This window comes from Amaranthus tricolor, chromosome 2 (genome assembly GCF_026212465.1).
Source record: "Amaranthus tricolor cultivar Red isolate AtriRed21 chromosome 2, ASM2621246v1, whole genome shotgun sequence".
NCBI lineage: Eukaryota > Viridiplantae > Streptophyta > Magnoliopsida > Caryophyllales > Amaranthaceae > Amaranthus > Amaranthus tricolor.
The window spans coordinates 30,929,493-31,001,581 of record NC_080048.1 but is presented as its reverse complement, the minus strand read 5'-3'; the positions used below and the strand labels follow the sequence as shown (position 1 = coordinate 31,001,581).

Genomic DNA, 72,089 nt, shown 5'->3' with positions numbered 1-72,089 from the left:
AAGCAGGATTGTTCTGACTATCACTGGTTGCAGGGGCAGCTGTACTATCTTCAGCAGAATCACTCAATTTAACATCATGCACCCTGTCTACCATGCAAGCCGGAAGAGAATCGTCCCTAAGAACCTCCAAAGAAACAATAACATTTACGTATTAGGTGAACTAAATAACACCAAGTGACCCCACAATAATAAACAGGCATCCTCTACCACAGTTCACACAATGTCAAACCCTTAAAAAGTTCATCTTTCAAGTACCACCGATTGCATGTTAAGCGTACAGAGAATATCCAAGCCAGGATTTCATACAGCTAACTAAGCAACATGATCATTAACGACAACCAAGATTACTAGAAGGGTGTCAGCAAGACAGCTAAAGTTCTAAACAAATCCTTCACATTACGACTATGTTCAGAAAGCATCTTATAGCTGGGGCATCTTTCTAACCAAGTTAGTATTGAAAAACGCTAGAATAGTAAAAGTAATTTGCATACATCATCTTGATCATCTTCTTCATCGTCTGAGATATCATCATCTTCAATCACCAATGCATCATCAATATCAACAGGAGATATTTCCAAATCTTCATCCGGCAAGAACCAATGAAGAGTAACACAATGCAAAGGATTGGAGAAACAAAGTAAAAGTTAAGAAGCACGCAATGCCTAACAAGTCCTATGTATATCCAAAACAAGCTCCAATATGAGAACAAATATGTGCCAAATGAATAGAGCATTAATCCCATTCAAAGTTGTTGACTAGTCAATAAAAAAAGGGAAGCATCAGAGTATACGCTATTCTTAACAAAAAAAAAATTAACCCCAACGAGAATAACTAATCACAAAAAAAAAAGGGATCAAGGAGATAATTGCAGCTTGCATTACTAACAGCTCATCTAAGTAGATGTAATGAATTATTCCCAGTGACGATGCACAAATAGATATAGAACACACCTCTGAACTAGACTCTCCAATTAGTGATTTCCGTTGAGCATCTTTTTCTGATGTAGCTCTTCGAAGAGCAGCATTTCTAGTTTGAAGAACTTTGGTTTCTCTGGTGCGGGCTTTAGTATAGCTTTACCCTTCCCCTTTGGCGAGCTTTTAGTTTTTTCCTGAGATACATCTTGTCTAGAAGTGTCCCCTACATTAACACCTGATCTGGATCTAGTTGATTTCGACAAGTGCTAGCAGCTGGGGTGCAAGCAGATGGCGACAATGCAACAGCTCCTGCAGGTGATGGTTCTGACTCAGACCCAGCAGGAGTTGACGGCTTTTTCCCAGTATCACTTTGTTTAACTCTTGGCCAAAGGAACTCCTCAACAACTGCCAAACTTGCTAATGGATCAATGAGTACAACGGTATTAGAATAATCACGAAGAGATTTTTCTCCTGAAGCTCTACATAGACGCAACTTAACCGGTCGAGATAATGCACTTAAACCAGATGATAGTCGTCCAATCCCTCCTGAAGACCTAGCTGAATGATTTAATACAACAGAAAAACTTTCCAGTGAGGACAATGCATTTTGAAGCTTTTGGACTAAAAGAGTCATTGGAGCTACATCCCCTTCATCAATACTAGTAGGAAGACCAATTGAGATAAATAATTTATATCGATGTAGTGCCCCTGCTGCCTTAGCTTGTGAAAATTAACCTCAGATATTTTCTCTTTGTTAGAGTGACCACAGGAAAAATAGTTTAGTAAAGCAGCAACAACTCCACTACCAATGAATTCAAATGTAGAAATACCATCTCCTTTGCTTAGTTCTTGTAGCATCTCAGAAACTATTCCAACCAAGCTCTCTTCCTTGCCAGTCGAAAAATCAGCAATGTAAACACCATCAGTTTTAGACTTTCCTTTCACCTTAGACTTCTGCTCTTCTACACCAGCATTCAACTTTGCACAAAGGTTCAGCAGATGTACCAACATCAGCATCCCCAGGATCAGAAGGGAAGTATTTATCCTTGAAAGACTTCGCACAACTACTGACAGTTGTGCGAAGATTAGAACTGTGAGTCGGAATTTCAACAGAAGTTGGAGGTGAACCAACACCAACTGAAACTGAATTATTCAACTCCTCGACAGGGATAGCATCTTGCTTCTGGTTTCCACTTCGTCGCCTAAATCGTCTAGCACGTGCTGATGATCCCAATGTTGACCCAGCATCCTTTCAGAGTTATTAGACTGAACAATAACAGAGGTTGTTGGAGCGGCTATAAGTGAATCCACTGAATGAACTACTCCTTCCCTAACAAACATCTTTGAGAATGTCTCAGGAAGTTTTTCCATTTGTAACTCCGCAATTTGTAGAGCAGGCACTAGTATTTGTGGGTCCTTCCAAACCAAGAGACCAGCAAGAAAGCTGAGAAAAAATATCCCAGAGTGAGTGCAACCAGCAGACAAAATCATATATAAAAAATAAAGGGAACAAAGAAAAGTACCTTGATAAATTTGTTCTGTTATTAAGAGACAAAATCATATCAGAATTGCTGAAAAACATTAGTTTACTAATAACAGAAAGGCATTTGTGACGCACAGGAATGTTAACACTTGAACCATGAATCTGCTTGGTACACGATAATCAGAAATGATGTCCAAGTAATGGCCAAAACATTATAGACACGATTTGAGCAACTAAACCTGTATTAGCACAGGAAGAAGGTCTGATCCAAACTGCTGCAGAAGCTCAGGTTGGTCATTCAAAAGGTTCTCTCTAATTGAAACATCTTGAATATCACCACTTGTTTCATCTAGCTTTACAGAGCTGCTCATAGACGACTTCTTAAAGAGTGGCCCTCTCCCAAATAAATTAGAACTTGTTGGTAGGGAAATGGTCCCTTGAGGGAGTTGAGGAAGTAGCTCATTTGCAAGATTTACAATCTCAAATACCTAGATAGAAGAGAAATTCAATTATGACGATAAAATCCCTAATAATAAATAAAAATCACATTAAAAAGACAAGAATGTGCTACAGTATATAATTCAGCTTTTTGACCATTTTCTATCTGAGATCCATGTAAACAGGTACATATCAGGAACGCAGAATAGCACTGAATTTGTATGGATTAGGAAAACAAGACAAAAAGTGTAGTTCTAAGGATAACAACTATCCAAGATGTTCCCCAACATGCTGAAGGCCCAATGCCCAACGAAAGGTGAGGATTGTAAGATCGATTGTAATCTTGTTTGCAACATGGGACAGGCTGTGCCATTTTCCTCTTACAAGAATAATATTGTCTTTGTCAAATACAAAAAGATTTAACGGACCCTTGTCACAAATACTACATAAATCAATAAAATCATGTCAAAGCCTTGATCCAAACAATATACAAGAATCAAAACAAATCCTCTAATGCTAATCAACAACAATATCAACTCCAAATTTTCATTTTATTCGTTACTTCAGTAATCCAAGTCATCTTCAACACACCTCTTCCTCTTCAAAACTACTTAAATTTTCAATTTTCCACTCTTATACCTCAATCCTTTTCGGCCTTCTTTGCACATGGCCAAACCAACAGACAATTTTCACTCAATTTGTCTTATTATTTGTCTTTAGTTTCTTCTATTGTTAATGTATGTCCATTCTTCCATCGAACCGTACACATCTCGACTACCCCAATCTTCCTGCAATGATATACTATGACACAGATAGTAATAATGGTCTATTGGTAAAAATTTTCCTTTAATGGCATACCTTGATCGCATAGTACTTTGATCGAAGCTCTCCATTGAGTCACAAACATTAATCCTATGCTTAACGTCTTGAATCAATATTTCATTTCTTGTGAAAAATTAAGACATGGTACTTAAAAACACTCACTTGGAAAGAACACTTTTGTTGATCACTTTACAACACATCTTGAAATTTACTATGATGCTCAAGATAAAATTATATTCTATCATAGTGTAAAAATAAGGTCGCATCGCAAAGATTTTCAAAATAAACAAACCGGTATTACCCGCATTATAAAGGTGTAAAAAACTCGGGCAGTATCAAGGGATATCTTATGATTCAAACAATATTTAGACATTACGATAACCGCATCGTTTCGTTACCGCTATCACGATTGTTATCACATTTACACTATGATTTAATATACTATGTCTTGCTTTGACTTACTTAAACCCATTTGATTCTTATAATTGCCTCTACACCTCTATCTTTGAAGAATTAATAATTTCTGTGAAGAATTAATAATTTTTGGAATTTGGTTTTTTCTGTCTTGTTCTTTATTACAGGGTAACTTGTTCTATATATACATGAGTATTGTTCTATTAAGAAACTGAATAATAACTGATAAAGTAACTGCCTAACATGAGATAACCACCTAAAGATGTAAATGAATGTAACTGTAAAAAACTGCTTTCCAATACTCCCCCTCAAGTTAGGTCGTGGGATCACCGATGCCTAACTTGCATAAAGTGCTATTGAAGACCTGTGATGAAACACATTTTGTGAGAATGTCGGCTAGTTGGTCTTTAGATCTAATAAAAGGGATACGGATGACCTTGCTTTCTAGCTTCTCCTTTATAAAGTGTCGATCGATCTCTACATGTTTCGTTCGATCATGCTGGACTGGGTTTTCGGAGATGCTTATTGCAGCTTTGTTGTCACAATATAGAAGACTCGCCTGTTTCTGGTGAAAGCCCAACTCTTCTAGAAGTTTCCTGATCCATAGAATCTCTATAACTCCTTTTGCTATCCCTCTGAATTCTGCTTCAGCACTGGATAGAGTGACCACCTTCTGTTTCTTACTCTTCCAAGTGACTAGATTACCCCCTACAAGAGTGAAGTATCCCGACGTAGACTTCCTGTCGTCCTGATCACCAGCCCAATCTGCATCTGTGTAACCAATGAGATCAAGATTATCATTCTTTGAGTAGAAAACTCCTTTGTTACTGGTTCCCTTTAAGTATCTCAGGATCCTCAAGACTGCTACCATGTGTTCCACTTGAGGTCGGTGCATGAACTTGCTTACAATCCCTACTGCGTAGGCAATATCTGGTCTCGTGTGGGATAAGTAGATCAGTTTTCCCACCATCCTTCTATAACGATCTTGATCTTCAACTTCTGCCCCTTCAACGATTTGTAGGCCATGATTAGCTACCATAGGAGTATCTGGTGGCTTGCAATCTAACATGCCTACTTCTGCTAAGAGATCTATATGTACTTTCTCTGATTGATGAATATTCTCTTTCTTGATCTTAGAACTTCAATTCCAAGGAAGTATTTCAGCTGACCCAAATCCTTCATCTCAAACTCTCGGAATAATTTGTTCCTAAGTCGATCAATCTCCTTGGAGTCGTTTCCGGTAATCACCATATCATCTACATAGATCACAAGACATGTAATCTTGTTTCCACTCCTCCTGAGAAATAGGGTATGATCTGAGTTGCTTTGTTTGTAGCCAAATCTCTTCATTGCTACAGTGAATCTACCAAACTACGCCCTAGGGGATTGTTTCAAGCCGTATAGTGCCCTTTTAAGTCGATACCCCTCTCCTTGGCTATAGTTATCTGAGTACCCGGGTGGTAGCTTCATGTATACCTCTTCTTCAATCTCTCCATGTAAGAAGGCATTTTTTACATCAAATTGAAACAGAGGCCATTCTTTATTTGCTGCTACTGAGAAGAGGACTCGAATTGTGTCGATTTTAGCCACTGGTGAGAATGTTTCCGAGTAGTCTACCCCATAAGTCTGTGTGTACTCTTTAGCAACAAGCCTCACTTTATACCTCTCAATGGTTCCATCAGCATGATACTTGACTGAGAAAACCCATTTACAGCCAACTGCCTTCTTGTTGTCTGGTAATCTACACTTCTCCCACGTTCCGTTTTTCTGGAAAGCCATGATCTCTTCGTCCATAGCTTGTTTCCACTTCTGTTCTTGGATGGCTTCTTCAGTGATTTTCGGGATAGTACTGGAATAAAGGGATGCATTGAAGGCAACAGCTGTTTGTGATAGTTGTTCATCATCCGGTCTACCTACAGGATATCGGGATCTCTGGAATTCATATTCAGGATCATACCTCTTAGGAGGCATTCCTCTTGTACGTCGAGGGGGTAAATCATATTTCCTGGGAACAACAACACTACTTGGCACAATATAGTCAGTGGATATATCAGTTAAACGAGTAATAGGACTCGGTGTTACCTCTCGTTCGGCCGGATGCTCAGGGACAGGCGTAGTAGTATGAGGAGATGATTCAGTAACAATGTCGGTGGCAATATCGGTGGTAGTGCCTACTTGCTCTTTGGGAGTTCGACTGTCAGCCAAGGGATGAGTCAACCAGCTGAGATCAGCCAAGGGATGAGTCAACCAGCTGAGATCCTCACTTATAATCTCCCCTTGAGATCGAGGTTGGGTGTAGTAGGGAGATTGTTCAAGGAAGTCACAGTCCATGGTGGTATAAAGCTTGTGATGGATAGGATCATAACATCGATAGCCCTTTTGTGTAGTACCATACCTAAGAAACACACATTTGACTGCCCGTGGTTCAAACTTAGTTCGGGCTCGTGATGGAAGATGGAAATATACAACACACCCAAAGATGCGAGGAGGGAGAGAGTGAGAAGAGGGAACAAGAGTAAAAGTATTGAGTGTGGCAAGAGGGGTCTGGAATTGGAGGATTTTTATGGGAAGTCGGTTGGTGAGATAGGTGGCAGTAGCAATGGCCTCAGGCCAAAAATGTACAGGGACATGAGTGTCAAACATGAGGGCCCGTGCTAACTCAAGAAGGGTACGGTTTTTGCGTTCAGCAACCCCATTTTGTTGTGGAGTGTCTGGGCAGGAAGTTTGATGAATAAGACCATGCTCAAGAAAAAACTGTTTCATTGCACTAGAGATATATTCACCACCATTGTCTGAGCGAAGTATTTTTGGTTTTGCATGGAACTGAATGAGAATCATGTTAAAGAATTTTACAAAGACATCGAAAACCTCAGATTTGTGTTTCAAAAAATAAACCCAGCACATGCGAGAACAATCATCAATAAATAACACAAAATATGAAAAACCATGAGAGTCAGTATGTGGAGCTGGGCTCCATACATCAGAATGCACTACATCAAAGGGTGTTGAAGCACGAGTATTACTAGGAAAATAAGACTGTTTATGACTCTTAGCTAAAATACAAGTTTCACAATCTAGGGATGCAGTACAACTATTAAGAGAAGGAAAAAGTTTCTTTAGATAACCTAAGGATGGATGACCTAAACGACGATGCCAAGTCCTCAATTGGTGAGCAGGAGATCCATGAGCAAGCATTGCACCACCTTTTTGAATCACCTCATCGACATAGTATAGTCCATCTCGTTCAGTACCACGCCCAATGATTGTCCCCGTCTGAACATCCTGTACAATACAATTTTCAGAGGTTAAAAGCACAGTACAGTTTAAGTCCTTTGTTAATTGACTGACCGATAATAATTTATGAGACAAACTGGGAATTAACAAGCAATTTTTAAGATGAAGAGAAGGAGAGATATTGACTGCTCCAGCTTGGGTAACCGGTATACACTCCCCATTAGCCGTCTGGATATGGGTTCGAGTAGTGGGATGGGTGGATAAAAAATCACTGGGGTCAAAGGTTATCGTATCGGTCGCCCCACAGTCAAAAATCCATTTAGAAATTGTATTATGACTAAGAAGGCCTTTGGAATTGTGAGTTTGTGGGCCAGAAGAGCTATTGGGCCGAGGGAGGGAAATTGGGCTGGAATGTGAGGGTGGGTTTAGGGTTTTTGGATTATAAAAAGGAATGTGGGGTTGAGTAGGGGTGACCTTCCCTTCCCTTTCCCTTTGTCTGACGGCTATTGTCTCTTTCTCTTCCCATTTCTGTTTCTCACCATTGACGACTCCCTGTTCTGTGGTTACTGTTGCCTCTCCTTCCCCTTTGCTCCATTCTTCCAGTTCACCTGATTTTAGACATGATGTCGGTTGATCGGCAGTACTGAGGTTAGCCTTGCCGCCGGTCCGGCTTGCCGGTGCCTTGGTGGCGGCTCTCATTTTCTGTAGATCGTCCCACCACTCTGGGTACCCCACAAGTTTGAAGCATCCCTCCTTTGTATGCCTGGAACCACCACAGTGAGTGCATCGGAGTTTCCTCCGGTCATCCTCTTCTCGGCTTCTTTGGAAAGGTTTGTTTCTCGTGGCTAAACCCGATCCAATCTCTGAGGGACGAGTTCCCGGTGATGAGACGCCGTTCATGATTTTCCGGCGTGTGATCTCCCTTCTGATTGATGCGTAGGCAGTCTCCACCATCGGTAAAGGTTCACTGTTGAGAATATCTCTTCGTTCTTTGTCTAGATTGTCGTTAATTCCCGTGAGGAATTGATAAAGTCTCTGTCTTTGGATGTATTTGTTGAATGTTGTTGTATCCTGTGGGCATGACATTGGATTTGACATTCTCCGATCGATTTCTTTCCATAGGATGTTAAGTTTACCATAGTAAACTTCGATTGTATCGTTGTCCTGCCTTAATGTTGCGGCCTTTGAACTCAAATCGAAAATTTGCAGTTCGTCCCTTCCACATCCTAAAAGAGTTTCGATCCCTTGCCATAGGCTGTGTGCTGTTGTGTAGTCTAGGAATTGATTTACGATATCTCCATCAATGTTCTCGATTATCCACGCTATGACCATGACATCTCTTTGTTCCCATTGGGTATAATTGGGGTCTAACGGTGGTGGGGGTCCGGCAGTGATGTGACTGAGCCGCCCCCGGCCGCCAATAGCTACGTGCATTAATTTGCACCATTTTGTATAGTTGTGGTATGTGAGTTTTTCTGAAATTTTGAGTGATTTTGGGTTTTCAGTTTGATTGTTTGATTTGTTGAGTTTCTGGAACATCTGAAACATCTGTTCCATTTGTTTTATTAACATGAGGGTTTGCTGTGTTTGTTCTTCTGATAAATTGGCCATTTGCAAGGTAAGAACCGGTAAATGATGATGCCTTCCCGGATCTAAACCTTAAGGCTTCTGATACCATGAAGAATTAATAAGCTGTGAAGAATTAATAATTTCTGGAATTTGGTTTTTTCTGTCTTGTTCTTTATTACAGGTTAACTTGTTCTTATTGTTGGCCTCTTAAGGTTTTGATGATGACTTCACTTGTAAATAAACAAACATATTTTTAGAGATTGTTTTGTAGGTATATATCCGATTTAATGTGAATCGTTGATGAAGCCTATGACTTGATTCGTGGAAAATGTATGTGTCTCAAATATCCAAGAAGTTGGGAAATTGCTCTGGAAAACAGTCTGCTGTTCCTAGAGTTAAAGTTCTGACGAATGTTGTAGATGGAGACAGTACGCTGTTCCTCACGATGCAGGTCTGAAGAAGATATTAACTGGAAATTACGAATATTATGATTTCTGTTTTTAGTTAATGTAAAAGGTTAAAATTTAATTAGTTGCTTAATTAAGTTTATTTATTAATTGGCAAAATGATTTTAATTCGCCTAAAAACATGGAGAAGATCAATTCCTTGTTTATCTCCTATAAACTCGGACATCCAAGAGACTTGTTCTCTACTTTGAATTAGTCTCCTACATTTTAGGATCTTCCTTTTACCCATGTAATATTAACCGTGCAAGAATTCAGCAGCTATTTTCCACCTCTACTTTCAACTAACTTCCCACTTTCTTTGGGAGCAAGTAAGTTATGGGAGTCGTGGGATGAATGCACCTCATGGAGAACGTGGGCTGAGTGCACTGATGGCTGTTCCCCTTATAAAAGAGGGAAATTACGGTTCAGATGGGTATGCATGATTGAGAGTGTCCATCAAAGGGAGATTAATTGAGAAAAATATTCAAAGTTTTTAATGCCAATTAATTCATGATATTTTTCTTGAGCAACTACTTAATTTTAATTTTAGTAGAGAATGGCCTTGTAAAGGGTAATTGAGTGTTTTGTTGTAATTAGACTTATGGAAAGTCTAAGGGAATAGAGAATAGAAACGTGAGAAGAAAAAGAGAAGGAGAGAAGAGAAGAGAAGAGAAGTGGGCCTAAGTAGAGAAGCTTTGAGTAAAGCATTTAGAGAATTGAGAAGCTTCAAGTGAAGCAAACATTGTTTTGTGTAATTGTAACTAATTGCCTAAACATAGTGAGAATTTTGAAATCCCGGGGGGTCGTGGTTTTTCCTTCTTATTAGGCCAAGAAGGTTTCCACGTAAAAATCCTTGTCTCCTTTTATTATTCTTTTCGTTTTTAAGTTTAAGTTTTTGTTCTATACTTATTATAATTCCGCAAAAATTAGAGGCAAAAATCTTAAATCTACAACACAACAATTCACCCCCCCTCTTGTTGCATTCGATCATCTATTAGCATTCCTACAATTGGTATCAGAGCCCTGTTCCTCATTTAATCAGGAAACCCTGAGAGCAGTATCATGTTCCCTGGAAAGATGTTGAAGATGAACGAGCGCATGGAAGAGGGGTACTCCACACAAAGGCCACCCATGTTCGATGGGAAATTCTATACTTACTGGAAAAATAGAATGGAAATCTTCATAAAGGCCGAAAACTATCAAGTTTGGAGAGTCATTGAAATTGGAGACTTTGAGGTGACGACCATCAACTCCAACAATGAAGCTGTTCCAAAACCAATCACTGAATATGAAAAAGAAGATTTTCAAAAGATGGAAATGAACGCTCTTGCTATCAAGTTACTTCACTGTGGGCTTGGTCCAAATGAGCACAATCGTATTATGGGTTGCAAAACCGCTAAGCAGATTTGGGACCTGCTAGAAGTTACCCATGAAGGTACTAGTGAAGTAAAGAGATCAAAGATTGACTTGCTAATGTCCAAATATGAAAGATTCGTCATGGAACCGAGGGAAAACATTCAAGAAATGTTCACTAGGTTCACAAACATTACGAATGAGTTAGTCTCTCTTGGTAGAATCATTCCCGTTGATGAACAAGTTAGAAAAGTACTTAGGAGTCTTCCTCAAGACGAACGCTGGAGAGCAAAGGTTACAGCCATCCAGGAGTCCAAAGATTTCACCAAGTTCAATTTGGAAGAGCTGGTTGGTTCTCTAATGACCCATGAATTGCATTTGGGAACAGCTGACAGTTCCCGAAACAAAGGACTGGCTCTGGCAGCAGAAAATAGCGATGAATCAGAAACTGGTGAAGAGGAAGCAGCTTTGTTGGCTCGAAAATTCAAAAAATTCTTCAGGAACAGAAGGTATGGTAATCAAAGGAATAATAAAGAAAAGGGAACAACGAACTTGAAGACAAACTTTGAATGCCACAAGTGTGGGAGCACTGAACACTTCATCAAGGATTGCCCTCAATAGAAAAATGAGAAGGGCAAGGGAAAAGCAAGAGAAGTTGGAAGACAATATAAGAAGGGAAACTTCAAAACTGATTTTAGAAAAGCAATGATAGCAGCTTGGGGAGATACGGAGAGCGAGGCTGAGACAGAAGCTCCAGTGGAAGAAGAAACAGCAAACCTATGCCTCATGGCATCTCATGAAGAATCCAAAGAGAAAGAGGTAATGTCTTCTATCTCACTCCCTAAACAATTGTCTAAACTCAGTAAGAATGAATTGATTAAGTTGCTCTTGGAGACACATGAAAAATTAGAAAAACAGGATACCAAGTGTCTCCAAATCGAGAAAGACCTCAACTCAAACAAGGATCATATATCCTATCTAAATTCATTTAGAGTAGATGTACAAAACAGATTTTTTAATTTGCTAGATCAGAATGTTGTTTTGAAAGAGACAATTGAGAAATTGAAACAGGAATTTATTTTTCTTAATATTGAAATGAATCATAACAGATTGATAGGATTAAGTAAAGATGCAAACAATATATCTACTCACATGGTTAGCACTGAACTTCAAAGGTTGAAATCAAAATTAGAATCCTACGAAATTGAAAATGAAAATTTGAAAAATAAAATAAACTTAAGAGGAAAAGGGAAAATCAATGAAATTCCCAAATGGATTCTAAATGCTAAAACCAAAAGTAAAGAAGGTCTAGGCTATATGAGGAATGATAAAAAGAAAAAGTTCTATGTAGATCTCCCTAGTAGCAAAATATGTTCCTTCTGTGGTAAAATTGGACACCTGAAACATCAATGTATAAAGAAGGAACAGCATACCAAAGCAAATAAAAATTATGTCGAACGAATATGGATTAAGAAATGTGATTCAAGTATTGTCGACAAGGAACCCAAGGATGAATGGGTTCCTGCACCTAACCACTAATTTGCTTTGCAGGTTCAAGTGAGGGGGAACAACTCATGGTATCTCGACAGTGGGTGTTCCAAGCATATGACGGGTGATAAAACTACATTTCTCTCACTTGAAGCCTATGATGGGGGAACAGTAACCTTCGGTGACAACATGAAGGGTGAGATAATCGCCAAAGGAAAGGTTGGAAGGTCTAGTTCCCATGCCATTGATAATGTATTTTTAGTCGAGAATCTAAAACACAATTTGTTGAGTATTTCTCAATTTTGCGACAAAGGTAACTCTGTTAAGTTTACTTCTGAAAAATGCATAATTTCTAGGAACAGTACAGGAGACCCTGTGCTGGAGGGAATCAGAAAAGGGAACACCTATGTGGTGGACCTGGACACTGTTCCCAGAAACAGTCTAACGTGTTTAAGTGTTATTGAAGAAGACCCACTTCTTTGGCACAAGCGTCTAGGTCATGCTAGTTATTCATTGATTAACACCTTAAGATCAAAAGACCTAGTAAGAGGATTACCTGCAATAAAATTTCTTAAAAATGAAGTTTGTGATCCTTGTGCTAAAGGAAAACAAGTGCGGTCATCCTTTAAATCAAAGAACGGTGTGACTACCACTAGACCATTAGAATTAATTCATATGGATTTATGTGGACCAATGAGAACACAAAGCCGTAGTGGCAAAAAGTATGTGTTTGTTGTTGTTGATGATTATAGTAGATTCACGTGGACCTTATTTTTGGCAAGCAAAGATGAAGCTTTTGATGAGTTTGTTTCCTTTGCTAATAAAACACAAAAATCTACCAATAATCAAATTGTTCACATTAGGTCTGATCATGGGAAAGAATTTGAAAATTCAAACTTCATGAATTATTGCAATGAACATGGTATAAATCACAATTTTTCCGCACCTAGAACACCACAACAAAATGGAGTGGTAGAAAGGAAAAATAGGACCTTAGAAGAAATGGCTAGGACCATGTTGATTGCTAGTGGTCTACCTAGGAATTTTTGGGCAGAAGCCGTTAATACTGCATGCTATACATTGAATCGTGTACTAATTAGACCAATCACTTCAAAGACACCCTATGAATTGCTCAAAGGTGTTAAACCAAATATTTCCTATTTTCGTATATTTGGATGCAAATGTTTTGTTCATGTGAATGGAAAACGAAACATAGGTAAATTTGATGAAAGAAGTGATGAGGCAGTATTTCTAGGTTATTCATCACAAAGCAAAGCTTACAGAGTTTATAATAAGAGAACAATGTGTGTAGAGGAGTCTGTTCACATAATCTTTGATGAAACTAACTTTTCAACAAGTGAACAGGAAACAAGCAATATTAAAATAGGTCTTGCAAATTTGGAAGATGAAGATGAAGGAATCAAAGTGCAAGATCAAGGAACAGCAAGTGAACAGTCGATACAAGAAGAGGCAGAAGAAACTGACCAAATTCAGGAACTGCCAGCACAACAGGACCAACAGACTGTTCCCAATCCAGCTGTTCCCACAGATGAGCAAAATGATCCAGTAGCTGAACAGAATGACAATCAAGTTGCTGAACAAGAACATGCTACTGTTCCTTCAAGAGAATTTGTGCCTAAACCTTGGAAGTATCAAAGATACCATCCTCTTGATTCAATTATAAGTGATATAAATAAGGGAACACAAACTAGATCTCAATTGAGAAACTTTTGTGCACACTTTGCGTTCCTATCATCACTTGAACCTAAAAATCACGAGGAAGCTTTAAAGGATTCCGATTGGATAGTTGCCATGCAAGATGAATTGAATGAGTTTGAGAGAAATAAAGTGTGGCACTTGGAACCCAAACCGAAAAACAAGAAGGTTATTGGTTTGAAATGGGTATTTCGGAACAAGCTTGATGAGCATGGAATAATTGTTAGAAATAAAGCTAGACTTGTGGTTAAAGGTTATAATCAACAAGAAGGTATTGATTACACTGAGACTTTTGCTCCAGTAGCAAGGTTAGAGGCTATCAGAATCTTAATTTCTTTTGCTGCATTTATGAATTTTAAACTATATCAAATGGATGTGAAATGTGCTTTCTTAAATGGTTACCTTGATGAAGAAGTCTTTGTGGAACAACCCCCAGGTTTTGAGAATATCTCCTGTCCTAATCATGTCTACAAGCTTGACAAAGTCCTATATGGCTTAAAGCAAGCTCCTAGGCAATGGTACGAAAGACTTTCAAAGTTTTTGATTCAAAATAACTTTGTAAGAGGAAAAATCGACAAAACCTTGTTCTTTAAGAATAAAGGTTCTAATATTTTGGTTGTTCAAATTTATGTTGATGATATTATTTTTGGTGCTACTAATGATCTGTTATGTAAAGAATTTGCTAACCTTATGGGTACAGAATTTGAAATGAGCATGATGGGAGAATTAAATTTCTTTCTTGGTTTGCAAATTAAACAAACTGAAAATGGTATCTTTATTCATCAACAAAAATACATCAAAGAACTTCTTAAGAAATATGGACTAAATAATGCAAAAACCAATCATACACCTATGGCTACCAATGTTAGACTAGATGAAGACCTAAATGGAACTAACGTAGATCAAACAATGTATAGAGGCATGATAGGTTCTTTATTGTATCTAACTGCAAGTAGACCTGATATTTCTTTTAGTGTTGGTTTATGTGCAAGATTTCAATCAAGTCCTAAAGAATCACATCTCACGGCAGTAAAGAGAATTTTGAGATATTTGAAGGGAACAGACGACTTGTCCCTATTTTATCCTAAAAGTGATGTTTATGATTTAAAAGGTTTTAGTGATGCAGATTATGCAGGTGATCTTGTTAATAGAAAAAGTACATCAGGTATGGTACAATATCTTGGCTCATGTTTAGTTTCATGGAGTTCCAAGAAACAAAATACAGTTGCATTATCTACTGCAGAAGCTGAATACGTAGCAGCAGCAGCTTGCTGTTCCCAAATGCTTTGGATAAAACAGCAACTAAGAGATTTTGGTATTAAAGTTGAATGCATTCCTATTTATTGTGATAATACTAGTGCCATATGTATATCTAAAGATCCAGTGCATCATTCACGTGCTAAACATATACACATTAGACATCATTTTCTAAAGGATAACGTAGAACACAAAAATATTGTATTGAAGCATGTTAACACAAATGAACAAGTTGCTGATATTCTGACCAAACCACTTCCTAGGGAACAATATGAAAAAATGAGATTGGAACTTGGTATGATCAAGCTCCACTAAAGTTAGTTGCATATATTTCCCATTGAAGCATCATGAGAATGAAAAGGTCAGGAATCAATCTCAATATCTTGATTGAAAATCAATTATTGCATGGATCAAGTAAACACGTAATAAAGTTTGTACTATGAATGTTTTTACGTTTGCATGTTGTTAATTCAATCAGACCAAAGCAATATGTTCATTATTTTCTCCATAATATTTCATAATATCATAATTCATTTTGTTTTCGAAAATTTATTTTATTTTATTTTGATTTCACATTTTTTTTATTATATTATCATATTGTTTGGAAAATTGTATGGCCAACTTCAATCAAAAATAAAGGGAAACGATCCTTAATCATCAAAACACACAATCCTTCCATATCAAATGCATTGATGAAAAAGCATTGATTAGCTGGGACGTATTTGGTAATTGTCAGCCATCTTTAAAAAGCCCTTACCTCATCAAAATCACTCAAACCGTCATCTTTCTCCTTCTTCACAAACCGTCACAAGAAACCTTCCTCCTTCTCCCTCAATCCTTCAAAACTCAAACATGAAAACTCCCAAATCGAGCAAGAACACTTCCAAATCAGGAAAGAAAGCCTCTTCATCCCACCAAACCATCCAGCCTACACCCTTAAAAATTGTTCATCCATCACCATTACTAAAAGCTGCACCATCATCATCACAAGAAACCACTGACAATATTGGATCAAAACGCAAAACATTCACACCAAAAAGTGAATCATCCTCCAAAACTGCCAAACGTTTGAAGCAAGTCGACCCTAACAGTGCCGAGGAGATTGCAAAGGAAATGTCTGTTGGATTTGGGGTCGATAAGTTCTGGTATGACTCTACTTACTTTCCACAACTTCATAACATTTTAAAATTTCAAGAATGGGAGGTTTTAATGACTGAATATAGCTGTAATTCTATCTTCCCAAACATCATGCGAGAGTTTATTTCAAACTTTTCAAATGACTGTGGTATGTGTTCCAGTGTGGTTAGGAACATTAAATTAGAGTTTAACAGCGCCTTGTTGGCAGAATGGTTTAAGATTCCAAATGTAGGGTTTGATACATACAGTGTTGGTGCTAAGATAGTTTTCTCTGGAATAAATGAAAAAACGATCTTTAAGTTTTTAGGGGTTGAACAGAAACGGGGTAAAATCAGTCATAATGTGTTGTCTCCATTGCATAAATTACTCTATAATGTAGCACGAAGATTCATCTTGCCCCGCAACTCTAAAAGGAGTGAGGTGAGTCTGCGTGATGCAACTCTGATTTATTGCATGGACAATCAAATAAAAATCAATTTTCCATCTTTAATGATTTCACATTTATCCGACTGTATAGAGAAGAAGAATGTTGTGGGCTATGGGGGGCTGTTAACATGGATTTTTCGTAATTTTGGGGTACCATTGGATGGGCTGGAGTTCCCAATGGGACCAAACATGAAGATTGGTGCAAGATGTCTGAAAAACTTGCATTTGAAAGTAAATGATGAAGGAGTATTAATAAACGAATTAGAAGAAGTAGTTTTTGTTGGTTCTGATGATGAGGAAGTAGAAGAAGAAGAAGAAGAAGATATTGAAAAAGAAGTAAAAATAAAGAAAGAAAAAGAAATTGAAAAAGAAAAAGAAAACAAAAAAGAAGAAGAAGAAAAAGAAAAACAAGGGCCTGTTCCCAATGAGACAAAAATTGAGGGGGAACAGGAAGAGGGGACAAAAATTGAGGGGGAACAAGGAGAAAATGAAGCTTTAGGAGATTCTAGTGATGAGGAGGTCGTGATTGCATTGCTGAGGAAGGGTAAAGCCACTCAAAGAAAAAGTAGGAGGCTTGCTTCAAAAGGTAAGGCTGTAAAGGTTGATGATATCACTTCAGAAACCATAACTGAGCCTACTTCATATGAACCTCCTTCTCCTAAGCCTACCACTTCACCACCAAGTCAAACCATATCACCACCTCCATCACCTATTCATTTCACACCACCACCATTTCCATCCTCTCCTGGTATTGGTTGTGCTGACCCTACTCCTGCAGCATCTTCAGACTCCATTCTTTCCAAGCTCCTTGATCTACAGTCTCAAGTAATTGCATTTCAGGATGAAATTCGTGTCTCGCTTGCTTCAATTGTGGATCAGCTAAACCAAATGGAACAACGCCTTGGTGCCAAGCTGGACACAGTGGAGGTGCAGACTGAGTACATTGATGAAGAGACTGACCCTTGAACCCTCTCCCTCTGGTTTAAAAAATTTGTTGGCTGTATTACTTATCAAACAATTTCTCTTTTTACTTTGTACCATCAGGGGTACATTGTGGTTGTAACTTTGACCAAATTGCTACTTTTCTTTTTTTTTTTTATGGTCTGTGACAATTAACTCTATGCAGGTTTAATCATTGTTCATAGCACTTGCTTTTATTATTGTTGTTTGTTGTTTTCATCACTAACAAATCTATATGGTCTGTGCTGAGATTTGATAACTTCCAATTCTTTTTGATTGATGACAAAAGGGGGAAGATTATGCACAAACTTAACAGGAGCAGTGATTACACAGTTACATATCATCTTGGTTAATTTATATTGTTTCTTATGGATGATAATGTGCTGCTGTGTTTATGCTAGTTTAGTGATCCTCTGTGTTACTAAGTTTGTTGAAGTTCTCATGAATATTTGTTTCTGTGAAAATACTTAATAAGTTATGTTTAATTGTTTATTATAGTATTATTATGTTAGTTTTAATCATGTTAGTTTTTATTTATTTTAGTTTAACTTAGTTTATTCGTTTTAAGTTAGTTTATATTGAAAATATTTGAAAAAGTATTTGTTATTTTGGAGTAAACTGTTTGATTATGAATAACTTGGTAAATTATATTTTAACAAGTTGATTTGCTAAGTTAATTAGAGTTACTTTAATCTCTAGTATGCTCTATGTATTTTGATTTACTCTATTTTTACTTAAGTTTGTTTATAAAGTTTGCCATCATCAAAAAGGGGAAATTTGTTGGCCTCTTAAGGTTTTGATGATGACTTCACTTGTAAATAAACAAACATATTTTTAGAGATTGTTTTGTAGGTATATATCCGATTTAATGTGAATCGTTGATGAAGCCTATGACTTGATTCGTGGAAGATGTATGTGTCTCAAATATCCAAGAAGTTGGGAAATTGCTCTGGAAAACAGTCTGCTTTTCCTAGAGTTAAAGTTCTGACGAATGTTGTAGATGGAGACAGTACGCTGTTCCTCACGATGCAGGTCTGAAGAAGATATTAACTGGAAATTACGAATATTATGATTTCTGTTTTTAGTTAATGTAAAAGGTTAAAATTTAATTAGTTGCTTAATTAAGTTTATTTATTAATTGGCAAAATGATTTTAATTCGCCTAAAAACATGGAGAAGATCAATTCCTTGTTTATCTCCTATAAACTCGGACATCCAAGAGACTTGTTCTCTACTTTGAATTAGTCTCCTACATTTTAGGATCTTCCTTTTACCCATGTAATATTAACCGTGCAAGAATTCAGCAGCTATTTTCCACCTCTACTTTCAACTAACTTCCCACTTTCTTTGGGAGCAAGTAAGTTATGGGAGTCGTGGGATGAATGCACCTCATGGAGAACGTGGGCTGAGTGCACTGATGGCTGTTCCCCTTATAAAAGAGGGAAATTACGGTTCAGATGGGTATGCATGATTGAGAGTGTCCATCAAAGGGAGATTAATTGAGAAAAATATTCAAAGTTTTTAATGCCAATTAATTCATGATATTTTTCTTGAGCAACTACTTAATTTTAATTTTAGTAGAGAATGGCCTTGTAAAGGGTAATTGAGTGTTTTGTTGTAATTAGACTTATGGGAAGTCTAAGGGAATAGAGAATAGAAACGTGAGAAGAAAAAGAGAAGGAGAGAAGAGAAGAGAAGAGAAGTGGGCCTAAGTAGAGAAGCTTTGAGTAAAGCATTTAGAGAATTGAGAAGCTTCAAGTGAAGCAAACATTGTTTTGTGTAATTGTAACTAATTGCCTAAACATAGTGAGAATTTTGAAATCCCGGGGGGTCGTGGTTTTTCCTTCTTATTAGGCCAAGAAGGTTTCCACGTAAAAATCCTTGTCTCCTTTTATTATTCTTTTCGTTTTTAAGTTTAAGTTTTTGTTCTATACTTATTATAATTCCGCAAAAATTAGAGGCAAAAATCTTAAATCTACAACACAACAATTCACCCCCCCCTCTTGTTGCATTCGATCATCTATTAGAATTCCTACATATATATACATAAGTATTGTTCTATTAAGAAACTGAATAATAACTGATAAAGTAACTGCCTAACATGAGATAACCACCTAAAGATGTAAATGAATGTAACTGTAAAAAACTGCTTTCCAATAATCTTAGCATTAACCTCACTTCTATTTTTTTCCAATTGTACGATGACATTACCAAACATGCACCATAAAATTCTTCCCTAATAGGTCAAATTATTCCATCTATGTAAGATACAAACAGAAAAGGGTTCATTTGCTCTCCAATATATCCCGGTTTGGTTTTGTACTTTCGTATTGACAAAATCTGGAGAAAAGCTTCTAGCACATGCAAGAGTGATATGGCAATACAGAATTCATGTAATGGAGTAATCCATTAAAATACCTTGAAAAGCTGATTTAATCTTTATTGAAACAGAACAATATAAAAGAGAGAGGAGGAAGGGACTGAGCCAAGTTGAGAAGGAAAGAAAGAATCAAAAACTTAAAAAAGAAAACAGAAAAAGGAGCCTATTTAAATACATCAAAGCGGAGTTTTTATATCCTCATGAGGTAAACTAATTTATGAAGTACTAATATCCTCAACATCCCCCCGCAATCGTGGCTGGGACATGCCAAGATTGGATAGTAAGTGTTTGAATTGTTGAGAGGGCAAAATCTTGGTGAGAACATCGGCAAGCTGAGAAGTAGTGGGAAGGTATGTGAGTTGAATGAGGCCCTCTAAGAATTTTTCTCTAGTAAAGTGACAATCAATAGCAATGTGTTTTGTACGTTCATGAAACACAGGGTTCTTAGCAATATAGATAGCAGATTGGTTGTCACAATGGAGGGTCACTGGTTGTAGGTGAGAGATGCCAAAGTCAGCTAAGAGTCTAACCATCCATGTTACTTCAGAAGCTGCATTTGCCATTGCTTTGTATTCTGCTTCTGAGGAAGATCTTGAAACGGTGGGCTGCTTCTTTGATTTTCATGATATTGGTGATTGACCAAGTTGAAGAACATACCCTGAGACTGATTTCCTAGAATCAATGCAGGATGCCCAATCTGAATCAGAAAAGGCCTGCAAAGCAAGTTTGTCGGAGCCTTTAAGAAGAATACCCTGCCCTGCGGTGTGAGCAACATAGGAAATAGTATGGTGAAGAGCCTGTAGATGTGGTTCCCTAGGTTGTTGCATAAATTGACTAAGGTGTTGAACACTGTAGGTAAGATCAGGCCTAGTGTGGGTGAGGAAATTCAGTTTGCCTACCATACTTCTATAGTATGTAGCATCATGAAGTAAAGTACCTTCAATGGAACTGAGTTGTAAATTGAGAGGCAAGGGAGTCACAGCAGACTTGTATGAAGATAGACCAGCAGTTGCTAATAAGTCTTTAGCAAACTTGTGTTGACTGAGAATGATGCCATCATGAACATAGGCGACCTTCAATCCAAGGAAATAATGTAACCTGCCTAGGTCCTTTATACTGAAAACATTATGCAAGTGAGCTTTCAAATTAGAAATTATGGTAGAATCATTTCATGTGAGTATAATGTCATCAACATAGATAGCAGCTATGGTGATAGTGGTGCCTTGATTTTTGACAAATACAGAATAATCATCTCCAAATTTCGCTTTAAAAAAAGATTGAAGACTACTCATATCAACAAAGTGCATCTTCTTTTCATGGGAGCTTATTCATTAAGAACTCCACAGTCAAGCGTACTTGGTGGGGAGTGATCTTAGGATGAGTGACTTCTTAAGAAGTTTTCCTAGGTGCGCACGAGTGAGGCCAAAGTGCGCTGGAAAGACTTATGTTGATCTATGGGGCCAGTCTACAGTCTCTATGAGTAGTCACAAGCGGTCTGTTGGGGCGGGAAGTTACAGTTGAACTTTCAAGAGCATAAAAAATCCCATTCATTTTCCCCTTCATCACCAGATGTGACCCTCTAGCAATCTTTATAACTCCAACTTCACAAGTGATCCTACACCCGATCTTATCAAGAGTCCCAAAGATATAAGATGCTTTTTCAAACCCGGAACATGCCTCACATTTGTCAAGGTTCTCACCATTCCATCAAAAATTCTCATTTTCACACTCCAACCCCGACCACCTTACATGTAGTATTGTTTGTCATGGTCACATTTTTTCCATCGACACTCTCATATGATTGGAAGAAATTTTTGTTGGGTGTCATATAGAATGTGCACTCGAGTCAAGAATCCACTCATCACTACCTTTGTACCTATGTGTGGCAACTAAACCACCATCATCATTATCATTCACGTAACTAGCATCGACATTACTAGTTGCGTCCCTAGTCCCATCATCACTAACATTTTTCTTTTTCCATTTCCAACAATCCTTCTTGATATGGCCTTTAAGCTTACAATAGTTGCAAGTCTTATTTTTGTTAGGCCCCTGTGACTTCGACCTCCCTTTACCCTTGTTTCCTCCCCCACTAGTGGAATCTTTCTCAAAAGTCCTCCCTCTCACAAACAATCCATTAACCGAGCCACCGTGTGTTTTCTGTGACAATTGTGTATCAATCAAATCCCTTTGTGTTAAGGAATTTTTTTCACATCATCACTACTCAAGTTTTCTCTACTATAAAGTAGAGTTTCTCTAAATTCTTGTAAGATGGAGGTAGAGAACATAAAAGGTAAATAGCTAAGTCTTCATCATCAAGCTTGACTTTAATGTTTTGTAAATCCATAATAATGGAATAAAACTCATTTAAGTGTGGTTTTAAAGGTTTACCTTCCTCTAAGCGTAGATTGTAGAGTCTACTCTTCAAAAGTAGTCTATTGGTAACACTCTTTCCCACGTAGAGTGATTCCAATTTCTCCCATATACCCTTGGTTATAGTTTCGTTGGAAAGGTATAATTGAACTGCCGATAGTGCCTTTGTGTCAATCTCTTCCTATTTCGCCGCGGTTAGTCCTTCCGGCATTTTGTCTACATTGTCAATGGCCTTTTGCACACCATTTTGAATCAAAATGGTTTTCATCTTGACTTATCATAAGCCAAAGTTCACACTCCTATTAAACTTCTCTATGTCAAGCTTCATTGTGGACATGTTTCACCAACAAATGACTTCTTAATCACCGTAACAACGACTTGGATCTAATACCAATTGAAAATAATTGCTTGATTAGAGTCTAAATTCAAAACTTATCCTCTAATGTTACCATGATCGCAAGATTCTAGTAACTTGATGAACTGATTGAATTTTAATGATTACGACAATGTTTAAAGGAAATAAAAGAAATGCAAAAGAACACAAAGATTTAAGGAGGTTCATCCAATGATAGCTACGTTCTACATGGTATGTAGTTTCTTATTTAATTATAACAATTGAGAATTACAACTCTTATAATGAAGTATTACTAATGATGTAAGAGAATGCAAAGGCTATGTGTTTAGGCTTAGGGGTTTCTGTTTGATGTGTTTGGATGTACATGAGAGCTCTCTATTAATAGTGCTAATTACATTTAATTAGTTTACACAATCTTAATGCTGAGAATTTAATCATATAAAACTGCTCCAAGACTTGAACAAACACGAAAAGAATCCAAAGCCGGCTGGTAGAGGACTGCTCGTTCGAGCACCAAGCTCAGAACCTTTTGGATCTACTTCCTGTAGCTACTGGCTTCTGATTTGTGAAGTGGTCGTTCGAGCACCATGCAGGGGCAAGCTTCTGTCTTCTTTTGTTATACATGCTCGGACAAGGCACATGCTACTAATTGAATGCCTCGTTCAAGGCATCTTAACAGCTATAGTCTTAATATTCTTCATTAAAACACTCATTACACATCATAATTCACATGCTTAAGTTACATACGTTAATCTCCTCATAAACTACAAGAATTAATCCATAGAACTTAAACCCATATTCAACACACATTAAGACACCAACTTAAATCACCCATTAACTTACTCCCATAGGATTCCACACATGAATGCACACATCAATTGTGCACTCAAGTCATCATTTAATTTCAACAACTTACATAATTTGCTCTTTCACACTCTTTAGTATACGAATTTAATCGATAATATATCTAATTATACATTGTCAAAAAATTTTAGAAACTATAAATTTATAAAATTTGATGATGATTCACACAAAATCTCATATGATTACATTTTATCTTATAGTTTAACGACAATATAAAGGTTAATTTGCTTAATAAATATTAGCAAAGTCAACTATATAGCAAGTAAAAAAGAACGGATGAACATGATGATATGGATCATGCATACCAAATGACACACTAGTTAACACGTCGCGTTGGCAACAATCCTTGTGCAGGCTACATGTAACGTTAACACTTCATAAGCGTCCACGCCTTTTTTCTCTCTTAAGCAAAAGAAAAAAAAAATGATACTTTTCGCGCGTCGTAATTCATTCCGTAGTTTCATTCTGAATTCTGATCTCCCCCGGCAAATATAGACTGTTTTCATAAAACATACTATAGAATAATGCAATTTAATAATCAATGCTTATTCTGCTTTGTTGAATTGTCTGATAATGGTAATAACACGTCGTCAACAGAGATAAAATAAGAATAAAGTGGGTCATTTTCTTTTCTTTTCAAGAATCTTTGATTCCAAAGTTTTGCTTCTGAATTGGGTTTCTTCAGAAATTTAATGGGGTTTGTATGTTTTTCAGAATAATCGGTTAATTTTCAGAAAAATGGATTGGATGAGTCCAATATTTCGCTTATTCAGTGTGATAATTGGGTTTGTAGGGTTTAGTTTTGGGATTACAATTGGTGTTACGATTGGTTATTTCTTATTCATCTACTTTCAGTCATCTGATGTTCAGGTAAATTTGTTTCTGTATAAGTTTATTTGATTTTTTGCTTTTGAAGTTATAGAATAATCACAAATGTATGAATTTGTGCCTGTTTTGATTGAAAATTAAATGGCTTTTTGTTATGAGGTAAATTGGAAAATTTTGATTATATTGTTTGTCTTGATACCGTAGAAATTAGAAAGGTAAGTTTGCATTGCATTGAACAAAACTGTGGAGGTGGGGCCCATTTAGGATTTGAGGTAATGTAATGTTAGTTATTGATACACAAAAATGAAGTAAGTTACTTTTCATGGAATTTGGTAGAGCCCTCCAAGTACTTATTGATTAGACTAAAATTTATTTTTATTCATAATTTTTTATTAGTACCAAGTGCCACATTTCCATATGTAATATAGATGAAAGTGGATTTTGTGAAGAAAAATAAATAATAAGAGTTTGATAAAATTATGAATATTAGAAGTAATTTTCCTAGCTAAATTATACTTCATTTAAACAATATTACCATTCCCACCCAATAATACATTACAAACAATCAAATGGGTCGTTATTTTGTGTGTATATGTACTTCCTCCATTTTTTTATCTTGCACACAAACACCTTTTCACGCAGTCTAATACGTTTATCGGATTGTTTATATATAGAGTTATACACAACTAAAAATTATAGAAATTGGATATTATGAAAATATGTGACGGGAAGAATAACAACATCCCACATGACTTTGTTTTTTCTCGTATAATAGTCACAATATGTAAATACCATATAATGATGAACAATACATAACTTGGTTTGGATGCAAGTAAAAAAAAGGTGGAAGTAATTGTTTGTTTGCGATTGATGTTGATGTTCTTTTGAAAAGCAGTGTTAACTTGTTTGAGATTGTAATTTATAATTTCTGATTTTTTTACATTGAACAAATGGTGTTTTCATATATTTACAATTTAGATGACTATCTGAGCTACAGTACTTGTTTATACCATCTTGAAAATTTCGGATTCTACATTTGTACTTCCTCCATTCTGAAATACTCGCTACATAAGGATTTTTGATACTATTAATCGTTTAAGCTTATTTTATATATTCCAGCTATGAAAAAGTATAGGCTAATGTGTTATGAAAAAATATAGTCAAGTGAGATCTTGTTTGAATCGTCTACTTGCATACTTTCATTATATTAAGATTTTATAATTTTTAGATTTAGATGTGTGTAGTTTCAATATATAAATGATCAAAATAACAGACTGTATTGCGTAAAAAGTCAAAAGTAGCAAGTATGGTGGAGCGGAGGAAGTACTAGTTAATATTTGGTAGTATATCATATGGGATTGAGTTGAGAACTTAAGCTAAAAATGATTGTAATGATCACAAGCTATACTTAGTTTTTAAGTTGCCAGGAAGGTGAATAATCTATTGAGAATTGTTTTTCATGCGGACAAGGAAAGGATTAGGCATTTGTAAACCTTTTTTTATAGTTATAAAACACTTTAGACTTGAGATACTACCAATTTCATTTTATATATATTTGTCTTAGTTTTTTGTGTGCACTTTTTTGTTTATGTGAAGCTGCGCATAGTGTTTGGAAACAATTTCTTTGTTATCACTAACTAGAGTAAGGTACCCTACATCTTAGCCCTCCAAATCTCATCTAGATAGGAGCCGCTAATGGCACTGGGGATTTGGGGTAATGGAATTGTATGTAAGCTTCTGTGATTTTAATTCTTTTTTTAAATATCACATTGTCTCTACTCTCTTCCAAGTCGACTAGAGTGTCTAATTTTGCTGGGGTTTCATAAATGGGATATTTTTTTAATTGGGATATCTTTTAATAAACTATTTTTTCTGTGATATATGTTGGATTGTCCCTACTCTGTTCCAAGTGAACTAGGGTGTCCCTACTATTTTTTAAACTGTGATACTTTTTCTTGACTCGATACTCTAAATCCTTTCAATAGAACGCTTGGACGCTGTCACCGTAACTGTTTAACACCCTTGCATTTAAAGTCAAATATGTTATCACGCGAGGCCTAAGGGATGTGGCTTGTGTAATTCACTGGCAGTGTAAGCATTCTGTTAGTAAAGCTGAATAATGATCAAGTCTTAAAAAGCAAAGGATAAATCTGAAATTTCCTTCTCACTAACCATTTCTTAAGCTTTTGGGATTTTAATCTGTATTTACCAACTGAATTTGTTCTTGAGTTATAAGGACATATGGATCGTTCCAATCCTTTGAGTTGATGTGTAACATTTTGATTTTCTACTCTATCTGATAATGTTGGACTGTTGTTTCATGTTATGGTATCAAATCCTTGCGTCCAACCTTCATTGGACAGGCACCTCTTTAGGTGTTTCTTATGTATTATGTATCTTGCAAGAAGTAGTATTTACTGATCCAATATATTAGTCTGGCTTACTTCTTTTACATATAGATAAGACAGAGTACTGAAGATGGGATTCCCTATTTACGTTGATCATTAATGTGTCACATGATTTATTGGTTGGCAACAAAATTTTGATGTCTTTTTTGTTTTTTGTTTTTTGCATCTGGAGATATTGATTGCATCTTCAGCAGTCATTATAACCTTATATAATGTTTTATATTGCTGACAATTTCACGGAAGAAAGAGTAGGCTGTATGAAGAGACGAGTGGAAGACTATTTTGCGATCATGTCTGTTTCTGTAATTTATTTACATGTTGGCGTCTTCTTTGTTCTAACAAATATACTTTTGACATTGGTAGGATCCTGATATTCGTCCATTGGCTGACGAAGATACAGATAAATTACGGAGGCTGCTTCCTGAAATACCTCTTTGGGTGAAGAACCCTGATTATGATCGTGTGAGTATGAAATAGTCTTACTTGTCATTAACTGTATTTTAGATGCACATGTTTTTAACTTTGTCTTGTCCTTTGTTTTCTTAAGTATTGCGTTTATCTATCATTCGCTTCTTCTGTAGATTGACTGGCTGAACAAGTTTATAGCCCTGATGTGGCCGTATCTAGACAAGGTATTTTACTGGTCAATTGATTTTCCCTCTCAAGTCTCAATGTTATCGGTTCTGTATATTTGTCTAACAAAGGTTCACTGCTTGTACACAGGCAATATGCAAAACTATAAAGGATATTGCAACTCCTATAATTGCTGAACAGATTTCAAAATACAAAATTGACTCTGTTGAATTTGAGAAACTCACCTTAGGGTCACTACCACCAACTTTCCAAGGTTAGTGTCAACTTATCTTTAAAGTTTGTGAAGCTAGAGAACGTGTTGTAGACTTGATTAACACTAGTTCTCATCAATACTCCTAGTGAAAGAGGGCGTGTTGATGAGAACTAGTGTTAATCTGGATCTATAATAAAACTACCTCTTAATACCAACTTATTCCTCAAGTCTTCCCTACATGACAATTACCTAAATTACCCTTATATAAGCCCAAATATCCAGAATACTAGTTCATTGCTATTATGTATGTTCACATTCTGCCCTCACCCTGCTCGATTGGTGTTTTTGTTTAGGTATGAAAGTCTATGTTACAGACGAGAAAGAATTGATTATGGAGCCATCTTTAAAGTGGGCATCAAATCCTAATGTCATGGTTGCTGTAAAAGCTTTTGGCTTGAAGGCAACTGCTCAGGTAGATGCTCTGATTGTGATATCTTGTAAAGCATTGGTTTGTTGTGTTTCCTCTGTCTTGTAGGGTGTGTTTGGATGGAAAGAAATAGAGAGAAAGAAAGGGAGAGATTTGGAGTGAGGAAGAATTTCTTATTTGGATAGAGAAATAAAAGGGAAGGAATTTGGAGGGCAAGAAATTGAAAGGATTTGATGGATACTTTTTTTGTTAAGGTTCTAATCTCTTCAAAGTTGAAAAGATTTGAAGGAAAAACTCCCATTTTCCTTCCTTTTCCTTTCATTCCCTTTTATACAAACAAGAGCCATTTTCCTTTCCTTTCTTTTTCCTTCCTTCCCCTTCCCTTCCCTTCCTTCCCCTTCTTTTCCTTTCTTTTCTCTCTAAAATTATTATCCAGACATAGTGATATAGTCCACTTTGACTTCTCATAACTTATTAAAAGTACTTGAACATGAGTGAGCTTAAGAGTGTATTTAGATTGAAAGAAATGGAGGAAAAAGAAGGGGAGAAATTTGAAGGGATGTGAAATCACTTGTTTGATAACAAAATGGGAGGGGAGGGATTTGGAGAGGAGGGGTTTGGAGGGAAAATATGGAAAAATTTTGCTAAGAATACAATCTCTCCTAAAGTGGGAAAATTTGAAAGAAAAACACTTGTTTTCCTTTCCTTCCCTTTCCCTTCCCTTCCCTTCTAAACAAACAAGATACACTCTCCCCTCCCCTTCCTTTCCCTTCCCTTCTAAACAAACAAGATACACTCCCCCTTCCCTTCCTTTCCCTTCCTTCTCTTCCCCTTCTTTCCTTTCTTATCTCTCCCAATTTGCTATCCAAACATAGTGTAAATATTTGTATAAGCGTAGGTCATACTGTAATAGAGAACATTGTTCAATTAAACATGCATATGTTAATATTATGAGTATAATGGGTACAAAATTAGAAGGGTGGACAATATCTTTGAGATAAAAGGAGTTTGAGATCATTGAGTTAAGATGCTGATGTGTTTTATTTACTTATTGCATGTGATTCAGATGTTGGATCTTCAAATATTTGCTTCTCCCCGCATAACTTTGAAGCCCTTGGTGCCAAGTTTCCCATGTTTTGCTAGCATTTATGTTTCTCTTATGGAGAAGGTAAGTGAGACCCTGATATTGGTCAGATTTGTCTTTTTTAATATGGAGTAGTTTCCCGTGGTTGGAATTATTATTTCAGATTTTGAATTATTGGTTGCTTAACACACCCAGTTTAGGTGGTTGCCACTTAATGCCATTGGGGTAATGGAATGTTGTAGCTGCTTAACACAATAAGCTGGTGACAGAGTCCGTTTCCGTCACAGTAAATTGTCATTAGACAATTCTTTAATCTTAAAATGGAAGATAAGTTGAACAATTCAGAGCTTAAGCTTAGTTTGCAAAGGTGTTCTCAAATTTGAGCTAATAATAGCAATTTTAATAGATCCTCTTGTGAAGATTATGCTCAATCGAATGTCACAAGCAATTGTCTGATACATTTTGGTGGATAACTGGCATCTAAAAGAGTCATCATAAAGTTGTCTACACTATATCATACGCAGCATCAAATCCGTCTGATTCAATAGTGCTAGTAAATCGGCTATGAAATATTCAGCTTCTTATTTTATATTTACAATGTGAGCGCATGCCGTTTTGTTATGCAGCTCTTTGACAGGGAATCAGTTTTTGCCTTATTATTGTTCCTGTCATGTTTTTTTGTTACGGATTGTCAGTTCTGCTAATTTATTATCAGTTAGTTATGCAGTTTCTAGTACTACAAGGAACATAAAGGTTAATCATTTGTTATCTTGCAGCCGCATGTTGACTTTGGTCTGAAGCTTCTAGGGGCTGATCTCCTGTCAATACCTGGCCTTTATAGGTTTGTCCAGGTACAGTATCTGGTTCCTTTACTAGTGACTTATGCAAGGGAAATATTAATGCTAGCTCCTTTTCATGACCACATCGTTATGAAGCTTTAGGCGAACACGTTATGTTTGTTATGATTTGTTGATTGTGGCTGCACATTAAACTTTGAAATTACTATTTTCTTGAAATACTGATTTCTTTTTCCTTCAACAACTATCATATTTGAATTTGAACCTTTTCTCTCCAGTATACCATTGTAAAATATAATGGTAATCTTTATACTTTATAGTCTCTAACTTCCTCTATTCATTGTTTAATTGTATGAATCAATATTGAACCGGAAGCTTTTTGTGTGTGGACTGGATGATTATGTTACTTATCTAACCTTGCCACTTTGAAGTCTGATCCTGATAGATACATTTATCATGATAATTAAATTTGTTAATCAATGTTGGTATAAACTGTATTGCTCTCATTCATTAGACGTGTTCTATTATTTTTTTTTCCCTCTTCAATAATTTGGAAATTTTTTCTTTGCTTCTCAACCACTTAATGTTTTTCACACTTGAAAAATAGAAAAAATTTGACTTGAAAATTACCCTTATTGGCTCAATCTCAAAAAATGAATCAATTTCTTCTTTGTCAAGAGTAAAAAAGTCGATGAGTTTTATGCGACCTGGAAAGATGGCCTAGTGTAATATGTACGGTATCCGCTGAACATTAACTCTAGAATTGCTAGTCTAAAATGGCCGGAGCTTCTGTTGAACTACGGTTATTAAATTTATTAGTAATGATTTTGATTGAAAGAACTTATAGAACTTTTAAAACTCTTACGTCCCGTTTGGTTAGTGGTCTAAATAGTGGTAATAGGAATGACTTATAGTGTAAAATTTTTCATCAAAAGTTCTATGTCATTCTCATGGTAATGAAACTTTAATCACAAAAGAACTTTTTGTTTACAAATTTCCATTACCATCTAATACCACCTCTCCCGATGGTAATGCATTGAAACGAATTTTATGAAGAAAATGAGATGATTGATGTTGGACGACCATAGTCGTCAAGATAGCCAAGAGATTTTTGAACTAGAATTACAATAATTTTCATTCCCATTACCACCGTTTATTACCACCTACCAAACGGGCCGTTAGACTTTTTTGTTGATTCTCAGAATAGTAAATTGATGTTTTTGTATTATATCCCAGTGACCCCATCATATTTCCATGTTCTAAATTTGCTGGTTGTAAGTAACTTCTATTGCGATAAAGCTTCTACTTTGACGTGCTTCAAGTTGCTCTACTATTTGATGAATTAAAATATTGATTTCAACCTTTTCATGATTAATCTGAGGGATCTGATAACACTTTCAATATTCAAACTGAATGGCTGTAAGGAACCCTATCGCGCTCAAGATATTATGATGTGAGTCATGACCCTCCAAGATCAAATATTTAGATAACCTAGGCGAGATACCACCAGATCTTTATTTTTCATATTTTATTGATCTATATATATTATAATCTTTGTCGAAGGCAACGATTATCATTGATGAATCTGCTCAATTTTTTCTTGCTACAGGAGCTAATTAAAGACCAAGTTGCTAATATGTATCTATGGCCACGTACACTAGAAGTACCAATTTTGGATCCCACAAAGTACGATTGCTTTTTTTTTTTTTTTTTTTTTTTTTTTTTTTTTTTTTGTGCTGTCTATTGTGTATTCACATGTTTATGCCACCATAATTCTTGATCTTTAATATGTACGGATGCTGCAAAATTTACAGAGCTCAAAGGAAGCCCGTGGGCATTTTACATGTAAAGATTTTAAGAGCCACAAAGCTGAAGAAGAAAGATCTCCTGGGTGCATCGGACCCGTACGTAAAATTGAAGCTCAGCGACGATAGAACTCCATCGAAGAAAACAACAGTGAAGCACAAGAACTTGAACCCTGAATGGAATGAGGAATTTAATTTGACAATAAGAGATCCGGAGACCCAGATGCTAGAACTTAAAGTGTATGATTGGGAACAGGTATTCTTGTTTGGATTTCATATGATTTTATGTCTAGCTTTGTATAGCTTATATCTGAATTTGCTACTTTCTCTATTTTAGGTTGGTAAACATGATAGAATGGGTATGAATCATGTTCCTTTGAAAGAACTTACTCCTGATGAGCCAAAGGAATTTACTGTTGATCTCCTTAAAACCGGTGATCCAAATGATCCTCAAAATGAGAAATCACGGGGTCAGATTGTGATTCAATTGACATACAAAGCATTTAAAGAGGAGGATCTCGGAAAAGATTTTGAAGATTCAATGCAGCAAGCACCCAAAGGAACTCCTGCTGGTGGAGGTATTCTTATTGTGAGAGTACATGAAGGTCAAGATCTCGAAGGAAAGCATCATACAAACCCGTTTGTACGTGTCATCTTTAGAGGGGAAGAGAGAAAGACCAAGGTAGTGTATTATTATTTTTCCGTGAGATGTAGGTATGAAGTCAAGGCCATTCTTAAATCGAGGGTCTTGCTGGCCGCAACCTCTTTATCTCTTTTGATAAGGGCTTAGTTTGACGTCATTTAACCCTCTTCAGACCCTAATCATAGCTTCTATGAGCGGGCATATACTAGGTATGATGATGATGTAGACCCGGGGTAAGCATATGTGCTTATCGATTGAATCTATCGCGCCCACCAAGTAATAAGTTATGAAGTACTTAGCAATAGTATAGGGAAGGTTGCGTAAATCGGTAAATGTTAATTTTGTTAGGAGGCATTGAGGTTATGGTAATGGTATGTTAAGGAGTCATTTAGTTTACTATTTGCAAGGTGGGATCTTGAATGAAGATACTTAATGCTGTTAATATAATCTGTTTTGAAAGTAGAATTACTTGGGCTATTGCAGACTATCAAAAAGAATAGAGATCCGCGTTGGGATGAGCAATTTCAGTTCGTAGTCGAAGAACCTCCCACAAAAGATAAGCTACATCTGGAAGTTGTGAGTTCCTCTTCAAGAAGCTTACTTCACTCCAAGGTATTTATACCCGAGCCGTCCTTTTCCCTTGAAAACGTTCAAGTTTATTTCAATTACTCCTTTTGTCCGGTCTTAGTTTCGGCACCTTTTACATTATGCCTTACATAGAGTTGTGAATTCCTCTTAATAGAAGTTTTTATTTGGTGGAATATAATTCGAAGAAAATTTATGCGGTTTTCAGGAATCCTTGGGGTACGTAGATATAAACCTAAATGATGTTGTTAACAACAAGAGGACAAACGAGAAGTATAATCTTATCGACTCGAAGCATGGGCGCATCCTAGTCGAGCTATTGTGGAGAGCTGCTCCCCCAAAGTCTTAGAACACTCTACATCTTTTATACAAATACCAACTAAAGAAAAATGCTGCATTCGGTGTTTCGAATAGCAGCGAAATTGTTTAGCTTATGTGATCTTGAATATAATTGTAGCTGGGAATGCAATTTAACTTTTCTGGGTCGTGAAAGACCGATTTTACTTGTAAACTGTAAAGAAATGCAGTTGTTCGTCTTTCTAACGTGGTCGAAATTTTTTTGCTTCAGTAAATGTTGAATATAATTGTGATTTGTGAGCTGTGGAGTTTTAATTTTAATTTAATAAAATAAACTTTTAACAATATGAGTTTATATATCTAATTTCATGCGCAAAATTTTAATTTTCAATAACTAATTTTTATTTGAGTACATATATAATTTACAAATAAGTTATTAAAGTGGAAATATTAAATATTATGATAATTATAAATAGTTATTAAATAAACACATAATAATGTATGCATTTATACCTTTCATACAAATTCATTTTGATAAAATTAATTCAATTTAATATTCATTTATCTAAAATATGTATTAAAATAATTTATGGCGTAGTTGTCTAATTATATTCTACATGTAAGATTTGTTTTAATTGATATTGATAAGGAGCTACTTGTTTCTTTCACCTTAATCTATTGCAGAGCAAATTAGGATTGTGATTTTCGATTCCAATCCAACATGTTCTATCAAGTTGGAATTGATTGAATCAATCTTTTCCACGTGGATTAAATCAAAATATGGATTTTTTATATCATATCTAGACCTGTGCAATGGACTGATACGGGCTCTATTTTAGACGGGTCGGGCCGGGCACAAGAATAAGGAACGGGCTTTAAATAGATCGGGCTTTATGACCCAGCCCGAACCATTTATCTTAATTCTTAAAATTAATACATATATATTTTTTTCAGTATAATTCATGAAAGCATTGGAATAAGTAAGCAATTTGATAATATTTGTTGGAATCATTTCACTATTGATTAAACTAATTACGTTTTCATTTATTTTTGATCAGTTAGATAAGAAAACTAGCTACAAAAGCATCACAGTTCCCGGTTCATGAATGTGAGTAGTTTAATTATAAGTAACCAACACAAATATTTACTCCTTCACATTCAGAGCAAATGTCACATTTGATTTTTTGACACTTTTCATTGATCGCTTTTAATTTGTATTTTATTTTCAATCTAGCTGTCAAAATATAGTCAAATGAGTTCTTGTTTAATTCGTCTCAATACAAATTTTATTTATATGAAGTCAACACACATTCACCATTTCCCGTTGGGTTTCTTGACCAATACTACGTTGCAGAGCCACTCGGAGTATTGATATTCTCAGATGAAACCATCCTTAAGTAACTTATCAAATTCTTCGTAAGCAGCTTTTATTCTTTCTTTCCCTTGGTGTCGTAGCTTTTGCTTGACAGGTTTGTATCCGGGTTTGATGTCTAACTTGTGGCACATGATACTGGGTGGAATACTGGGCATTTCCTCGACAGAGAAAGCAAAGATATCATGGAATTCGGATATGGTAGCCAAAACATCGTGTCTCACTGCTTCTGTGAGGTTTTTACCCACATTGATCTTCTTCCCTTCAAAAATTTCCACCTCTTTGTGTCGTTTCGTGGGCTGTGGTCTTCCTCGTATGTTCAGCATGTCTAAACAGACACTCATGATGGATTGATTTGTTTCTTCTTCTCTCTTCCTCTTGGAAGATTCTCTAGGAGCACCGTCATGCTTCAAAGTATTGATGAGGCATTGACGGGCTGCCTTCTGATCTCCTTTGAGGATTCCGACCTTACCGTCATCTTGCTTGAATTGCAGCAACAATTGATATGTTGAAATTACAGCTTTAAGCTTGTTGATGAGGGGGAGCCCCATGATGGCATTGTAGGGGAAGTTTAAATCCACCACGGTGAAACGAATAGGCATTGTTTTGCAATTGTTTCTCTCCCCAACACGTACTGGAAGTAAGATGATCCCAAGGGGTAAGACTTAATTACCTCCAAAACCAATAAGGGGTTCGTCAACAGGTTGCAAATGTTTTTCCTCGAACTTCATTTTTTTGAGGCAATCCATCGTGATCAAATCCGTTGTACTTCCAGTGTCAATTAGTAATCTCTTCACCTTCATCTGGCCAATCTTGATTGTGACTACTAATGGATCTGTGTGAGGCTGCTGGAGTGGTTGTGAGATAGTTGTGTCAAATTTCATTACCGGACCTCTTGTGATTGCTTTGGGAGGTCCTTTCATCAGAGTGTGGACGCTATCTCTTGCTGCCCTGAGGATGGGGTATTCTTCTGAGAAACCTCCCTTGATCATCTTGATGACTCCACGTGTATCACTGGAGACGTCTTATCTTCCTTCATTCTTCGGGGGTTTATGCCTTGGACGGTATGACCTCTCATTGTCACCACGAGAGGTATATTCCTTCCTATTCAGAAACCTCCCCAATTTTCCTTCTTTCGTCATTTGATGCAAAATACGTTTAAGCTCTATGCATTGTGTTAGAGTGTACCCGTATTCTCGGTGGTAATCACACCATAAGTTATAGTTTCGGCGATCTGATGGTGTGGTGGTAAGTGGAGGTACCGAGAGATCTTGGCAGGATTAAGAGTCATTAGAATTTCAGCGAATAAGGGGGAGTTCAACAACACAAGGGCCTCTTGAGGTCCTACTCGGCTGAAATCGTCTTGTAGGGGTCTGATAGGGCTAAGTGGGTAACTAGACCCAAAAAGCCGCGACATCTTCCTCTCTTTCTGCTTTTCATCCACCAATGATTGTACAATGTGCTATTGTTGAGCCTTCTTTTCGTTTAAGTAGCTTCTAGCATCTGGAGTTTCAGGCTTGGATTCCCCTTATTCCTTTCCTTTACTAAAACTCTTTTGGAGTTTGGATCTTTCCCTCCTTTGTCTATTTCTTTTGCTTGATCGCGATATTTGAGTATCCCTATCATCCGCATTTTGGGAACTCGAGTAGGGTTTGATTCTCTTCTTGAGGCTTTCAATTTGATCTGCCATGTCGGTCAACACTTGCTGATGTGGAGTAACGACATTGGCACTAACAATGGCACGAAGCTGTTCAGCGAAAGTGAAGTGAGATTTTGTGCCAGCATGTCCAGAGCACGGCGAGTCGCACCTTGATTGTTGGCCTGACCCGCGGAAGTGTCTATATCTGTGCCGTGCACGGTAGCGGTTTGAGTAGGAATTCCCCACAAACGGCGTCAAACTATTTCGGTAATGAAACGAGGAAGTGTAAGAGACACTTAAAGTGCTTGAAGTGGAAGTGTTATCAGAGTCAACAGTCAACAAAGTGAAAGTGAGATGTGATCCTTCTGTGGAAGCGACCTGAAATCCTACAACATAACACGTTAGCCTTGCCCGGGGTTGATCTCCCAATAAACCCCTCCGACGCTCAAGTCAGATCGGAGATGAGAGATCGATGAATGAACAACAATAAATTGAATGTAAGAATATTGATATCAAGATAGTGGTTGTTTGTATTTAGGTAGGTTGATGAAGATGATGGTGAATAGGGATTTTGGTAGAGTTTCGGTACGATTTTTTTACTTACCCCTGTAAATGGGGATGGCAACTTCAATTTATAAGTATGAAGAAGCGGTTATTGCAGAGAATAGGTTGGACTTCATGGGTATCATGGCAGTTGAGGGGGGGACATGGTTGGTTATTGTGATGAGTGGGTAGTTACTTTAGGGTTTTAGGAAGTTGTTTACATGTAGGTTAGGCAAGGTAAATGAAAAGTTGTAACAGCCCTTTGACTAAGAATCAAGGTCAACGGAAAGTCAAGGGTTATCAAGGTAATATTACAATAATAATTAATTAAATAAGTAAATTTAAATGTTACTATAACACTTATAAAGATTTTTTTTATGTCATTCCTAATTCCTTTTAATTTGTTAGATAAGTTCCCTTATTACTTTTCTAATTATTTCAAAAACTCTTTAAAAATCTCGACTATTATAAGTTGATTAATTGATATTAAGATTAATCGAATATACTTGTTTAAGTTAAATTAGATGGACCTTGTGATGATTACTATTAGAATTATGGATATTGATATCTATGAATTTGTTAGGAAAATGCTCCTTAATGGTGAAATGTTGGGTATTTTGACATTCTTGGATGAATATATGTGATTTTGTTTGATTATCATTGATGGCAAGCAGAACACCTATGTTTATGGTTACTTAAACATAAGTGATTTGAAGAATAACGATTTATGATATACATTTTAGAGTTATGATGGATTACTTTGGGTATAGGCCTTAATAAGGAAACATTTGTTCAAAATGAAGATATTCGATTATTGATGTTCTTGAATAAGTAGACGATTCTTGAAGGTATCGATCAATATGGAGTTAGGATGAATATAAAATTATGAGCATTGTTGGTTTACCCTAGGTTCTTTGATATGTTTAGAAACAACCTTAGATCATGAGATGCTAGAATGTTAGAGTAAGGTATAGTTAAGCTATAGTTTTAGGAGAAGATGTAATATGTTATATGTTAGTATAGTAGCACCGAACGCACCATGGTGATGTCATGTTTATGGTTATGTTTCAGGAGATGACTTCGTCGAGGAGCTCTTCTTATAGATTATGGTGAGCCGGACTTGGCTATTTGAAGCGTCGAATTTGGTGAGTAGTAGTAGTCTCTTAAAGGGTCTGATCAGACTACTTTTCTTGGAAATAGTTTTAATAAAATTGTTTTGAAATTGTTAATTGTGAGAAAAATTCGTTGTGATTTATTATGATGATATTGTTATGTGGGTTAATGGATCGGGCTTACGAGCTAGTCGTTGACGGAGTGGTGGGAAATCGTCTCCTACTACCAGTTTTTGAAGCGAGTTGTCATTCAGATATTGAGTAGCTTCACCCGAGAGCGACATAGCCTTAGAGCTATGGGGCACCTCTTAAACTACACCTGTGCTGTAACACCCCTGAATTTCCAACCCCTTAAACGAAACCAGAAATCGCGAAGAAAGAGGAAATTCGGGTGTTACATAAAAAGAAAAGGAAAAATAATTTAAATAAACGCTAAAGATTAATTAAAAAGGTGAGTAAGTGGAAATTTCGGCAGCATCTCGATTAAAACTGAGGATGTGACAAGGGTATATAAATGATTAACACAACTGAACTAATCTAATGCCTTTAATGCCTTTCAAAAATACGTCACGACGGAAAGAATCATCGTCGCCTTCTTAAATCATCAACTTTAACCAGGATCGTGGTTCTAGTGTTAACGCATCGATTTGACGGATACTAAAGGAGTATTCTCACTACTATACATCCAAAAAATACGCAGCGGAACTATGAATCATACAAGGAGTCACATGGCTCCATACAAAAGAAATTATACAATCCCAAAAGAAAACTTTATAAGTAATATAGAAGGCAACTTGTACACCAATGTTACGACCGTACTCCGCTCTTTCCCCCAACGGAAAGCAAAAGAAGCTCCTAGACCTCTCATGTCAAGCTATGATCCTCCTGCTGCTCAACATAATGACCATAGTCAGATGTGTCATAGCAGAAACATCATAGAGAGTCATGAACAACAAAAAATACACACACGTCAGTAATTAATGAACTTATAACAATTAGAGTCATTGAACAAAACTATGGACAACGATATAGTATGGCAATAACGAGTCTACTCTTCTGTCTAATCACCTCTCTTTACTCATAATTTCTCTTTCAAACTACTAATCTCTCGAAGTATATTCAAAGGTAGTGGATCTTTTCTCTATTCATGGCATAGTGACACGGCCAAGGGCGTTATCGGCCATCCGGTGCCAATGGCAAAGTATGAACTCATGCCCCCTCCAGCTGACCCTCTCGGGTCCTACCTTCGGGAAAAACTAACACACTGGGGTACTAAACCAATGAAGAGGCCACCATATTGGGGTTTGCAAGGTTCGAATGGTAACACCTTGGTCAAGGGGCGGTATCGGCCATCCGGCGCCCAGTGACCCAAGCATGCTCATACCCCCCTTACGGTGGTCCCGTCGGACCTCACCTAGAGGACTACTAAATCAACCGGACATATCCAGTTGAGTCACGCCAACTAATCCTAAATCAAGGCTCAATAAGTAGGAAATCACTTCGATACCACACCCAACCATGGTGCGTTCTCTACTATTTAGAAATCTGTTCTCATAGTCTCCTAATGCTTTCATTCTACTTGCCTATATCACTATTATGACTATTCACTAGCATAGTTTACTTTCTGGCGTTCTATAATTCTAATGCGATGCTTATAATCATGTAATATTGATAATACTTTGAAACGATGAATATAATAATTAATTACTGCGTGTACGTACCTACAAGCATCACTGCGAGACCACAAGTTACAAAAATCACCCAACTAAGGTTCTACTTTCCTCTTATGAAGCGGGCACCTATATAAGTTATGAATATAACTAATAAGTTCCCTTAACTACTTTGTCATACCAGCTAAAAGCCAAAGTGACCACTATCATCCATTCACGACAAGTTTTCAATTACTTCTAGCACGTACGCTTCTCATTCAACACCAAGCATAATCGTTAATTCAACAATAACACAAGTTTTTCCATCGACAAAGAATAAAAGGATCATGTCAACTGTTTCATTACACCAACTAACTTTGAGTTATAATGATTCACATCATCTTAATATAAAACGACGATTCACACTTAATGTTGATGTAGTGCTAATATGACGACAAGGACGAATCTTAAGGTTATCACATCGCAATATCATTTATTATATTCTCCAAGGTTAGGAAGAACTAAAATCAAGACATCATAACAAGTAACTTTAATAATTCTCAACAAGTTGACACTATGTTCATAACCTTACTAATATCATTTAATTATAACTTCGACACCTAACGAGAGTACTTGTAATCAATATTAATAATTCCTTTTACTTCAACAAGGCCAATTAAGACTACCATGCCTAATAAAACTCCCACACTCAACACGAATAAAGTTACTCATGTACTAAGACACCATCAAAATAGCACACAACCATTATTTTCATTCATACTTCGAACTCTAAACCATAAATATGTTAAACTCGTCAAACACACTCTTAAAAAATAATACAATGTTTAACACTTTTCATTCATATTTCAAAAATCCGATTCATGAGTACATTCAAATCATCAATCAAATTCTCACCCATAACAAGATTCAATGACAATCATACAAAATTAACACCAAACTCATAAACTTAGTAAAATTCTAATTAGATCCTAGGAAGATTACTTAGAGTAAACTTGAGAGGCTTACAATGGGGCAATTAGAAAAGAGGGGTGAGATGATAAGTGTTTGATGTAGTGGTGGTTGAACATGAAGTTCAAGAGACCGCGGTGGGCCTTGGTGGTAGTGCAGACAGCCGTAGCTGCTGCTGGTGGTGCACGAAAATGCAGTAGCTGCTGCTGTTTTGTAGGCGGGTGTAGCGGGGCTGCTGCTGCTGGGCTTGGTGCGTGCGTGGAGGCTGTGGCTGCTGCTGCTTGGTGGCTGTGCGGGCTGCCGGCTGCCGGCTGCTCCTTGGTGGCTGTGGTGGCTCACAGAGGTGAGGGAAGAGAAGAGCAGAGGGAAGGAAAATAAGTGAGGGAGTGACGGCTACAAGCAAGAAATAAGGGTTTCATACTACTCCTTATCCTTGTTGTTGTTATTATTATTATTATTATTATTATTATTGTTATTATTATTATTATTATTATTATTATTATTATTATTATTATTATTATTATTATTATTATTATTATTATTATTATTATTATTATTATTATTATTATTATGTTTATTTATTATTAGGTTTATTTATTTATTTATTTTTATCTCGATTCATTTTCTTGCGAGACCCAACTAAAAGACTCACCTTCGTGGGCTCACACATTTTAATAAAATAATCATTTTGATTTGAACCTCTTTATTTAAGAAATCGTAACTATATTTTTTTAATATATGTATATAAGTTAACATTTAAATTCGTGTATGCAAGAAATTTATTAAAACCAATTCAGAAATAATTTAATATAATTGTAAAATCTTTAAAAGTTATTAAAATATTAGATAATTTCGTTATTAATATCTCAGGGTGTTACATGTGCGCACAAAGATCTAGGAAAATGATGCTATTTTTATACCTTTTAAATGATTTATTATGCTTCGTTTTGTTTTAGATTGCTTCTGCTCATTCAGTTTCATCTGACTCCCTATTGTTTCCATCTTTTAGATTGTTTACAGATCAGTACCAACCGGGAACGATGGGATAGCGGAGGTGATTATAGTTTACATGGAAGACATATTGAATTGAGTATGTGAGAAGTTGTAGTGTTTGTATTGGGTTTTTAGTAAGTGTGTAGTATATTTGATTATGTTGACTATTTTGGACTTATTGTGACTTGTAGGGTTATTTTGGATTTTGGTTTAGATGTTTGGATTGAGGATTAGTTGTTACAAAATGTTTTAGATCTTTTGATTTGATATTTGAGTTCTTTGGATAAATAAACCCCATGATGACTCTGTTTACTCAGTCAACCAATAAGTCGGGTTGTTACACATTTTTTCTTTATGTTAATTCAAAGGGACAATAATTATATTTAGTAATTGTATTAATGTATGTATTCATATGAGCTTATTGGTTTGTTTAATTTTTTATTTTTTAATTATGACTAATAACAAGTTTATTAGGTGAATTAATTTTTAAATCATTAAAAATTTAACATTTACATCAAAATGCACAAAATATTTTTAGTTGTCACACAAATTTTAGTATATTTTTATTTGAATCTGATGCATCAGACATTCTTTCTCCTAATCTCATTTATACACAATAAAGAGTATATGAAATTACTGTACAGTAAGGTGAACGTTAATCTCTGAATAAGTGCTAAATCATATCTACTGCTCCCTCTATTTCTTTTCAAATGTCTCATTTGCTTTTTATACTTTTGTCAATGTAATAGTTCAGTCTTTAATTTCTCTAATTGTGTATAATTAAAAAGTATTAAAACTAGATATTAATACACTTTATGTAGAGATGAATCAAACAAGATCTCGTTTGATTATGCTTTGATTTATAGATTAAGAATAAATTACAAATTAAGACTGGTTGATGAATAGTACTCAAAAAACAAATATGATGTTTGAAAAAAAACAAAGGGAGTATTATTCTTCAATATTATACGTGACAAAACTCAATAATAATTCATTTTAAAATAAATGACTCAGACCCTAGTCTAGGCCAACACAAATAAAAATTATCATTGTTCACACATACAATTTCTTTTTATATTACAATGAATGATTCAAGAAAAGAGAAAACTATGTGAAAATCGAACATAAAACCTTACAAAAAAAAAAAGAAACTTACTCCCACTAAAACAAAACTTTTTTTTATTACAAATCAATCAAAATAAATTTTTATTGACATTGTAGCATGTTTATTGAAAGAGTAGGAATACAAATTTGATTTGGAATGTAGACACCAGAACTACTAGACTCTAATCAATAGAAATTGAATGACGAATAAAAGACAAAACCGAAAAAAAAAATCCAAAGTCAGTCTTTATAGAAACTTTTCCCATGATATTGCTTAAAATAAAACTTATTCCCATTTTGCGTTAAATGGGAAAATATTTCCCACAATATCGTCCACGTGGAGAATTATTTTTTTAAAAAATTTTTCAGACAAAACCGCCACTTGAGATGGCGGTTTACCTTAAGCACTAAACCGCCACATGAAGTGGCGGTTTGGTCCAAGGAAAACCGCCATTTCATGTGGCGGTTTGGTCCATGGTAAACCGCCACTTCATGTGGCGGTTTGGTCTGTGCCCTGTTTTTTTTTTCTTTCATTTCCCCTAAATAGTTAACACAACATGCATTAAACTAATCCAATACAATCTATTCCATATTAATCAATTACGAACCAGCTTGATTTGAAAAAATTAATTATGAAAATAATGCGAACATATATTACAATCATGAAAAGTCATACAAGAAGTTTAAATCATATAAGAATATACAAAGTATGTTAAACTACAATCCCCGGCCCCTCTTTGTTTGCGCACCGGTTGATGATGATGGTGTGAACTCGTCAACCTCCGCAATGACATTAAGAGCAGGAGCTCGTCGTTGACTAGTACGCTGATATGTGATGATCCTTTACGGAGGCGATGGATGTGGAAGAGGAGTGGTGATGGAAGTTGGAGGAACGAATGGCGACATGGTACCGGATGACGATGGCGATCTGGAAGACCGACCTCGAGTAGATGAACGCTGGCGACCTTGTGTGGACCGAGAACTGGATCCTCTGGAAGAGCTACCTCTATGGGCTGAACTCCTTGGAGAAGGAGTGTGGAATGTGTCATCTACCTCGCCAATGATGGGTGGAGTCAGTATGAGGTACTCATACCCCGCCTGACTCAATGCATCGGTCAATGACGCGTTAATGGAGCCTAGGGTCTGAGAACATAGCCGATACCCCACATCAACTGGCGATGTAATGGCCCCTTGAATCGTGTCATTGCATTGTATGAGCACCGATCGGATGCGCTCAGCCTGTATGTTATCATTATGTTGTTAAAAGACTAACATTAAAGTATTACTATATGTTATGAGTATTGAAAGAAGACGTACCAGTAACGTAGATGTCGGATGGTAATGTGATCCTGGCTGCGCAAATGTGGTGTTCGTTAGGCGTAATATGGAGATACGCTTGTACCAACTCATGTACATACCAGTGCTATGACTTGTGAAGTTATCTCCTCGAACCAAACGAGATGCTCGGTCATTCCACGCATCTACGTGCGATCTATGTCGTAGGACGTAGTTCTTGTCCCCAGTCCTTCGATCTATCGCATGTAGTTGAGGTTAGGTGTCACAGGCATGCGGAATAACCTGCTCCAAACCGAATTGACGCATGACACGATCCGGGAGATGTAGCTCGACAATGTCAAAGAAAATAAGTGGACAACGCGATCTCCAAATCTCGTGGCCCGATGTACATATGTGCGGTAGAGCGTCCATCTTAGCCGCTGTGTAAGGCTGCCATGTCATCTGTAATAGAAATCAATATGCTCAGTAATATATACAATTTATTAATAACTAATACAAATAGTAAATGTTAATAACCTGCTCGTCCCGTTGTCGATCAAGTGCGTCTCTGTAGTAGACGAGAGTATGTGGGGAGTGGGATCTCGAAAGATATACGCGAAGCCAGCTGCAAGCAAATGAACATTGTTTAACATTTTCATGTATCATAAAAAAGTGCAATTATGAATTTGATTAGTGAGTTGAGTGTTGCTACCTTACTGCTAAAGGATCCATCCTACGACGATGATGTGACCCTAACACCGGTTCAAAATCATCCGCGTCATCTTCCTAATCATGTTGCCCATCGGGTCGAATCGTGTACAAATTCTGGGTTTAGGGGAGACGCGAAGCCTGCTAAGCCATTACTGGACCGAGATGGCAATGAAAGAAAATATTTTTCTATAGGAGATGTAGGGGAAACCATCTTGGAAAGGATTGTGATGGGAATTTGGTTGAATGTAATTTTTGCCACAAGAAGGGACATAGGGAGTGGGAGTCAACAGTCGGGTGGGCAGCACCGACAGCAGAATTTGAATTACGAAAATGGTAATCATGGAAACACTGCTCAGAGGTTTCAGCGACCTATTAGTGGGGGATAAGGCCGGGTGGATGGAAACCTGATCAAAGGGTCAGGTATGCAACGTGGGGGTAATCAAGTGGAATGAATAAATGCACAGCCGTTTGGTGGACGGGTAACTACGGTCAGTGCAAGGGAAGCTGACCAAGCAACGGATGTAGTTACAGGTACGTTCACCATTCTTTCTGTAGTTGTTAACGTACTTTTTGACTTGGGTGCAACATGTTCATTTCTTGCAAAGAGTAAAGTAGAGGAGTTGAATTTAGGAACATTTGAAAAAGTTTCTTATACAGTGGCTGTTCCATCGGGAAGGTTGTACAATTGTGATAGATTGTATAAGGAAGTACCCTTAAGAATAGGGAAGGTCATTTTTCCTAGTGACTTGTATATGTTAGATATGGAAGGCTTAGAGGTAATTTTGGGGATGGACTGGTTAGGAAAATATAAAGCCACTATAGAATGTAGGGAGCAGGGGGTGTCGATAAAAGGACCAAAAGGGAAAAAGGTTAGATATCGAAAATTTCGAAAAGGACCCAGAACAAATTTGGTGTCGACCTTAGAATTGCAAAGACTCATGAGGCAAGGACACCCTGTGTACTTATGTCATATCAGCCAAGCGGGGAAGAAAGAGAAGGATTCTAAGAATATTGCGGTGGTGAATGAATTTATAAATGTTTTCCCTGATGAAATTCCCGGCATGCCACCTCAACGGGAAATTGATTTCACAATAGAATTGGTGCCTGGGATGGGACCAATTTCTAAGGCCCCTTATCGCATGGCTCCGAAGTAGATGGAAGAATTAAAGTCTCAACTTGAGGAATTGTTGGACAAGGGTTATATCCGACCTAGTGTTTTCCCTTGGGGGGGCTCCAGTTCTTTTTGTAAGAAAGAAGGATGGCAGTTTGAGATTATGTATTGATTATAGGGAACTAAATAAGGTGGCCATTAAGAACAAGTACCCGTTACTCCGCATCGAAGATTTATTCGATCAATTGAGAGGATCTGGAACCTTTTCAAAAATTGATTTAAGATCGGGTTATCACCAACTTAGAATAGCGGAAGGGGATATATAAAACAACTTTTAGAACACGTTATGGGCATTATGAGTTCACTGTGATGCCTTTTGGATTAACAAATGCTCCAGCTGCATTCATGTGTTTGATGAATCAAGTATTTAGTGCTTATTTGGATAAGCTCGTGGTAGTCTTTATTGATGACATATTGGTCTATTCGAAAGACCGGGATGATCATGAGAAACATCTTCGTTTAGTCCTACAAACCCTGTTAGAAAATAAGTTGTACGCGAAATTGTGGAAGTGTGACTTTTGGTTGGAAAAGGTCTCATTTTTGGGACATTTTGTTTCTAAGGAGGGCGTTTTGGTTGATCCGGCAAAAATAGAGGCAGTTCGAAGATGATCGTCACCAAAGAATGTCACCGAAGTACGAAGTTTCTTGGGCTTGGCTGGGTATTACCGTCGTTTTGTCCAGGATTTCTCGCGTATTGCCCGGCCTATGACTTCGTTGATGAAGAAAGACAAGAAGTTCGAGTGGATTGACGAGTGTGAACAGGCCTTCGTGACTTTGAAGGAAAGGTTAACTACGGCCCCTGTTCTTACTCTACCTGACCCAAAGCTGGATTATACTGTTTACATTGACGCATCCAAGAAAGGATTGGGTTGTGTACTGATGCAAGACCGTAAGGTGATTGCTTACGCATCACGACAACTGAAAGTACATGAAGTTAATTATCCTACTCATGATTTGGAGTTAGCTGCTATAGTGTTTACTCTCAAAATATGGAGGCATTGCTTGTATGGCGTTAAATGTAGGATCTACACTGATCATCAGAATCTGAAGTATCTCTGTACTCAGCCTGACTTAAACATGCGACAACGTCGATGGCTAGAGTTGATGACAGATTATGATTTTGAGTTCATATATCATGAGGGACAAGCAAATTTAGTAGCCGATGCGTTGAGTAGGAAGTCCAAACACTCGTTGTCCGCCTTGGACAGAGTTGAAGAGTTGCATCGGGATTTTTTTAGGATGAATTTGGAAGTGGTGCGTAAGGGTGAATTACAAGGATGTCTGAATTCTTTGTCTATTCGACCTTCGTTCTTTGAAGAAATTTTGAATTCCCAGGATAAAGACCCGAAACTATTGAAGTTGAAGGAACAAGCTCGGGAAGGAAAAGCGGAGGGATTCTTTGTTCATGAAGATGGGAGCTTGAGGTTCAATGGTCGCTGGTGTTTGCCGTTCATATAATCATCACGAGCAAGAGGAAGTTCCCGATGCAACCAACTTCTCTAGAATTTCTTCATTCATACTTCATATCTTCATAATGACTACTAATAATACAACTCATGAGTTGAACCAAATACTCAAAAATTTCATTATTTCTTGATAATACATCATTCAATTCTACTGATTTGTTAAATCATGTCATCATTCAAACCAGCATCATAATTATTATTAATAATAACACACATGAGAATGAGTCTCATAACAAGCTAAATAAACTATATATTGATCTATGCACGTGCAATGGTAATCATTATGCATGAATATGTAATGTATGCACTTATCCCATATCTACCCGAACTCTCACGAATGACTTCTAACTTCAGGCAATTTCTAAACGATTTTGAGGACACAAAGCGTCGAAAATAGGGACCACTGGCTCTGGTAACCACCTGTAACACCCCAGAATTTCCGACCCCTTAACGAAACCAAAACCGTAAAGGACGGGAGGAAATTCGGGTGTTACATAAAAGAAAAAGGAAAAGAATTTAGATAAACTTTAATTATTAACTTTAAAAAGGTGAGTGGAAATTTTGGCAGCATCTGCCTTTAAACTGTGCGTCTTTGTAGAAAAACAAAAGTTAATTCAGAAACTAATAAAGTAAAGGCACCAACGGCCTATCAAAGCTATGTCACGGCGGAATAATTCGTCGCCGGCTTCTCAAATAAACATGCCAAGCATGGATCGTGGTTCCAGTGTCGACGTTTGCGTTTTAAAAAGACTTAACTACTCAAAACCATACAGAGTTATAAACTACGCAGCGGAAATACAAATATGCGAGGGAGGACGCAAGGCCTCATAACAAAACATATACAACCAAGGTTTACAAAAGATAACAAAAACTACGAAATCGAAAGTTAGCGGTATGACACAGGGTATGCTTCGCTCTCGTCACTCTTCCCAAATGCAATGCAATGCAAAAGAAGCTCCAGTACCTGCTACACTGGTCTATGATCCCCATGCTGCTCAACATTAGACCAAGGGCCAATGTGTCATAGCAGGACAATCATAGAAAGTCAACAAACAAACATAAACACAAACACGTACACGTCAGTAACCAGCATCAAATATAATAAGGCCAACTACTAGATAGCATTATATCATAAAACAACATAAGATGGTTTCATGAAACGCAAGCTCAGATAGTAACCGTTTATGGCCACTTATACTTCTTAATTTCATTACGTGCTTTCAACCCGAACCATGTACTCTTGGGTAGAATGCAGGTCTTCACGCTCCTCTTTTCAAACATAAACCCTTGCAAAACACGCATAGCTCAACTCGATCAAGGCATTAACAGAATACCTAACACATGACTTTATAGAGCTTGTCTATCTTAAGGTAAGTGTGATCATAGTCCGTAATAACCTTGAGGTAACTTAACTTAGGCACATTTCTCAATAGCATAAACTATTCTATCAGTAAGTAGATGTTCTATCAATGAGTAAATATTCTATCAAAGAGTAAACGTTTTTATCAACGCGTAAGCTTTCTACCAAAGAATGAACCTACTATCCTTAAATAACTTTCGATCAATGAATAAATTTTCTATCACTGAATAACTTTCTACCAAAGAGGCCACCATATTGGGGTTTGCAAGGCCCGCATGGTATCACCTCGGTCAAGGGGTGGTATCGGCCATCCGGCGCCCAGTGACCCAAGCATGCTCATACCCCCCTTACGGTGGTCACGTCGAACCTCACCTAGGGGACTAATAAAACAACCGGAAATAATCCAGTTAAGTCACGCCAGCTAACCATAATATAGTACCTTATCAGATGGGAATAACTTCCACTCTCAACTATTAATGAGCGCCCTGGGATAGCAGCGCGCCAAAACCCACTGAGCCACTCAATAGAATATGAAATTCACCTATAAAGGAGTCACTCTAACTCCAATTTGGCATAAACTAATTCTTAAATAAATAAGGGGGGGTGGTCCCCGCCTCCTACTAACACTTTCATTCTCTATAACTATTCTAAGCGCAAGAATTGCATAGTCGATGGCGTTTCGTATAAAGCGTACTCGCTAGTATCTCAGTTTTGATGCAGTGCATATTATTACAATGAACAATAATGTCTTAAATAAGAATTGCATGTAAGAGTTCGTTACTACGTGTACGTACCTGTAAGCGTCACTGCACGACCACAAGTTACAAAAATCACCCAACTAAGGGGTCTACTTTCCTCTTATAAACCGGAAACCTATACAAGTTAGGAATAGAACTTATAAGTTCTCTTAACTACTTTGTCATACCAGCTAGAACCCAAAGTAACTACTATCATCCGTTCATGACAAGGTACACATCTCATTTAATCACCAAGCATAATCGTCAATTCAACAATAACACAAGTTTTTCCATCAATTTAAGAATACAAGGATTATGTAAATCGTTCCTTTATATTAACCAATTTGAGTTATATTGGTTCATGTTACCTAAAGAAAAATAACAAATCACACTTAAATCTTACGATGTTAATATAGTGCTAATATGATGACAATGACAAATCTTAAAGTTACCACATCGTAATACCATTTATTACATTCTTTGAAGCTAGGAAAGCTACAATCAAACATCACAACGAGTAACTTTAGCAACTCTCAACAATAAGTTAGACACTATGCTCATGACTTATTGAAATTACGTATTTACAACATCAATAACAACCTAATAACGTAGTAGCAATTCTCTACAATTAAATCAATAACAATTAGCAACTCCTACTCCCAATTAACAACCAAAACCATTTCTATAGTCAATTGTAATCAAAACATTACTAATTGCCACAACGATAATCAACAAAGTCTCAAACTACTTATAAGATTATTGAATAAATCATCACACCACCAAAGTAGCATACAAACACACACACACACACACACTACTGGTAATCATATCTCTAAATAAAACCCTAATCATTTCATATTCAATGATAATTGTTTTAACTACTACCCATACTAGAATTCAATCAGACTAATACAATACACAATAAACCTACAACTCATGAACATGGTAGATTCTAATTAGAACTAGTAAATTAATCAATTTGAAAAGTGAGAGATGGCTTACAATGGGTGAAACTAGAAAATGGGTCAAGAGGTTGGTGGTTCTTGTGGTGGTGGCATGACTTAAGGTGTTGGTGGTGGAAGAGACTGCGTGGATCCGATGGGGAAAGTGAACCCGCAGCCGCCTGCTGCTGTGAGGCGCGACTGCAGCCTCCTGTTGCTGTGGGTGGTTCTGCCGTGGAGAGGAGAAGGGAGGGTGCAGCTGGCCGTGCAGCGGCTGGTGGGAGGTGCTGCTAGTTCACTGGTGGCGCAGGGGAGAAGAGAGAAAGAAAGAAAGAAGAAGAAGAAGGAGAGTGGCGGCTAGGTTTTGGGCAACGAGGGATTTATGCGTTTTACATTTTTTTTTATTTTTTATTTTTTAAATCACTATTATTCTTATCATTATTATTATTATATCCATTTACTATTAGGTTTATTTATTTATTTGTTTATTTTCTCGATTCATTTTCTTGCGAGACCCAACTATGAGATTCACCTTTGTGGGTTCACACATTTTAATAAAATAATCATTTTGATTCGAACTTCTTTATTTAAGAAATCGTAACTATATTTTATATATATATATATATATATATATATATATATATATATATATATATGTATGTATATATATATATATATATATATATATATATATATATATGTATGTATATATATATATATATATATGTATGTATATATATATATATATATATATATATATATATATATATATATATATATATATATATATATATATATATATATATATATATATATATATATATATATATATATATATATATATATATATAAATTAACATTTAAATTCATGTATGCAAGAAATTTATTAAAATTAATTTCAGAAATAATTAAATATAATTGTAAAATCTTTAAAAACTATAAATAATTACGTCATTAAAATCTCGTGGTGTTACACACATTCTAAACCGAGTTCTTCTAGAACCAATAAGGAAACCCCTTAAGAACTTTGGTACAAAAAGAAACCAAACTTAAGTTATCTTAAAGTTTGGGGTTGTAGGGCTATGGTAAGGGTACCTGGACATAAGAGAAAGAAACTCGATGAACGCAGTCTTGAATGCATTTTTATAAGCTATGCAAATCAAAGAAAAACTTATAGGTTCTATGCAATAGAATTAAATGACTATATATTGATTCATTCGATAATTGAGTCTAGAGATGAAATCTTTAATGAAAATACATTTTCATCAATTGGTCGATAAAGAAATCTACATATAAGTATTGATGAAAATATTGAACTTGAAAATATTCAACAAGAAAATCCACAAAAAGATGATGTTAATAACGATCAACAACTTGTCATACAAGATGTTCTAGTGGAAAAAGAAGATATTCCTAAAAGGAGTAAGAGACATAGAAAAAAAATCTTTTGGTCCATATTTTCTTGTATATCTAGCAGAAGGTATTAGAAATGATATTCATTCTAGTTAGGGGTGTTTACCGGTCCAAACCCGTTGGACCGGAAGACCGAAATTTTGAATATTCTGAGACTGGAGACCGGAGTGTTTTCATCTGATATGGTCTAACCCGCTTTCCTCCCGGTCCTGTTCGGGTTTAGACCAATTTGATCGGAAGTAATTTTTGATACCAAAAATAAATTAAAAAAAGGAAGATTTTAAAATAATTTAGCAAATTAATTATTATAGAATTAAAATATTTGAGTTAAAAAATTATTTTGTGTTAGAAATAAAAAAATATAAAGCCGTTTGAATAAGTATATACATAAAAATCGTAAATATTATTTCTCTTTAACATTACTTTTATATATATCCGGTCTAACCCGGATTTTTTAGGATTTAGACCGGATCGGACTGAAAACCCGGAATGAAGAATAATTAAGACCCAATGCATGGACCGTTTGCTTCCGGGCCGGTTTGGTTTAGGTCCGATCTCAACCGATTATGATTCGGACTGCCGGTCCAGTCTTATTTTGCACACCCTTAATTCTAGTGTTCCATAGTTTCTAAATAGGAAGGAGAACAATTGACATATAGCGATGCTATGGCTTCACAAGATAGTTCCTTTTGGAAAGATCTATTAATGATGAGATGGATTCCATCATGGGAAATAATACGTGGGTATTAGTAATTTACCTCCATCTTGTAAACCAATTGGTTGCAAGTGGATTTTTTTAAAACAAAATGAAAATTGATGGTACATTGACAAGTTCAAGGTCTGATTAGTGGCACAAGTCTTTAGACAAAAGCAAGGTATCAGTCATTTCAATACATATGCACTAGTTGAAACAACAACCACCATTAGGTTGTTAGTAGCGCTTGCTACGATTCAAAATCTAGTAATTCACCAAATGGATGTGAAAACAACCTTTTTGTATGGAGAATTTGATGAAGAAGTCTATATGAAGCAACCCGAAGGGTTTGTTTTAAAATTACATGAAAATAAGGTGTGGAAACGTGTAAAGTCATTGTATGGACTGAAACAAACACTAAAGCAATGGCATCAAATGCAACAATATTGTCCTTTGGATTCAAATTGAATCAAGCCGATAAGTGCATGTATAGCAAAGTAGATAAGTATGGTAATGGAGTCATCATATGTTTTTACATTGATAACATGCTCATCTTTGGTAATGATTTAGTATAGGTTCAAGAGAAAAAAGATTTTTTTGTCAAGTTCCTTTCAAATGAAGGATAAGCGGAAGGCCGATGTGATCTTAGTTATTAAGATCATAAGAGATGTCAATAAAATCAAATCAAGTCCGTCTTATTACATTGAGAAAGTACTTAAAAGATTCAACATGTTTGAGACAAGTCCGATCTCAACTCTTATGGATCAACATGTCAAATTTCGTAGACATGATAAAGATCTAGTTTCTCAATTAGAGTAATCCAAGGTTATTGGATCTCTAATTTATGCAATGACGTGCACAAGACACTAATATAGCTTTTGCATTGGAAAATTTAGGTAGGTTACAAGTAATCTAGGACCACATCAGTGGATGGCGATTAGAAAAGTATTAAAAGACTTGAAAGGAACAATGGATTATAGTATTACTTGTAGTGAAGAACCTCCAATCTTGGAAGGTTACTTAGATGCATGTTGGATCACCAATGAAGAAGACAATTGTTCTTGAAGTGCTTGGGTGTTCTTTTATGGGGGAGATGTCATATCGTAGTCTTCCAAGAAACAAATAAGAATGGTTAATTCCACTATGGCTTCTGTGTTTATAGTGCTAGCATCTGCAGGAAAAGAAGTAGATTTGTTACAGGATCTCATGTTTGAGATACCTATATTACCTATGCCTATTTCACCAGTGGCAATTCATACGGATTTCAGGATGACATTGGCGAAGGCTTATAGTCAAGTGTATAATGGTAAATCTCGTTATATTGCTCTTAGGCATAACGTAGTGTAAGGATTTATTGTTATTGTGGTCATAACTCTTAATTCTGTGAACACTAAGTTTAATTTGGCTGATTTTTTCACGAACGCCACGAGTAGGGATTCAATTGACCAGGTGTCAATTGCAATCGGATTACGTTAACAAAAAATTCAATTAAGAAAACCCAATTCACACTCGATTAACGTCGTGTCTTGAATTTAATGTGGTGTAATTCTTTATGAATTTTGTAAGCAACAAGTTTTAGTGACCCATCGTCGCTTTATACCCTGAATAGTAGTCGTCCATTAAAATTTCTCAAGGCCTAGAGTTGAAGAGTTGTTGGTTCATTATCCATTTGCGAGGACATTTTATACGTAAAGAGAACCTAGTTATATAGCTTTGAAGTTTGGTCACTTCAAGTACTCAGGATTAACATACAATAGACTATGATAAACATATGAATACGATACGGACACGATCATTATAATGTGTCGCAGTAATGACATTGTGTAATTTTTTTTTATGTGTACTTTATCTTCAAGTGGTCAAAGCTATATGATTCAAATGCGCAGGGATATCATTTTAACATGATCATTTGTTAAGTTTGTTGTACTAGGTGTTAATTCAATTCGTAATGATATTAGCATTGATGCATAGAATGTGATTTTAGAATAAGTTTTTGAGAAGGAGAAAGAAGTCCTAAAACCTCTAAATGGGGACAATGATTGAGGATTTAGAGCATGTTGGACAATATCCAAAGAGTTTAAGTAATGACTATGCTAGAAAGTAAGAATGGAACAAAAATCATTGTGCTCGACCAACATACTCGTTCGAGCATCTGCTTGGTTGGTCTGGCAGTTTGTTCCAAACTATTTTGTTTGATGTTTTAGGCATTTTCTCGTTCGAGCCCTTATGTGCGTCTTTGACCACTTTGAGATTTTAGCGTTAGGAAGTTTCTGTAAAGTGATTTGGCATGTGCTCGTTCGAGTAACCTCAAAATAGTGCGATTGTTTGTGAATTGAAACTTCGATTCATGGAGCATTGTGTTGTTATGAATGAATGTTTTACGTGATTATTAATTGATAATCCTCATTTATAATTAGTAATTAGATTTGGATGAAGCCATGCCACATTATACTATAAATAAGAGTGGGTCATGGAGATTAAACCATATCTTCATCAATTTCTGATTTCACTTTTCTTTCTCTCATTCTCTTGAAATATAAAGGAGAGTTATAAACTCTTTTATACTTCTGATTTTACGTTCTCTTAAACACATAATCATTTATTTCAATCGATTTGTACTAATCGGTTGGAGAGATGGATTCTATTTCATTGTGATTTTCCATTGTCATCAAGTACCTTTTTGGGGGGGAAATATCACAATAGAAAAGCTTGTAGTCACCTTCAATCTATATCAAGATTTCTGAGTGATATTTACCGTTGTAAACTAATCTTCTCTACGGTGTTTTCATTGGTGGTTCATGTAAGCAACGAGTAGACATAAAGGAGACACTACAAAGATCAATTTGTATTTTTAGTTTTAATTTTTACATTATTATTTGTTATATTTTCCTATAATAATCTCAAATTTTGATTAACCATGAATTATCTCAACTATAAGGGGTGCTTGCTAAGAATGCACCAAGGTAACTTCTTAGCTATACAAGTCATTTTGTATAAAAAAGCAAAAAAGTAAATGCAAAATTAAATAAAAAATAGAAAATACAAATCATGTAAGTTTATTTTTTGATTTTCACTTCTAACTTTTCATATTTTTGATTTTTTAAATTTTATTTTTCTATTCTTTTTTGTAGCAGTTATCCTATTAAAGTTGATCACCATTTGGGCAACAATGTTCTTAGGTAAGTTACCCGAAAATTAGAATTATTCATGGTTAATTAAAATTGGGATCATTGTAGGAAAATTAAAAACAGGTTGGATTGATCAATGTAATTTTTCCTAAAATGAAAAAGTGTAAAAAACAAATTTGTATTATAGTGTATAAATTATTTTCTTATTATAATAAATCTATATTATATTATTCTCTTGTTTATCTTACACTTATTACATTAAACCTAAAAATGTATTGAAAATATAGTTCAAGGCATAATTTATGTGTAACCGTACCCAAGCTCTTGTTTTATACCTTGTCTGAAAAATTTTTAAAAATTTTAATGTCTTACTTTGTAAGATTTATATTAAGTGTGTATACAAACAATCTATTATTGTCTCAAAGTTTATAATAGGTAACTCTATTTATTATAATTTAATTTTGACTTTTTTAGTTCTTTTAACACCGCTCTATTTTTTTTTCAATTTTTTTGTTCTTAGAAAATATTGGAGAACTGTTGTTTATATTATTTTTATTTTTACCTCTTTTAGTTGAATAAAATTTTTTCTATTTTATTTCAATCAATCAAATCAGTGCAGTAAAAATATACTAAAATATAAGTTCATGTAATAGAATAGAATCAACTTTACCTTATTTAATTCAATAAATATAGCAATTAATTAACCAGTTTGATTAATTCTGTGGATGCCACATGGACTTTTCCAAACCTTTTAGTTAATTGATATTCCATGTGACAAATTTTTTTATGAGGATGCCAAATGGACTTTTCCAATCCTTTTAGTTATTTGTATGATGATGCATAATTTGATTATTCCATTTGACAAATCTTTATGAGGATGCCTCATTAAATTTTCGATTCCATAAAAAGTTGATATTGATAAAATTTACATTGAGAGAAATCAATCAAGATCACACTTAAAAATATTTTAACTTATAGATTAAAAATAAAACACATATTAAGAGTGATATGTTGATAGAGTTCAAAAGGCAACGAGACAATAATAGTAAATAGGAGGGAATATTTCATTAAAAACGTCCTAATTTGACACAATTTATCAAAATTGAGTATAGTTCGACTAAATCTGAAAGTAACCCCATATAAAAATGAGATTAATATAGAAATATATTTATTTACACAAAAGACGCTAAATTAAACTAATCTTAAATATCGTATCCGAAACCCATCCAAAACATCCTAAGGTATACCTACCCTAGTAATAACAATACTATAACAATATCAATGGGATGAAACAACCAAATCACCAAACTTCTACAAATAAAACATCATGAACATCATTTTGTTGTTCAGTTTATAGTTTTAAATGAAATGAGAGCTAGATTAAAGTCCAAGAAATAATTTTTAAACTCTAATATTACTAAGATCAAAGGAATAAAATACCTTGATTAATAAATAACACTTTCAATGAAATAACAATGTTTGAAGGATATTAAAATGCAAACAATGGATACAAATATTTACGAACTTCACCCAATGTATGCTACGTCCTGGAAAGTGTGTTATATCTTTGTTTATACTAGAACAATGGAGTTCCAAGAACTCTTACAACAAAGTATTAATAAGAGATCAAGGCTATGTGTTTAGGCTTAGGGGTTTGTGTTTGATGATTATAAATGAGCATATGAGCTTTTTATTTATATAGACTAATATTTAATGCATTACAATAAAAGAGCCACAATTTAAGATAGCATTAACATCGGCTAAAAATAGAAAGTCCAAAAACAGCTAACTAGGTATCTAAACCAACCGCTCGTTCGAGCCCATGATTTGCTCATTCGAGCCGCTCACAACAGTTTTTACAGTTTCCTCCAAACTAGGTGCTTGCTCGAGCACTTCCCCAGCTCGTTCGAGCACTTTATCTCGGCATCTTCTGATCTCTTGGCTCGAACAAGGCAAGATGCTTCTATTTAATGTCTTGTTTGGGCATCTTTGTCAGAATCGGATAACTCTTTCAATTCCTCATTAATTCCATTCATCATGCTCCATAATTTATAAGTTTAAGGCGTACTTTAATTCCTTTAAAACTTCAAGAATTGATTCATGCACTTAAATAGACTCATAAACACCACTTTAAGTTACACTTAAACACTCATATTATTCCATACCTCTATGCACACATCAATGTGCATTATAATTCGTGCACTTAAGACACCATTACTCTAACATTAAAAATGATAGAAGGGACAAGTAATGGAGGCGGTTGCTGTGAAAAGGAATAGAACATGATGGTTCTAATTACATTTATTTGTTTTTAAGCAACTTCTTTACCCACATCGTACGGTTCACTACCCCATCTTGACCGTTAGTCTAGAAGATGCCGAAACATGTACACCTTCTCTCTTTTACTACTTCCTCCGTTCCATAATACTTGCTACATTTTCCATTTTGGGAAATTTCATATTACTTGCTACATTTCCGTTTTTAGTAATAAAACAATCATTTAAAGTTCTACCTACTCCTATTTTTATCCTACTCTATACGTCTTTAACTTTTATACCTACCATTATTTAATCTTTATATATTCCCAACTAAAATTAATATTCCCTCCATATTTATTATTCCCATTAAAAACTCACCTAATCTCCCATTAAACCCACCATCCTAATTAATTATTTCCTCCATTTAAATACACTATCCCAATTAATTAATTTTCCCATTTAAACCAACCTTCCCAACTTACTAATATTAATGGTGGGATTGATATCAACCGTTGGATTTTATTTGGCCTTGATCTAACCGTTGATTAATTTACTATATAAACTAACCCCTATCCACTCCTAACCCTAATCACATTTCCCCTCCATTGCCGTTCCCCCCCCCCCCCTCTCTCACTCTCTCATTCTCTGTTTCTCTAAATCTCTGAAAACTCCTAATCCTAAACTATTTGGCTTTGTTTGTGATTTCAATTCTTTGGGTTTGTTTCTGATTTCATTTCTTTGGTTTTCTTTCACTATATTTGACGAAAAGAGGGATTAGAGCTGGTTTTGTTTCTGATCTTTGGTTTTGTATTTGGTTAAGCTTTACATCTGGGTTTTCCGAAATTTCTCTAGTTCTTCTGTTTTTTTTTTCATTTATCTCAGTTTTATGTTGATCTGATTATGATTTTGATTTATCTTATGTATTTTGATTTTGTAACGGCCCGGTATAAGTGACTCGGAAAATCATATGAAAACATGATCCCGGTTCACACACGGACACTAAAAATTCATTTTTCACTCGGATCGTCAACGTTCCAACGGTAAAGGAATATGGTCAACGCAGGAAACAACGCCAAACAAAGAAAACAAGTCAGCGGAAGTCTTTACATACAACTCGAGAGCCTACCGGCCTCTAGACTAGCTAAAAAGTTGTACGAAATAAAAAGAAAATCGTCATAATCTTTCGTTACATAAACCGAGTTATTTCGACTCATAAACTTATTACAAAATATAACTTAGTCTTGATGTTTACGGGTTCTAAGCCGAGTCCTCACTCCAGCCCCCACCTGCAGTCAACCTACTGCACGTCGTATGACAACACGTAGCAGGTTCCAAAGAACAACCAATACACGTCAGAGACTTCATACATATATCAAACAGGTTGAATACAAGCATTGTGTTTATCCTAGCATGCATAGGCTCTAATATATATTCATTATTCAATAATTCCAACTTGTAACGTTGCCCGTCCTGTTCGAGTCGTTCAAGTATAAATTCAAATATTTTTGGAGGAATACACTTGGGAGAGCTAATCCCAAGGCAACCACCGACCTAAGACGTTGCCTGTCCTGTTCAGGTTGCCAAAGGCTAAAGTATGCATACCCCCATGGTGACCGTAATGATCCAAAACTGCCATGGGAACAATAATTATAATAATCCAAACCAATCGTTAACCCCTTTGGGTAACATAACCAAACGTCAACCCCTTTGGATGACAAACACATAAATTCTCAATTTCCAATTAATTATTTCATATTATTTGAGGTGTCTAATCCTTATGTGATTTACAATGCCTCGATTAGAAATGAAACAACACTACTTGCACAACCATATAAACAGTATGGTCTAAGCGTGTACCTTTAAGCGCTGTAACAACAACAATGTTCAAGCACGACAGAAATTTTGCCCTCTTATGAATCGAGGTCCTAAATAACACACACAACGATCACGTATTAGGACGTGCTTACACATTTAATCCACTCCATACTCTAAAATATCACTAAGACTTGATAATTTCTAATTGTTTACATCCAATTCCCAATGGTTCAAAATTTCAAATTCTGACCAGAAACTTTAAAGGCCATTTCGGACAGATTAGAAAATTCAAATGAAAAATCTGATTTCGCCATTGCGTTCGGAACGCGTCAATTACCTTGGGTACCAAATTTCATAATTCTAACATCCAATTACTATTTTTAATTATTTTAAGCGTTTAACGAGTTTTTAACGCATCGGTACACAAAACAACGGAATATGACTAACGTTTCCGGATCGGCACCTTTACCGAGACAGAACAGCTGCTGCCCAAATACATATATATTTTTTTTTTAATTTCATTATTATTATTATTTTATATATATTATCAACCCTTTTTAAATCTCATGACCAAAATAACTCTAGCAAGGTAACATTCACAAAATCCTTCAAGAGACTTACAATTTCATAAATTATGATAACTAAATTAAATACTTAATTCTCTTAACAAATTAAATTTTGTAGAGAATTACAAAACCAATTCACCCCTTTTAAATCAAGACATATATATAAATATAACACAATCCTTCAAACAAATCAAATTTTGCTAAAGGATTTATAAACTCTTGGATGACTACATTACTTGATCCATACCATTTAAATTTCATCTAACAAATTGAAATTTTGTTAGAGAAAATAGAACATAAGAAATTTATTTAAATTTCAATATAACTTTAAATTCTTAATTCTTATAACAAACTTAAATTTTGTTAAAGAATATTGATCATGAAGTTCTTTTCTTAATTCTTTTAACAAATTATAGTTTATTAAAGGATTATTAGAGAAATTTTTTTATATATAAAAGAAAAATATTGAATCCTCCTATAAGTCATAGGATATCATCATTCATAAAAATATAATTCATTTTAGAAATCTTGTATATAAAATCTATAATTAACAATTCAATTAAACTTACCCTTTGATCAAAAGATTGGATTGAATCAACAAGAATTTTTTTTTCTTTTGAATGTGCCTAAACCCAAAGAGCAAAAAGGGAGAAAGAAATTTCTGCATTTTTCTTTGTGTTTTACTTGAAGTTTAAAATGGTGATGGAATGAAAGGACTTAGGGATTAATAGTCACTTAAGACCATGATAATAATTATGCCATAATACACAATTATGAGAGGAGTTACAAGACTCCTCACATGCTCCACAACCGGCCACCCCCTCACATCCCCTATTTCTTTTTTTTTAAATTAATTAATTAAATAATTGTTGTATTATTGTTAAAATAGAAAAGAAACGTCACGCGATAACATCGTACGCGATAAAACTCGTTACCGTTAAAATTTAACTCACTTTATTTCTTGTAATTATCTATGTAAAATAATATAATTTAATAATACATATTTATTTTATTTTATTTTATTATTTTCTTAAACCCGATAAATTACGGGGTGTTACAGACTACCCCCCTTAAAAGAAGTTACGCCCTCGTAAGTTGCATGACAACGAAAAAACGAAGGGCACACACACACACACTATCTTAACACGACACTTGTAAAGGGGCTAGACTATAAGTCAAATAGGTTACACCCTCCCAAAACATTCGCGCGAAATTCCTATCGCCTTCTACCCCCCTTAGGAAGTTACGTCCCCGTAACACTATTGAACTGAAAGAGATGAGGGTACTTTGCTCGCATAGAGTCCTCCCTTTCCCATGTAGCCGCTTCATGTTCGTGATTTGACCACAAGAATTTTACCATAGATATATCTTTCCGTCGTGTACTACGGACCTTCTTGTCTAATATTCTAACCGGTTGCTCAGGGTAAGACAAGGATGTATCCAAATCTAAAGGTTCGGGATCTAAGACATGAGAGGCGGCGGCATGATATCGCTAAAGCTGCGACACATGAAATACGTCCTGTACCTTTTCCAAGGAGTTTGAAAGGCTAACCGATATGCCACCTTACCCACACGTTCCAAAATTTCATATGGTCCTATCAATCGAAGGCTCAACTTTCCACGAGCACCAAAACGCACTACTCCGCGCATGGGTGACAAGCGAAGTAATACCCGTTCGTCCTCGATGAACTATTCTGGTCGTCGCTTTAAATCAGCGTAAGACTTCTGACGATCCTGTGCCGCTTTCAAACGATCCCTTATCAACCTCACTTTCTCAGTCATCTGGAACAACAATTCAGGCCCCAAAGTCACAGCTTCGGTGAAATCATCCCAATAAATCGGACTACGATAACGACGCCCATACAAAGCCTCGAATAGAGCCATCTGTGCCGATGCCTGATAACTATTGTTGTAAGAAATTTTGACCAGTTCCAAATGTTCATCCCACGATCCTTGCCATTCCATGGCAATAGCGCGTAACATATCTTCTAGTATCTGATTTTGTCCGTTCCGTCTGCCCATCCATCTACGGATGGAAAGACGTACTATAAAGCAACGTAGTGCCCATTGCCTGTTGCAAGGTTTGCCAAAATTGTGACAAATACCGTGTATCTCTGTCGGACACATTAGTACGAGGCACACATGAAATCGCACGACATACTTAATGTAAGCTTGAGCTAATTGTTCCATCTCCCAATGACAGTTCATAGGAATGAAATGTTTTTGCTGATTTAGTCAAACGATCCACTACGACCCATAACGCATCATTTCCTGCCTTCATCCAGGGTAAACCCACAATAAAATCCATAGAGATATCATCCCACTTCCATACCGGTATCTCCAAATGTTGCAGTAAACCTTCTGGTCTTTTGTGCTCACTTCTAACCTTATGACAAGTCAAACAGCGCGAGACATAATCCGCAATATCTTTCTTCATCCAAGACCACCAAAAAATTAGCTTAAGGTCTTGATACATTTTGTCACCGCCCGGATGGACTAAAAATTTCGTACAATGGGCCTTATCCAAGATACGTTCCTTCAAAGATTCTTCCCCTGAAATTTAGTCTTATGTGTCTGAATATTAGTTCATGTTAATTGTTTTCATAAAACTTACGAGTTTTGATATTAATCCTATACATGAACCCACTGTTTATTCTTCTACTTGAGCATTCCTTTTGTCAAGTGCATCCGTTCATCATAACGTAGAAGGTGGTGATCATAATTCTCTTGAATATGTTTAATGACCGCGCAAGCATGATCGTGAGTAGTTTGAACTAGAATAAGGATAAGAGCTAAAGTGTAATAAGAATTCGATATATTGTAAATGAAAGAAAGGGGTCTTTTATGCAATATCTTGTAAATAAAGTTTTAATCACCAGTTGATGATAATAATGCGGTCATAGTTAAAGTATAAATGTGTTAAAAACCTAAATATTAAGGAGAAGTTCGAGAGCACGTTAAGAGTTTATAGTTTGACAATTCAACTCCCAATTTCGAACCATGATCTATAAGAATATTATTGATATACTCTTTATATAGTGCTGAGTTGAAGTTAAGTGATTGTTTTTAACGTCTCTAAGTGTTTAAAGATAATGCTATATTAGTTGAACCAAATTATCACATTAGTATTGTTGTTCAAACTAGAATTGCCTTAATATTTTCATTTGAAGTTATAATTCTTATTAGGTTGAGGCTCTTGGCCCGTGTAATTAGCCATAGTAACATTGGTGTTGAGTTTTAGTGTGGCATAATCGTGTCTACCAATAAACGTTTTTACTCTCATACGGTGATTGATACTGATGCTTTAAATTGGTTAATGTAATATATATTTGTTAGCTCCAAACCCAACATCTTATGCTTGTAGTGAGACCTTGAGAATCAATTGAGGGTGAAAACGATAGTCAACATATTAGCCTTAGTAATCACTTTATATATACTTTGATGAATCATATACTATAAGGGTCCCTTGTCATTGATTTTGATTTTTGTAAGCATCCAACTCTCATCATAATGAATATAGTATTTAATGTTTGACGAGTGATAATGACCTTTCAATCATTATTTGCTTTACAAAAAAAATAGTTGAAGTGGCTTTTTGGATAAAATATGGGTGATTTTGAGTTTGAGTATCAGAGGAGAACAAAAAAAATTATCATTCGCAAGTCCTCTGAGTTTTGTATAGCGTTGAGACATGGTATATCATTCATACATAAGTCGGTAACTTTATATTAAAGTGGATAGTTAAAGAATAATCGTCATAAAGAAATTTGTGTGCTAAGGGCCTAAGAAACGATTCGAGGAACCACTATTGAGTTAAGACATTTTACCCCCATTCATGGTTCAAATATAATAGTTAAACCTTTCGTACATTACAAGATTATCACAAAGTACGACCTTAGGTGGTCACGTAGAAGTGGAAAGGTTGTTTGAAGAATAACATTAGATAACAGGAAATTTTGTGTTGTTACGAGTTCAAGTGATACATTTTTTTTTAAGCCACATCTGCTAGTTCTGTTACTTTTGTAAACATTGAGGAAAGTTATCTTACTAGAACATATTGAGACCTAGATACTAAGGGGTGTAGTACTGAGATCAAAGATATTAAATAATTAAAGTTTCATGGTCTAACCACACTATCCTTGCATATGTTTCGAGGTTAGTGAGTTACGGGGTCGTAACTAAGTTTTAAGGGGGGTAGAATGCGGTAAAATTTCACGCATTTACACGCATTTTCTCTTGCGTTTTCACGCATTTTTTTGTCTCTATGATAACAACCTATTATAAACTTACATGCTTTTGATTGATTGTTTGAACCTATCTGTGTGATATCTACATGCTTTGATTGTTTGTGAGAATCAATTGGTGTGATATTTGCATGCTTTTGATTGACTGTGTTGAGTCAATTGTATGATTTTGACATGCTTTTGATTGATTGTGTTAAGTCAATTGTGCGACATTTACATGTTTTGATTGGGTGTTGAGTTAATTTAAATGATTATGAATGCTCGAAACGAAATATGTATGAATATTTGGATAGAGTGAGTATAATAGTGTCAACAAGGTCACGATCTTTGAGCTAATTCCTTGGGCTTAAAATCGTTAAGACACCTTATTGAGTTATTAGAGATATAAATTTTCATAATTAGTACCTTGGTTGCGCTAGTTTCGGGGACGAAACTCCTTTTAAGGGGGGTAGTCTGTAACACCACGAGATTTTAATGACGTAATTATTTAATATTTTAATAGTTTTTAAAGATTTTACAATTATATTTAATTATTTCTGAAATTAGTTTTAATAAATTTCTTGCATACATGAATTTAAATGTTAATATATATATATATATATATATATATATATATATATATATATATATATATATATATATATATATATATATATATATATCAAAAATATAGTTACGATTTCTTATTTAAGACATTATTGTTCATTGTAATAATATGCACTGCATCAAAACTGAGATACTAGCGAGTACGCTTTATACGAAACGCCATCTTAGAATAGTTATAGAGAATGAAAGTGTTAGTAGGAGGCAGGGACCACCCCCCTTATTTATTTAAGAATTAGTTTATGCCTAATTGGAGTTAGAGTGACTCCTTTATAGGTGAATTTCATATTCTATTGAGTGGCTCAGTGGGTTTTGGCGCGCTGCTATCCCAGGGCGCTCATTAATAGTTGAGAGTGGAAGTTATTCCCATCTGATAAGGTACTATATTATGATTAGCTGGCGTGACTTAACTGGATTATGTCCGGTTGTTTTATTAGTCCCCTAGGTGAGGTTCGACGGGACCACCGTAAGGGGGGTATGAGCATGCTTGGGTCACTGGGCGCCGGATGGCCGATACCGCCCCTTGACCGAGGTGATACCATGCGGGCCTTGCAAACCCCAATATGGTGGCCTCTTCACTGGTTTAGTACCCCAGTGTGTTAGGTTTTTCCCGAAGGTAGGACCCGAGAGGTTCAGCTGGAGGGGGCATGAGCTCGTACTTTGCCATGGGCGCCGGATGGCCGATAACGCCCTTGGCCGTGTCACTATGCCAGGAAGTAGAGAAAAGATCCACTGATAGAAAGTTATTCAGTGATAGGAAATTTATTCATTGATCGAAAGTTATTTAAGGATAGTAGGTTCATTCTTTGGTAGAAAGCTTACGCGTTGATAAAAACGTTTACTCTTTGATAGAATATTTACTCATTGATAGAACATCTACTTACTGATAGAATAGTTTATGCTATTGAGAAATGTGCCTAAGTTAAGTTACCTCAAGGGTATTACGGACTATGATCACACTTACCTTAAGATAGACAAGCTCTATAAGGTCATGTGTTAGGTATTCTGTTAATGCCTTGATCGAGTTGAGCTACGCGCGTTTTACAAGGGTTTATTTTTTAAAAGAGGAGCGTGAAGACCTGCATTCTACCCAAGAGTACATGGTTCGGGTTGGAAAGCACGTAATGAAATTAAGAAGTATAAGTGGCCATAAACGGTTACTATCTGAGCTTGCGTTTTATGAAACCATCTTATGTTGTTTTATGATATAATGCTATCTAGTAGTTGGCCTTATTATATTTGATGCTGGTTATTGACGTGTACGTGTTTGTGTTTATGTTTGTTTGTTGACTTTCTATGATTGTCCTACTATGACACATTGGCCCTTGGTCTAATGTCGAGCAGCAGGGGGATCATAGACCAGTGTAGCAGGTACTGGAGCTTCTTTTGCATTGCATTGCATTTGGGAAGAGTGACGAGAGCGAAGCATACCCTGTGTCATACCGCTACCTTTCGATTTCGTAGTTTTTGTTATCTTTTGTAAACCTTGGTTGTATATGTTTTGTTATGAGGCCTTACGTCCTCCCTCGCATATTTGTATTTCCGCTGCGTAGTTTATAACTCTGTATGGTTTTGAGTAGTTAAGTCTTTTTAAAACGCAAACGTCGACACTGGAACCACGATCCATGCTTAGCATGTTGATTTGAGAAGCCGGCGACGAATTATTCCGCCGTGACATAGCTTTGATAGCCGTTGGTGCCTTTACTTTATTAGTTTCTGAATTAACTTTTGTTTTTCTACAAAGACGCACAGTTTAAAGGCAGATGCTGCCAAAATTTCCACTCACCTTTTTAAAGTTAATAATTAAAGTTTATCTAAATTCTTTTCCTTTTTCTTTTATGTAACACCCGAATTTCCTCCCGTCCTTTACGGTTTTTGTTTCGTTAAGGGGTCGGAAATTCTGGGGTGTTACAATGTGGCATGCAATCAACATTGCTTCACCACCAAATCCATCACTCAAACTTGAGTAGGATAGCATAGAATTAACCATTTCTTGAAGAGTTTGATTCTTCCTTTTCGCCACACCATTGGATTATGGTGCATAACTAGTGGTTGTTTCATGTATAATTCCCGTTGATTGGAAATAATAAGGATCAAATATTCTCCTCCTTTATCCGTTCTTAATCTTTTAAGTTTACCATTAACTTGAAGTTCTACTTCATTTTTATAAACTTTGAAAGAGTTAAGAGTCTCATCTCTTGTATACAAAAGATAAATATAACAAAATTTAGAGTAATCATCAATAAAAGTAATTACATATCTTTTATTACCAAAAGATATATAGTGTACTATAAAAGTCACAAAGATCACTATGTATAAATTCTAAAATTTCAGATTTTCCTTCAACACTCTTGAAAGGTGCTCTTGTGATCTTATTAAGCATGCATGTTTTGCAATTTTCAGATTTTTGGTAACACAATGGAATTAAATCTTGATTAGACATAAAAGAAATTTTACCATTATTAATATGTGCCAATCTAAGACCGCAAAGATAATGTAAATTATCAACCATATTAATATTATATACCATGTTGTTAAACTTACAAATTAAACAGAGTTTAAATAAATTACATCGATCAGCTTTGAACACGAACTTATATCCTAATCGATTCAAGATAGGATCAGAAACAAGATTCCTACTAATATCGGGAGAAAAGTATACATCCCTAAGAACTAAAGTATTTCTCGATGTAAATAAGAGTTCAATTTGTCATTTGCCTTAGACCTTGATGAATTGTCCCCATGTAGAGATTCTCTCCACCCATAACATTGTGTAAAGTTTTGAACCATTATTTACTTTTGCAAACATGTGTGTATGCCCTTGAATCCATCCACCAAGACATGTCATCATCCAACACAATATTCACATTAGATACCATGGAAGACAAATTCAAACCATAATTTTTATCCAAAATAACAAGATTACCTTTAGTAGGAGGGTCTTTATTTTTAGAAGCACTAAATTTCATTTTCTTTTGTTTATTCTTGAACACAAAGCAATTTTTCTCGCGATGTCCGATCTTTCTACATTCCCAACAAGCATTATTATTTGATTACTTTTTGCCTTTGAAAGTGCCTTTGAAACCTTATGGTTTCTTCCTCTTATCTCCACTAGTTGAAAGCCTTCTCATCATCTATAACCATGTTAATGGTTAATAGATTGAGATTTTCTCCCCTTGAACTTTCAAGTTCTCTTAAATTTTCTTCAACTTTAAGGTGTTAAGCGAGTTCTAACAAAGAAATCTCTTCCTTTTTAGGCTTGAGAGCGTGTCTTACATCCCTCCAAGTGTTTGGTAACTTGTCTATAATACAAGAAACTATGTAAATTCATCCATCTTAATGCCATGCACTTTCATGTTATGATACATGCGTTGTAATTCATGGAATTGATCCATCACCGAATGATTGTCTAACATTTTGTAATTATTGAAATTACTAATTATGAACTTGTTTGAACTTGCCTCTTCGACATATATTTATCTTCTAAAATATCCATAATATCTTAGCGGATTCATGAAATTGATAAATATCAAAAATAAGAGTCACTTATACCATTGAGGATGAGAATTTTCTTTTTCCATCTCTTGAATTCCACACCCAAAAACTTTTCCAATTTCATGAAGTTTTACGTGAGATCCTTAACGCTTGTCATGATCAATGAAATTATCACAATAAATTATTACAAATAATAATGCCGAATTTAGAACTACACATACAAAATGATCTTTGTAGTGTCTCTTTAGTGTATGGCAATGGACTCCTTACTTGAATAAACCATCAATTGGAAAACATCGTAGAGAATATTAGTTTGCAAAAGTAAACTTCACTCGAAAATCTTGATATAGATTGAAAGTGACTACAAGGCACTTAGGTTATGACAATGGAAATTCACAATGAAATACAATCAATCTTTCTAACCGATTAGTACAAATCAATTGAACTAAATGATTATGTGTTTAAGAGAATGTAAAATCATATAACTTTAAAAGAGTTTATGACTCTCCTTTATGTTTCAAGAGAATTAGAGAAAGAAAGAGTGACATCAGAAATTGATGAAGATATGGTTTAATCTCCATGCACCCACTTTCATTTATAATATAATATGGCATGGCTTCATCCAAATCCAATTACGAATTATAACTTATGATTATCAGTTAATAATCACATACCAGATTCATCCATAACAACACAATGCTCTATGAAACAATGTTTCTTTTCACAAATAGTCGCACTGTTCTGAGGTTACTCGAACGAGCACATGCCAAATCATCTTTCAGAAATATTTTGACGCAAAAATTGAAAAGTGCTCAAACAAGCACATAAGGCTCGAACGAGCAAATGCCCAAAACATCAAAGAGAAGGTTTTGGAACACTGCCAAACATAGGCAGACCTAGCTTATAGCGAGGGTTGCAGATACAACCCCATCCTCCAAAAAAAATAATCAAACAAATATAAGTAATGCAGGTTTTGATCCCAGGATCTCTATATTCCAAGTTAACATCCCTTGCAATTGAACTACACCTTAATTGATTGAAACTAATTTATGTTTTTAATACTTTTTTGATTTTTGTTTTTAATACTTAACTTAAACAACATGTTATTATTATCTATTGAATTCAGTATTTAATTTTCCCAAAAAACCCACATTCTAGTATCCCATTAACATTTTATTTATAACTAAGGTATTTAGGGATTTTTTTAGTTAATGTCTTTATCTCTAAATATCTAAAATTGATGTGATGTATTGGTTTATTTCTTAAAAGATTGAATTTCATAAAATCAAAATTGTGAATTATTGTTCAAATTAAACTGGTGGAAATAATTAATGCCATGTTTGGGAACGATGATTTCATTTGTAAATCTGAAATTGGCTTAAATTAATTGTTTGGCAAATTTAAAAATTTTCAAATTTAGATTTGATCAATTGCACCATTCTTTTTCAAGCACTTAAAGTTGAGAAGTTTAGAATGACTTCTCAAGCTTTGTCATTCTCAAATTATCATTTATGATTTCATAATTGAAAACCATAATTTGAAATGAAATACTTGTTCCCAAACACAACATAAGGGATTTTGAAAAAATTAAATTAGAATTCATACTATAGTTTTATAGGTTTTAATTATTTTCTATGAAGTATTATTTTATATTCATAATAGTTATATTTAAATGTGGCCAAAGATCTAATTCTTTGATTTCGGATTGTAATAGTCTATATTTAAATGACGCATTATTTTATGCGTACTTCTTATTTTTTGTGAAGTTGAACATGATGTTTGCTACAAAGATCAATTGGAAATTATCTCTTTATAAGTTTTATCTAAGGGTAAGATTGCGTAAATTTGACACTCCAAACTCCACCCTAGGTGAGAGCCACTTAATGGCATTGGAGCAATGGAATGTTGTACTCTTATACCAATTTATGAACCAAAGAGTCATTTAAATTCTCACTCCATGTGAAAATGATATTCTTTCTCTTGAATAGAATAAGAATCTCACTCCAAATCCTACAATGTTTTATCTTACGCTATCTAATGTGTATTTAGAATTTACTTTAAACATGCTAAAAAATGAGTTTAACTAAGTTGTGCAACCTCATCCTTCAAATACTAGGTATGCCGCTGCTACCAGACCAACCAAGCAGTGCTAGAACGGGCATGTTGGTCGAGCATAGTGATTTTTGTTCCTTCGTTAATTTCTTGCTTTGTCATTGCTTAAGCTTTTTGGATATTGTCCTACATGCTATAAATCCTCAAACGAATTTCATTACAAGATTGGATTATTTTGGGCATATTTTTTCTTCATTTTAAGGATTTGAATAATGCGTGTATCAACTATTTGAAACACTTTTTATTTACTATATAAGATTAATTTTTTATAAAAAAATAAGTGATACTATAAAATACAAATAAGAAAATATTATAAACTATAAATAAGGATTAATACAAAATTAGTGACTAAATAAGATGAAAAGACAAAAAAAAAATTACGAATTAAATTGTAAGGTGGAAAATGGAATTGTGAAACCATAGACTAAAAAAAATATAAAATTGGTGAGACATACTAAAATGAAAGTGATACAAATTGAGAGAGACAGAGTATTTGTTAGTTTATTTTATGCAGGGCTGTAAAAACGGGTTAAAAGGTCGGAAACAGGTCGGTCAAAAACAGGTTCGGTAAAAAACGGTCGGTCAAAAGCAGGTCGTATAAGTCTTTCGGTACCGGTCGGTATCGGTCGGTTTATTCGGTATCCGGTCGAATCCGGTTTTTTTCTGGTTGCGGGTGTCGGTCGGTATGGGTCCGGTATTTATCGGTCCGGTCATTACCGGAAACAGGTCACATTCGGTCGGTCAAAAACGGTTTTTTGCAGGTCGTAATCGGTATACAGATCATAACCGGGCGGTCAAAATCGGTAATCGGTCGGTCACAATCGGTATGCGGGTCAGAATCGGTCGGTCACAATCGGTCGGTTTTGGTCGGTATCGGTTCAGTTCAATTTAGTTGAACCGGGATTCAGTTCTGTTCAGTTCAGTTTTGGTTGGTATCGGTTCGGTTCAATTCAGTTAAACCGATATTCCGGTTAATTTGGTTGATATCGGTTCAGTTCAATTCATTTAAACCATGATTTAATTCAGTTCAATTATGTTCCAATTATTCTGTTCCAATTTGGTAAAAAATCGCATCGTGTTGCCTCATAATGTCATTGATCATGCGTTTATCCATGATGGGAATGATATATAGAAGGTGGAACCTCACATCAAGTTTTATAGATATCGTTAGGTTATGAGTTTTATGACATCAAATTCAACTAATCAACTCTGTCTAAGTTAATTAATAGATCATAACATGTTAATTGATCGACTTCATCTAATATCAATTAGACAATTACAATTTACAACAATAATATGTTATTAATGTCACAATGTAAGTTTGTTAGATTGTCTTAATAATATATCTTCATCACTGATTGAATTGACCTTCGTTTGTCCATGGGGTGTGTTATTTTCAACTAATGTGATCGGTCATAATTAGAGGTGTT

General features: G+C 35.5%; 2 protein-coding genes and 1 pseudogene across 3 annotated transcripts; 1 reads left to right on the top strand and 2 right to left on the bottom strand.

Annotated features, from left to right (window-relative positions):
* The window catches only part of LOC130805714 (E3 ubiquitin-protein ligase UPL3-like), a 7,289-nt pseudogene extending 2,149 nt beyond the window's left edge, over nt 1–5,140 (bottom strand).
* Nucleotides 5,141–20,656: 15,516 nt separating this feature from the next.
* Nucleotides 20,657–21,343, bottom strand: LOC130805713 (uncharacterized mitochondrial protein AtMg00810-like). The gene is made up of 2 exons (XM_057670496.1): nt 21,230–21,343; nt 20,657–21,109 (listed from the first exon to the last, which is right to left on the bottom strand). Exons 1-2 carry the CDS (start codon nt 21,341–21,343, stop codon nt 20,657–20,659), a joined length of 567 nt encoding a protein of 188 aa, XP_057526479.1.
* A 2,669-nt stretch (nt 21,344–24,012) lies between these two features.
* Nucleotides 24,013–33,627, top strand: LOC130805239 (synaptotagmin-2-like). 2 transcript variants are annotated; one of them, XM_057669919.1, is made up of 12 exons: nt 24,013–24,498; nt 27,228–27,326; nt 27,446–27,496; nt 27,588–27,711; nt 28,005–28,123; nt 29,145–29,246; nt 29,939–30,013; nt 31,569–31,645; nt 31,774–32,020; nt 32,102–32,446; nt 32,891–33,019; nt 33,201–33,627. In XM_057669919.1, exons 1-12 carry the CDS (start codon nt 24,367–24,369, stop codon nt 33,339–33,341), a joined length of 1,641 nt encoding a protein of 546 aa, XP_057525902.1. In that variant the 5' UTR covers nt 24,013–24,366; the 3' UTR covers nt 33,342–33,627. The 2 variants fall into 2 exon arrangements, with proteins under 2 accessions (XP_057525902.1, XP_057525903.1); XM_057669920.1 differs by lacking the exons at nt 24,013–24,498; nt 27,228–27,326; nt 27,446–27,496; ... (2 more) ...; nt 29,145–29,246; nt 29,939–30,013 and adding an exon at nt 31,223–31,412 and having other exon boundaries at nt 33,201–33,612.
* The last annotated feature ends 38,462 nt before the right edge of the window (nt 33,628–72,089 follow it).

Coding starts and splice junctions, on each gene's coding strand:
- LOC130805713 (XM_057670496.1), bottom strand. CDS start 21,343: ATGCACTTTGTTGATATGAGTAGTCTTCAATCTTTTTTTAAAGCGAAA. Junction 21,110..21,229: donor TCACCATAGCTGCTATCTAT/GTTGATGACATT, acceptor CTTGGATTGAAG/GTCGCCTATGTTCATGATGG.
- LOC130805239 (XM_057669919.1), top strand. CDS start 24,367: ATGGATTGGATGAGTCCAATATTTCGCTTATTCAGTGTGATAATTGGG. Junction 27,497..27,587: donor TGTGGCCGTATCTAGACAAG/GTATTTTACTGG, acceptor GCTTGTACACAG/GCAATATGCAAAACTATAAA. Junction 32,021..32,101: donor AAGTGTATGATTGGGAACAG/GTATTCTTGTTT, acceptor TCTCTATTTTAG/GTTGGTAAACATGATAGAAT.